The 70,455-nt window shown below is 54.1% G+C and overlaps 2 protein-coding genes across 2 annotated transcripts; one reads left to right on the top strand and one right to left on the bottom strand.

The window, feature by feature from the left end:
• Positions 1 to 19,780: 19,780 nt before the first annotated feature.
• LOC120504138 (Fc receptor-like A) lies at positions 19,781 to 22,529 on the top strand. Its single transcript, XM_039713323.1, has 6 exons — positions 19,781 to 19,971; positions 20,349 to 20,502; positions 20,592 to 21,049; positions 21,688 to 21,883; positions 22,402 to 22,423; positions 22,490 to 22,529. Exons 1-6 carry the CDS (start codon positions 19,969 to 19,971, stop codon positions 22,527 to 22,529), a joined length of 873 nt encoding a protein of 290 aa, XP_039569257.1. The 5' UTR covers positions 19,781 to 19,968.
• Positions 22,530 to 47,058: 24,529 nt separating this feature from the next.
• Positions 47,059 to 50,915, bottom strand: LOC120504139 (high affinity immunoglobulin gamma Fc receptor IB-like). The gene is made up of 7 exons (XM_039713324.1): positions 50,828 to 50,915; positions 50,129 to 50,149; positions 49,810 to 50,040; positions 49,305 to 49,577; positions 48,289 to 48,591; positions 48,122 to 48,205; positions 47,059 to 47,360 (listed from the first exon to the last, which is right to left on the bottom strand). The coding sequence occupies exons 1-7, from the start codon at positions 50,874 to 50,876 to the stop codon at positions 47,299 to 47,301; spliced, it is 1,023 nt and encodes a 340-aa protein (XP_039569258.1). The 5' UTR covers positions 50,877 to 50,915; the 3' UTR covers positions 47,059 to 47,298.
• Between the last annotated feature and the right edge of the window lie 19,540 nt (positions 50,916 to 70,455).

Genomic DNA, 70,455 nt, shown 5'->3' with positions numbered 1-70,455 from the left:
GTGTGGGGGAGGGATGGGAGAGGAGAAGTGGAACTCCAGTGAGGAAAAGGGGGCACAGAGATAGGAGGGGGGCTTGCAACAGGACCCCAAGGAAGGATGGAGGGTTCAGGGACAGATCACTTGGAACGGAGTGTGAGGAGGCCCCAGGAAGGGTATGTAGACCCAGGGAGGGAATGGTGGGACCTGACAACACTAGGGGGAGATCTGAGAGGGTTGTGGTTGAACCAGGGAGAGATGAAGGGACCCCAGTGAGGAATGGGGGAACACAAAGGGTGCAAAGGGTGACCCCAGCAGTAATGGGGGGATGTGGAAAAAGATTATGGGGAAGATGGAGGTACCCACGTAGGGCTGGGGATCCGGTGGAGTAGCCAGGAAATGATGGGGGACACGGGCAGTTACGGGGATCCCCAGACAGGGCAGGGGACCTTGAGGAGGCTGTGGGGGCTCCCCATGACCATCCCCACACTCACAACACACCTTGACATGGAGCCAGGTGCTGCTCTTCCACACGGCCCACCCTCGGAGCACACCTGGCAGCTGTAATTCCCCAAGCGGGAGACCCCCACAGCAGGTACCAGCCCCCCACCAACTGCCCGTCCCAGTAGAACACATGCAGGGGGGGGACCCCGGGCCGCAGGGGGCTAGGGGTGCTGAGGCAGCTGAGATTCAGGGGGCCCCCACAGTGGGCTCGGAGGGACCCTGCAGCACAGGCACTGTGAATAGTTCTGGGAAGGAGAAGGGAGGGAGATTTGTGACCCTGAGTCCACTGTGAAGGGGCTGTGGGGGTGTTGGAGTGGCAGCTGTGGGGTGCTCACCATGCACTGTCACTGGTGCCAAGAGTGCCCAAGGTGCCACCTTGGATTCCACCCAGCCTCCGCAGCTGTGGTGCAGCTGCAGAGGGGACAAGGACAGCTCAGTCCCATTGAGGGACCTCCCCACCGCCTTGTCCCATGGTAGAATTGCACCCTGGTGACCGACATGTTCTCCCAGCTCCGGCAGTGCAGTGTCACCATGTCCCACTCCAGCAGCTCCTGCGCCAGCACCTGCAGCACCAGTCGGGCTGCGGAACGTAAGAGCCTTGGGACACCAGGGGCATTCCATTTTCTCAAGGACCCCCGAAACTGGAACACATCCAGTACACCAGGATTCCCCCAATCCAGAATTGGCATCCCTCTGCTCTGAGATGCTGAGATGTCCCTGTGTGCAGGGGACAGGCTCTGGTCACAGCAGAAGGTGACCCACGGAGCGCAGCCCACCCAGAGCACTCCGGGGTCTCTGTGGGTGCCAGGTTGGAGACAACCAAACCCCTCTCACCATCTAAGACTCTCATGGAGGGGCTACGCCTGGTGCTGGGTCTGTCACACTCATAATTGCCACTCTCGGTGACAGTGAAGCAGTCGTGTCTCTCATGTCAACAGTGCTGCCCATCCTTGTACCAGTGGTAGCACCAGCAGTCCCCGAACTCTGGCAGGTCAGTGTCACCCGGTCCCACAGCACTGCCGGCCTCCAGGGGGGCTCCACAAGGAGCTGGGTGGTCTGGGCACCTCTGGGTGACAGGGGATATCAGCCTGCCAGGGCCACTGCCAGGCTGGGGACATTTGTGTTGGGACCCTCCGAGGACTCACCAGTGAGGCTGAGGGTCTGGGCTGGAAGGGAGAAGGGACAGGGCTCAGTGGTGGTTGAAGCACGGGGACAGTGGCAGGAAGGGACTAGGTGTGGGGGCTGTCCATAAACTGTCATTGTCTAGCAAGGACCCCTTGGGGACAAGGACATCTTAGCTAGACCTTGCTTAGTCAGGACATGGGGACACTGTGGACACCTGGAAATGGTGACTCCACAGCCACTATGTGGTTGCAGTGGTCACCCCCACTTTTGGGATGCTTCCCCAAACCCCTGTCCCCACAGCCACCCCACAGGCCCTGGTCACGTCATGCACTGGCACTGCTGCCGCTGGAGACCTTAGGGGACCCACAGCCCCCATGTGCATCCTCCCCACCGGTCTCTGCCTCAACAGGGCCTATCCCCAGGGTGTCAGGCCTGTGCCTGGGGCACTCCCCCCTAATTTGTTTTAACTCTACAACCTTAAAAAATAGATAACTTTTTATTCATAACAATGGGTGTTACAGCTCCTTCCCTGAGTGCCTCAGATTTGGGAGTGACCCAGGGTCCAGCGCTGCCTCCCTGGGGTGCTCATTTCCTGGCCAGCCATCACATGGGGGTCCTGGGTAGCTCTGCCACTCTGCCCTCACCTGCCCTTGACTTTGTCCACGCTTTATTTCTCTTTTTTCCTTATTTTCCTCACTTTTGTGCCATGTCCCCTCAGCCCCATGTTCGTGTCTCAGCAATCCCAGGGAGCACCTGAGCAGGGAATGGGTTTGGGGGGAGCCAGGGGAGGGGGAAAACGGGAAGAGGTCCTGCTGGGCAGGGTGGAGAGTTTCTGGGAGATGGAGGTGTTGGGCTGTGCCCCCTAAACACTTTCACTTTCCTTTTCCTGGACAAGAAGGAAGGGGCCATTTGTGGTAAGAGTCAGATGGGAAAGGGGGGTAGTCTGTGTCCTGGGGGGTCACATCCATGAGGGTCCTGCCCTGGGAGGTCCCTGTTCTGGGGGTGGCCATGGGGAAACCAGTCCAGGGTGTGACACATGCTCTCATATGGGGTCCTGTCCTGGGTGTGGCAGTTCCAGAAACGCTCCTGCACATTCCTGGTCTGGTGCCTGTCCCAGGGGTGGCATATCCTGGAGACTGCAGTCAATTGGAGTGTCGGGCCCAGCCATGGCCCAGCCCCACTGCACAGGGATAGCCACTGGCCAGCCCTGCTCTGGCCAGACCCAGGTGGCAGCCAGGACCTGAGGGTCCACCCCGCCCCCTTGGCTTCAGAGCTGCTGCAAAGGTGAGAATTCTGTGGGGGAAAAAAGCCTGCCTGTGGTTTGCTCAGCCCTGCAAGAAGCACAAACCCGAAAGGGAGCCCAAGCAGTGGCTCCATGAGCGCCTTTGATGGTTTTCAGAGCTAGGCTGGCTGGAAACCCCCCCTGCAGTGGCAGCTGTGGGAGCACCAGTCCGGAAATGCAGCAATTGATCATTTGTCCCTTTCAGCAAGGGACTGAGAGAGCCCCAGAACTACTGCAAATACCATAGTGATCTGCTCAACAACCTGACCTGGACCATCCTTCTTTGCCGAACAAAACCTGGAGCCTTTCGGAACCTCCCAGAAAGAGTGTTTGGGTTCTGGATGTGCACACCAGAAAAGAGGGAAATGTGTGGAAATATTGAGCAGTGGCTGCACATGAGGGCCTGGGGAACAGGGGTGTCACAGCAGGAGCAGGGAGTGCCCAGGCAGGGAAATTCAGGGCAGGCAGAAGTGGATTTACCAGGGAATCAGACCCTGAGGCACATGTGAGCATTTCCACAGAGTCCTGTGCACTGTTCCAAGGATGGACAGAGCTTCTCCCCTTACTTCATAGGAAGTAAATCTAGTTTCAGGGTGGGAATGAGCAAAATGGGAAGAATTCCTAAATATAGGGCCCAACAAAAGGCTTCCTACCAGGGCTGAGTTGCTGCCCAGCAGGCAGGGAAAAATCCCATGATGCTGTTGGACACTCAGGGTGATTCCAAACTCTGTGTTATCCACAAACGCTGCTGTGGGATGCACCAATGAGCTGCTAAAGGCAACCAGAAAGTCTCATATCATTTTGATTTTTTTGTGTTTTTATTATGAGTGACTTGTTGGGAAAGCAATTATTAAAAGGATATTATAAACCAGAGAAATTTATACTTTGTCAGTTTGATTTTTGCTGAGTTCGTTTTCTATTGGGAAAAAAATGGAGTAGGAAAATATTTTTGCCTTTATCCTATGGATGTGTAATTTTTTCTGAACCAATTGGGCCTCAGGTGTTCCCTGAGATCAATGAGCCAGGAAATGGGGCTGACAGGAAAAAGCCCAGGAGTGTGTGGGGCAGAGATCCAGAGCAACCAAGGATAGCCCTGCAATGCCCCAGGGTGGGGGCTGTGCTGGGCTCTGAGTCACCCCAAAATCTGAGCCCACAACTGTCTCAAGCAACTGGGCACCAGGGAATTCAACCAACTCGTTCCCGGGTTTTACCATCATTAGGGCAAGGTCATAACAGGCACCCCTTAAGTTTGAGCACCCCAGAGGTCCCAGGGCCCCACTGGGGACAGCGGGAATGCTCAGGGGCCCCCAGGACAGAGATCTTCAGAATGTGCTTCCTCTGTGACAGGAATCCTCAAGGATGTGGCACCTCCAGAACGAGGAGGACCCCTTTCGCACAAGAGCCTAGAACAAGACCCAGGTGTCACCACAGCAAAGGAGCTCTTTTCCCTCAGGGCTGGACCCCTCTGGATGTGCCCCCCCAGGACAGAATCCATGTCCTTGCCTCAGCACATAGAGTCTCTGTCTTCTGCTGCAGGAAAGAGAAAGTGAAAGTGTTGGGGGGGTCACAGTCAGAGAGCCCCATCCCCTGCAGGCCCCCAAACCACTTCTTGCACCCCCCACCCCCCTTTTTCCCCTTCCTGGGATCTCCCCAGATGTTACCTGCTCAGGTATTCTGGAATGGCTGTGCCAGAAAATGGGGGGGACAGGAAAAAGCCCAGGGGCATGTGGACCAGATACCCAGAGCCTCCCAGGTCACCCCTGGGGTGCCCCAGGGTGGGGGCTGTGCTTGGTAATGAGTCACACAAAATCTGAGGCACCCCAGGAAGGAGCTGTGACCCCCATGCCCACCCAGCCATTGCCCATTCCGCTGGGAACTCAATCATGGGACCCCCATTGCCTTGGTCTCTCCTCCCTGGGGACTCCCATCCCAAGGCTGCCATTACCCAGGACTACCATTGCCTTGATCCCATCCCATGGGCTGCTTCTTCCCCTGTTGCGGTGTGATGTCATGGCTTGCCTCAGTTACCCAGGTCCTTCCCCAGGTGTCAATCGCCTCTCCTTTCCCCGACCCCTGACCCCTGCTGAGTACTGTCAGTCAGTCCTGAAATTCCAGAAGGGTGTCAAGTGATTGGCAGATTCAAATGATGCTCTCCACCCTCTGAGGGGGCACTGGCCCATCCAGGTGTCCTTTTCCCTGAGGCCTCCTTCCCCCATACCTGGATTGGTGGTCCCTGTGTTCCCTCCCTTCCTCCTCTCCCCTGGGTAAAAGGACAAGCACAGCACGGGGTCCAGGGTCCTGGTGGAGCTGTTGCTACATTCAGGGGCCATGCGGCCCAGAATAAACACTCTGGATAAACCCTCCATCAGGACCGACTCCTTCCTTCACCATCGCCTTAAAAGCTTGTCCAGCACAGGGAGGTCTGAGTAGTGATGCTCTTCTACCAACAAGCTCTAGCCCATAAGCACTGGAGCTCGGACATGCCCAGACTTGTCCCAACATGCCCAGCTGCGAACCACAGCTAGCCAAAAAGTGTCTCTAGGGTGGAAAGACCACAGGTGCCACTATTTGGTTCAGCAGCAGGGACCAGACAAGCCAAGGAATGTCCCATTCAGCAGTATTGGTAAATACCAATATTCTCCCAGAAACCCCATTCCCGAAGTGAAATAAATGGGCAGGAGATCTTTCTCCTTTTTAATGCCTTTATTAAGAAGAATCAGCTCAGGTGGGGAGAAAGTGACGGGTTGTGCCCACGCCGCTGTTGCTCCCAGGTGTGGCACGGAGAAGGAGGATGATGCAGCTTTGTCCTCTGGTCTGCAGACAGAGCTGAGGATTCCGTCCTCACGGGAGAGTCGCAGATTCCTGGCTTGTTTGTTTAACACCCCGGGGCGTCTCTTTAATCAGTATCTTTTCAGGTTAGAGTGAGAAGCAAAAAGGATCCAAGCAGGTATGGGACTACGCTCCCATCCTTAGATGTCACTTAAGTCACTTGTTGGCTCGTGATTTTAGGGGTTTTTCTTGTAAAAACTGTAAAAATTCAGGGCACAATGCATTTCTCATCTGCATACTGGCTCTGATGTCACTCCTATTCTCTTTACCTTGGAGGTCTGTCCTGGTGTCTTCTTGGCAAGCAGCCAGCATCAGGGAAACAATAGTTAATCACCTGCCATTAATGGGTAATTAAGGAGCCCCTCTCCAGCAGCGAAACCAAAGAGGTCTGACTGGTCTGACTTGTTTTTTAACTCTGAAACTCAAAAAAAATACAACTTTCTATTCATAACACGAAGGTCCCCTTTTTTCCCCTGCACCCCAACCTTGGCACCCACATGCCATGAACCCAAATGCCTGGGGACCCTGTTCCCACAGGACCCCCATCCCAGAATTCCCCCAGGCATGGAGACCCCAATTCCTCTGGACCCTATTCCCTTGGACACCCATCCTTGGTTCCCCACATCCCCCTGAGACCCCTACTCTTGGCAACAGCATCCCTCACCATGTCCCCAGCCTATCCCATCATGTCCCCAGCCTGTCCCTTACTGTGTCTCCACCTTTCCACCACCCTGCCCCCACCAAGGGCCCCCTACACGTGGGGACGAGACGTGACCTTGCTTCCTTCCCCTTCATTCGAAGAGCCTCCAGCCAGTGGAGCAGTGGCCACAGCAGTGTGTGACAGCCAGTCCACGTGGCTGGGGGCACCAGGATGGCCAGGAAGGTGGTGCTGCTCCTGTTGGGTGAGAGCCCTGGACCCAGGCCTGACACCCTGGGTGCACTCCTAGGGGGGTGTTGTGCAGATGAACAGAGCCTGGCTCCACGTCACAGTGCACAGTGAGTGTGGGGATGAGCATGGGAAACCCCCACAGCCTACTCGGATCCCCCATCACTGCCTGAGTACCCCCAGCCCTCCCTGATAACTGCAGTCCCTGTGGCCTCCAATCATTCCTGGATCCTTCCATGGCTCCCCTGCTCCTTTTCGGGTCACTTGCCAGGTCCCCCTGCCCTACATGGTTATCCCCATCCTTCCCCAACAGCTTTTCCTTGTCCCACCACCCCTGCGCTGGGTGCCTTCCCATATCCCCACATTCCTGGCTCATGTCCCCTGTCCCTCACCAGGACCCCTTACCGCTCTCTGGTTGCCCCCACCCCTCTCTGAGGTTCCCACACAATCCCAGGTGCCACCATTCCCTCCCTGGGTCCACTCACTCCTTACTGGGGTTACCACCATCTCTCTCCAGATGTCCTCTCCCTGAACCCCCATCATTCCTTGGAATCCTCTTCCAAGAACCCCCCAGCTCTGTACCCCCTGTTCCTCACGGGGTTCTCCCTCTTCTTCCCTAATCTTCCCCTGGGTCCCTCACTGTCCCATGGTGTCCTCCCCTCCCACAGGAATCCCACTCAGGGTGTCCCTGTGGGTGCAGTCCCCTGGGGGACAGGTGGCACTCAGGTACCACCTGGTACTGAGCTGCATGGTGGCCACAGGGACAGGTCCTTTGTCATTCTTCTGCCATGACAGGGAAAAGTGTGGAAATATTGAGCAGGGGATGCACACGTGGGTCTGGGGAACAGGGGTGTCACAGCAGGAGCAGGGAGTGCCCAGGCAGGGGAATTCAGGGCAGGCTGGAGTGGATTTACCCGGGAATCAGACCCTGAGGCACACACAGGCATTTCCACAGATTCCTGTGCACTGTTCCAATGATGGACAGAGCTTCTCCCCTTTTGGGAGGAGAATCCATGGGAAGTCAATCAAGTTTCAGAGTGGGAATGAGAAAAATGGTGAGAGTTCCTAAATATGGCCCAAGAAAAGGCTTCCTTCAGGGCTGGGTTGTTGCTCAGGCAGGGAACAATCCCATGGAGCTGCTGGACACTCAGGGAGATTCCACACTGTGTGTTATCCACCAGCAAATGCTGCTGTGGGATGCACCAAGGGGCTCCTAAAGGAAACCACAAAGTCTCATTTCATTGTGATTTGTTTCTGATTTTATTTTGAGTGGCTTGTTGGAGAGCAGCAATTAAAAGGGTTTTATTAACTAGAGCATTTTACAACTTGTGTCCTGGTTTAGGGCAAATCTGGAAGAAAGCCTCCAAAAGGGGCCTCTCCAGAAAGCAAACCCACACAGTCCCTCCCCTCAACTGGTTTGGGAAGGATTTCTTCAGAGACAAGTGGAAGGAACTTGTTTGTTTAACAGGCAAAGCACTTTCTCGCACACAAAATGAACAATACTGGATGACAAAACTTATTCACTGCTCTGATGAGATGGCAATTCAGGAAGTCTCTCCTGTGAGTGGTCGCTCTGTTATCAGTCCCTCCAGCACTGGGAAATGTTGCAGAGTCGGCCCTGGCAGGCTACAAAGTGTAAGCTCTCAATTCTTCCCTGGGTCCCAGTCCAGAGCAGGTTCAAATGGTTCCAACAAAAGGGAGAGGAAAACAGTCCCGGAAAAGCTCGGACTGCCTCAGCTAGCTAAACTCCCTAACTAACTAAAAAGCAGAAGGAGCGCTGTGTTCTGCCCTGTCCGTTCCCAGACAACAACACTGTGGTCTCTGTTCCAGCAGACTGTGGAGGAGTGAGTGCAGTCCCTGATAACAAAGTCTGTGCTTCTTCTTCTCCCCATCTTCACTCTCACCCAGTCTTGAAGGCACAGAATATACTATCCAGCATAAACAGAACACCCAACTGGGGATACAAGCATCATAACATCACCCTAGGACAGGGTCAAACCAAGCAAAAGGATTCCTGGAACATGTAAACTCAAAACCAATGTCTGCATATGTATAATCCTCATGAGTAAGTATTTAACCAATACAATGTTAAAAGATATATAAGAAGAATTGCTGTAGGTAACCATGTGCTTCTGGCAGTTGCCACACACCCAGCATGCTGTTTACTGACCCTTTTATCCCTTATTAAACATTTACAAATTTTAAAGAGTGAGACTTGTTTCTCACACAATTTAGCCAAAAAGCTGCATTTTGGATATAATAAGAGGGAAAAATATCGTGAGGCCCCCTCCGGTACTGGAAGGGGGAATGAGGATCCCCTGTGGTGAAGAGGAAGAAGGCACCCCTGAGGGGAGTCAATGGCCCTCAGTACCCACAGTGCCCCCAGTACCCCCCAGTGTCATAGCACACTCTTGTGGCTGTCACAGGGGTCCTGCTGTCCCTTGTAGGGTCCCAACAGCTCTGTGCTGGTCAGTTGTGGATCCCGAGCTGAGACAGGGCTGGGGGACACCTGTGGGGGCCATGAAAGTGATACTGGTTGTGAGACCACGATGGGGGTGACACCCATGGGTGATGTCTCCCTGTGTCCCCCCTCGTACTCACCCCCTGCCCACTCGGTTCCCATTACGTGGGGGTGCAGGACCAACCCCTCCTCTGGGGTCCTGTGAGGATAAGGGGGGTCCTGGGTGGTGTCTGGGCAAGGGGAAAGGGGTGTCCTGGCTGGAGCCCCCCACACACCTGTCCTGGGGCTTCCTGAGGGCTGCAAGGGAAAGGGGAAGGGGTGACTCTGGGGACCCCAGGACCTTCCTGGGACCTTGGCAGCTCCAACCACCCACGGTAACCCCAAATCCCCACTGCAGCCCTGATTCCCACAGGACTCCTGATTCTCCCAGACTCTCCAAGCACCACTAAACTCCCCAGGGACTTCTGCATCCCCCCAGTGCCCCCAACCATCCCCGTGTCCCTGACCTTCTGAGCCCCCAGAACCCCAAGCCTGCCAAAGAGAGCGATCCCCCAAACTTACCCAGGACCCCCAAAAGATCCCCCAACATCCTTGCATGGCCCTCCAGGAGGTCTTGAAACCCTCAAGGAGTTTCCAGTGCCACCCCAATGTTCCTCAAAGCCCACTGAGAAATGGCCCTGGAACGCAACAAAGACCCTCCAAATTCTCCCCAAATCCTCCAGGACCCCCAGCCAGGGTCACTGCGGGCTCAGTTTCCCCCAGCTCTGGAGCCCTGAGTGCTGCTGATCTCTGTCCCCACACTGGGGGCTTCCCCTTACTCCAGGACCTCCATCCCCCCCCTTTGTCACCCACCTACACAGTGCCACCAGTGCCAGCCCCCAATGACAGCCAGGAGCAGGAGCAGGAACAGGAGGGTCCTGCTGACATTCACAGCCACTGCTGGGGACAGAGGGGGACATATTGGGGTCACTCTGAACCCTGGGGGTCCTGACCATCCCGGCGACCCTGTGTGACCTTACCTGTGACCCAGCGTGAGCGAGGGGTCACCTCCAGGGCCATTTCTAGGCTGAATGCCTAGTGCCCATCCAGCTGGTCAGTGGCCGCACACGGGTAGGTGCCTGAATGTTCCACGTCAATGGCCCCGAACTCCAGGAGGGGACCCCAGGCCACCTCCTGCCCAATGTGCAGCCAGGTGAAGGTGACTGTGGTAAGTTAGGAAGGAAATGAGTTTTTTGGGAGGTTGTGGTCAAACCAATCAGTGCTTAGATTTGAATATTGGCACCTGGTTTGGCCACTGAAGGTATAGACTGCCTCTGAGAACACAGGGGGTTAAAATCAGAGAACTCCCAGGAACTCTCTGTCTTGGTTCCGGTCAGTGGAGGAGCTCAGAGCTCCCCTGCCCAGCCAGGGCTGGGTGGGGGAGGGGAAGCCATGCGGCCGGGTGAGGTAGACCAGAGCCTTGGACAGAGGAGGCGGGTGAAGGCCTTGCAAGATGGAAGGGTAGAGGAGCCCTGAGAAGCATTGGGCCCCCACCCTGCCCCCCAGCAGAGAGATAGAGAGAGAAAGAGACAGTGCCTGGGCTGCCTTGGAATTCAATGTCTTAGAGTGGCAGCATGGCCCTGCCAGAAAGAGAGGTGGGGGATGCGGCACTGAGAGCCAGCCTCCGGCCTCTGTGGGAGTTCTGGGCAGACAGAGGCGAAGACTTTAACCCTCTTCTTGAATAATGGAAACCTTACAAATACTGATCCTCCTGAATCTGAATGAGGAGAGAGAGAAATGAAGCAGGAGGAAATGGGCAAGTGTGAGGAAAGTTGGTGCAAGTGAGAGATGTTTGAAGAGGTGGGAGGAGATGATTTAGTGGGCCTTGGGCTGGACTCTTTTCTTATATGGCCATGGACAGACCCATGTTCTTCCTGTGACCCAGAGACTGCATTTAGGGGAAGGCAATGCCTTGGAGCCAAGAGAGTGCGGTGAAGCAGTGGCGTGAACAGAGATGGCTGAGGAGAGTGTGGGATGCCCTGTGTCTTCAGTGAAGAGGAAGATCTCTGTTCACAAGGCCCCTCGGCCCCAGGGGGTAAATTTGGGAGGGACTGGTGTCCTGAAGCTGAGTGATTGTCACTCTTTTGGTACTGGGCAAGGCATCCTTAAAAGGGCAACCCTGAAAGCAGTTCTGGTCCGTGTGCAGTGGTGAGAGCACTGGACATGGAGGGAAGAAGTCACAAGGGCAGATGTTCTCTGAGCGGTGCCACGAGTGACATAGAAACACACGAGATTTCAACTGTGTTTCTGGGGGAAGCCTGTGGTGCAAGGGGGGACTCCTCTCTCCCTGATGGAATTGAGAGTTGATTATTTGAGGGGTGGTGATGGAGTGAAAGTTGATTATTTGAGAGATGGTGATGGGGTGGAAATCTAAGGTGTTATTTCATGCTGTGGAGGAAATGCGGGGGAGGAGGAGGAATGTATTTGGAGAGTTTTCACTCTTAGTTCTGTGTCTGTTTCTTTTTAGATATTGTAGTTTGTTATAAGTAAAAATGAAAATATGCCCAATTATAATAAAAATATAAAAATAATTTATTTCACGACCGTAATACAGTCCCAACAGCCAACAATCAAACGGACAGCATAACACTCCCGGGAGGTAAGCTGGGTGAATGCGGGAAATGGTCTCTATCGCACCAAGTCCACCTTGTCCACACCGGCTGCTCCGAGGCAGCAGTTCTTATATGCTTTAATTTGCCCGCAGAAGAGTCCCTTTGTTTCTTTCTGAGTTCTTCATATTCAATTTGGTTTCTTTCTTCGGTCTGGGCTGCACAAAGCCTTCATCCGGGAATTGAATAATACACTTCCCCGATTGCCGGAATCTGGCATTCAGATGGAAGGTGTTGATGGCTCTGGTCATCTCAGATAGGTATCTTGCCTGGGCCATCCTCTCTTGGGTGTCACGGGGCACATGCTTTCCTGAATGTCCATCTCCTGTGCAGCCGAGGTTTCCTTTGCATGTAAATGTTGTGGTGTCTCCTTGTCCATCTGCCATGGTTTCACCATCCTGAGTATAAAAGATTCCTCCCTCTCCCTTCCCCTATGTACAGTAAGTTTGTTTTTAAATATATTGTAAAAATCTTCTTAAAAGCTTCTCTCTTAAAAGCTACAAGTCTGTTTTATCATGGTTGTATGTCCATTCAGTTACCAGCAAGAAAGGATGCTACTTTGTTTTCTGTCTGCTTATAATAAATTAGAGATGCTTTTATACATATTCCTTTTATATAATTCTATGTGCATGAATTACTAACTATATCTCTAACATAGTTAATAAAGGTTTTTTGTCTTTATTCCTAAGTTGGAGCCTGCTTTGCTCTGTTCCTGATCACATCTCGCAGCAGCCACTAGGGAAAGTATATTTTTATGGGGACACTGGCATTATGCCAGCCTCAAACCATGAAACATGCTTATTTGTTTGATTTGTTAAAACACTGATTGAGGTTGCGTTACTCTAGGTAGTTCCGTTAATCATTCAGCATCCTATACCAATTTTTTCCTCCATTACCCCTTGAAGCTGTCAGGTTTTTTGTTTTTCCAATACCTGCCTGGTGTATATCTGATTTTCATGTATAACAACAGTTGATAGGTTTAAATCCTTTACATTTCCCATGGATCTGGAAAAATTAATAAAAACCTGGGACCAAGGCCATTCAGTATCATATTGACAAAGGGTACTCTCAGTCCCTTCTGTCCATTGGGGTGTAACTACTGTACTCAATGTGGGCTTTGTTATAGCGTTTACCTTAAATTTGTAAACTAGGCCTTTTAAACCTAATGGATCAGTCAAGCTATTTTGCCACTGGCATGTCACAAAAGTTGGTTTGGCTAAAGTAAAATTATGCCAGCAATGAATTGATTCATTTTTACAATCCTTTGTAATTGCAATATTGTTGGTTCTGAGACCTAAAGTGTAGTTACCAACATACTCCCAGTGGCAGCACAGAGTAAGGGGTACACTCTGTGTTTGGTACACTCCCACTTCTTCATAGGACACAGTTCTGCTGAAGGGATATTCAGATAGTTTTTTTCCATCTGGGTCTAAAATTTCCAGCAATTGTAGTGGAGAAAGCTTTCTCATGGAGAGATCCTTCCACTTTTCTGCATGTTACCACAATAATTTCACCAATTGTTCCATTTAGGGTTCTAGTCCAATCCTTCCAAACCCATCCCCACTCACTTGGATAATATACCTCAGAGTCATGCAGCACTATAGTTGCTAGGTTCGGGTGGCAACCCTTGGGATATGATCCTAGAACATTAGTGTGCTTGATGGTAGCTTCAGACTATGACAGGGTTCTGGCCATGAAGTTGTGGTAGGATGCAGAAAAGTATGACTAGTTTTATCATGATTCAGATGATCCTCATGTCCCTCGGGGTTCTTCTGTAAAAGTAAATACAACAGAAATCCTGCCACTAAAAAGCAGAAAAAAGTTAGAATGATGGAATTGTCTAGCATGTATTTCTCCAATGCTCTTTCCCTAGAGTGTCAGAGGCTACCCGTGTATGTTTATTCAGAGGGGTTTTCAGCACTAGTGCTACTTCCCCTACAGTAGGGAAGTCCACAAAAGCAGGTTGTCCAGGGTAATGTGCTGGATTCTTAGAATCGTCTGGTCCCCATAGTGAGGGAATAATGCTTGGAGCTGTAGGGTAAAAGGCAGTGATTTTGGGACACCCGTTTATGCCCTATCTACCATTCACACCCTTAACAGTTTCTCATAACCAAACATCCAAATTTCCCTCATGTGGTTTCAAAAGTAGTTTCAAAAGACCGTTGGTCCTTTCTATGATCCCGTTAGCTTGAGGGTAGTAAGGTGTGTGAATAGTCCATTTAATTCCTTTACTTTTTACTCAGTCTTGTACAACTCTAGCAGTGAAGTGGGACCCATTGTCAGATTGAATTTCCTGTGGTTTTGGGAAAGTTCCAAACCACCCTTGCAATGCTTTAACAGTATCATCTCCTGTAGCTCTTTTAAAAGCATCAGCCTGGACCAACCCAGATACAAGCTCTACTCCTACCAGCACAAAGTGTTTACCTTCTGACTTCTTAAAGGGGCCGATATAATCTACCTGCCAAGCATCCCATAATCTTTCACCCTTTCTTAAATGCAAAGGGTCATCTTCTAAAGGATGCCTTTCCAGTCATCTGTGACAATTGCTCACAGGCTGATATGCATGTTATACACATTTCCCTGGGGACAGGCCAACCCCACACATGAGCTTCCTTGTACAAATCTTTTGCACCTGTGCACTGTCCTTTTACATGCAGTCATTCTAATAGCTGATCCCAGTCCTCTATAATTTGTTCCTTTTCCAGGGGACTAAGTCTTGCTGGCTTGTCAGATTTATTGTTCTACTCTTCTGTTGGGTTTCCATCTGACTGGTGAGAAGCTACCCACCCCAAGGCAAAATTCCCTTGGCTTGCGATGTTTAAAATTTCTTGCCGCTTTTCCTTTTGCCATACTGGGATTCACCCTTGGTCACAGGTAGGGTCACACACTGGGGTGTCAAAGGACCCCCAGGTTTCAGGGTGACCCCAGTGTGTCCCCCTCTGTCCCCAGCAGAGGTTGTGAATGTCAGTAGGACCCTCCTGTTCCTGCTCCTGCTCCTGGCTGTCATTGGGAGCTGTCACTGGTGGCAGCGCCGAGGTGGGTGACAATGGGGGGGGGGGATAGGGGTCCTGGAGTGAGGGGACACCCCCAGAGTGAGAGCAGAAATCAGGGATCCAGTTGGAATCAGAGCTGTAGTGGGGATTTGGGGGTCCCATGGGTGATTGGAGCAGCCAAGGTCCTAGGAGGGTTCAGGGGTCCTGGGGCACCCACAGTCACCCCCTTCCCTTTCCATTGCAGCTGCCAGGAAACCCCAGGGCAGGTGAGTGGGGGGCCCAGCAGGGACACCCATATTCCCCCTCCCCAGACACCACCCAGACCCCCCTTATCCCCACAGGACCCCCCCAGAGGAGGAGGAGGTGCTGGACCACCATGTTGTAGGCAACAAGTGGGCAGGGGGTGACTGCAGGGGGTGGCAGGAACACATCACCCACGGTTGTCACCCCCCACCCTGGTTCCCACAACTGGTGTCTCTCACAGGGTTCCCCACAGGTGTCCCCCAGCCCTCCCTCACCTCGGGATTCACAGGTGACCAAGCAGAGCTTTCAGGACCCTACAAGGGACAGCAGGACCCCCATGACATCCTCGAGAGTGTGCAGTGAAACTGGGGACACTGGCAGGACTGGGGGACATAGATTCTTCTCCGGATCCGTTCTTCCTCTTCACAGCACCGCAGGGGTTCCTCATTCCCAGTACCAGGGGGGCACACAACCCTTTCCACTCTTATTGAACCCAAAATGCAAGTTTTTGATTAAACTGTGTGAGAAACAAGGCTCATTCTTTAAAGGTTGACAATGTTTAATAAGGGATAAAAGGGACAGTAAACATCGTGCTGGGTGCTTGGCAACTACCAGAGGCACACAGTTAACGGTAACAATTCTTCTTTTATACCTTTTTATTGTATTGGTTAAATACATACTCAGGAGCATTATACATATTCAAACATTGTTTCCAGTTTACATGTTCCAGGAATTCTTTTGCTTACTTTGACACTTGATCCATTTTCTTAAAGTACATGCCTTACTGCAGATTAAGTTTATATATTTTATATCCTCACAAGGCCCCCCTGTTTTGAGGTTTGACAGTTCTTGCATTGTTTCTTTCAATGTTTATTTACTTGCTTCTTTTCAATGCTGTATTATCATACAGATAAGATACTCTACCAGTACATTAAATCAACATTAGCTATTTGTCCTGAGTTGGCTATATGATGTTTGTATCTCCACTCGTCTGTTCTGTTTATGGCAGATAATAAGTTTTGCACCTTTAAGATCATTCCAAGAGCAAAGCAGGGAGAGAAGAAGCACAGAGTTTGTTATCAGAAACTGCACTTGCTCCCCTGCATCCTATTCCTGGACTGTATTGAGTGCAGATTTACGGACAATGGGACAGAGCTCTCCTTTGCTTTTAGTTAGTTTTTAGCTAGCTGAGGGAGACACGCTCCCTGGACTGTGGGTTTTCTTTTTCTTTGGACCTGTTTAAACCTGCTCTGGACTAAACACCCAGAAGAGCACCGGGAGCTCACACCTCTGGCCCACAGGGGCAGGCCTGGGCCACAGCATTTTCAGCCCCAGAGGGACTGATAAGAGACTTAATAAGTCAAACTAAAACACCTGAAGGAAACTTTTCTGAGGTTATCATCACTTTTAGAGCAGCAAGAAGTTTTGTTGTTTAATATTGTTCAAATTTTTATACTACTGAATGCTTTGCCAATTAAATAGACAGTTTTTTCTACTTTTCTACAAGGAAATCTTTGTTCCAGAACCAGTTGAGGGAGAGGCTACTTGAATTTGTTTTTCTAGAGGAAACCCCTTTAGAGGTTTATCTCCCAAAATTACCCTAAGCCAGGAAACTATTTCACAAAATTATCAGAGTTATTCTCACCATTGTCATTTAGTTACACAAATAAAGGCATTGGCTACTTCTGCAACAGTTAATGTTATAATACACAGCACATAGTCTCTGTCTTGATATTTTGGGAGAGCCTAAACTATAATATACTTATCATCCTAAAATATATATTCCACATAGGGATTAGGGTAAAAAGGTGTCAAACTGATGTGTATCTAAAGACATTAAGAAGTGATTACAAACTGTATTGTATCAAAATAATTTGCAAGAGCCAAAATTATAGTGAAAGCCAATGACTACATAGTTATTTAAGATGGGGGAAGGTGTATTGAAGGTTTATTTGTCTTCTCTTTATCCTGCTCTGATTTTGTCAGCAATAAATTCATTTAATATCTCTAAGTCCAAGGCTGTTTGCCCATGACAGGATTTGATGAGTGATCTTGTCTCCCAGTCCTTGTCTCAACTCAGGAACCCTTTGTTCAAATTTCTCTCCCCATCCAGGTGCAAAGGGCAGTGAGAGAGCAGCTGCGGTGGGTGTGGGGCACCTGGCCACTGTCCACCCACAGCAAGGCAGGAAGGAGGAGAAGGGTCCAGGTCAGGTTGTTGAGCAGATTGTTGTGACATTTGCAGTAGTTCAGGGGCTCTCTCAGTCCCTTGGGGCCAGGGACAAAATGATCAATTGCTGCATTTCCTCACAGCTGCCCCTGCAGGGAGGAGTTCCCAGCCAGCCCTGCTCTGAAAACCATCAAAGGCTCTCGCAGAGCCACTGCTTGGGCTCTCTTTGGGTTTTGTGATTCTTGCAGGGCTGAGCAAACGACAGGCAGGCCTTCTTCTCCCTCCAACCACCACCCCACCCCCCCCCGCTGAATTCTCACCTCTGCAGCAGCTCTAAAGTTGCCAGAATCAAAGCCAAGGGAGTGGGGTGACCCTCAGGTCCTGGCTGCCACGTGGGGCTGGCTGGAGCAGGGCTGGGCAATGGCCATCCCTGTCTAGTGGGGCTGGGCCATGGCTGGGCCCCACACTTGGAAGGCAACTGGCTTCAAGGAGCATGAGGTTGAGAGCTCCTTCCTCTCCTGGGCTCCATTGCCCAGCTGCTCTTGCCGGCTCAGATCCTGCAGGAGATGAGCACGAATGGAGAATTCTGGACCCCCACCGGAGCTGCCAACCCCCAGGACAGGACCCCCTTGTCCAGCATGTGTCCCCCAGGACAGGATCCTCCCAGGATCCCCCCAGGACCCTCCTGCATGTTCCTCCCCATGACAGAACCCACCCTCCATGTGACACTCACCACAAATGGCCTCTTCCTTCTGCTGCAAGAGAGAGAAAATGAAAGTGTTTGGGGGGGCACAGCTGGACACCCCCATCCCCCAGAGCCTCCCCAGCCCTCCCTGCAGAGCCCTCACCCCTGCTTCCCCCACCCTAGGCTTTCCCCAACCCATTCACTACTCAAGTGCTCCCCAGGATCACTAAGACATGAACTGAGGGCATGTGAATTTGAGGGATAAAAGGAAGGAAATGCAAATGAGGAGCAGAAAATGCCCCTGGGGGTTGGGGGAGCACAGACGCAGAGCACCTCCGAATCCCCATTTTTTGCCCCCCCAAATCAGCCCTAGCCTCTAAGTCACCCCAAAATCTGAGGCCCCCAGGGAAGGAACTGTGACCCACATGCACATCCTGTCACTGCCCAACAGTGGCACCCTCCTTCCCCTGGGAATGAGGGTCCCATTCCTAACACATTCCAAACCATGGGACCTCCATTCCTTCTGTCTCCCCTTCCCTGGGACTCCCATCCCAGTGCTGCATTCCCCAGGGTCTCCATGACCCAGGACCCCATTCCCAAGGAACCCACTCCCATTCATTTCTTTCCCTGAAATTCCCCTTCCCCCAGAACCTGGATTCTCCCTAGATCTCCCATTCCCCCGGCACCCCAGCCCTGGCACACCCATCCCCCCATGAGGGATTTATTACTATTACAATTTATTGTTATTAATAATTTTTTCTTTATACCCTTCTAAATTTTAAAACCTACTTGACCTTTGTCCTAATTTAATCTCAAAAAAAAAAAAATACATTCTAATAAGTACACAACCAACGCTAAGCCCACCACACTAATTATTACATTAACAAATAATCTCAAATTAGTAAACCAAAACTGTGACACCCCAAATCCCTGGAGCCCAGGTTCCCCTGGGACTTCCATCCCTGAGTCCCCCAAGCTCTGGGGACCCCCATTCACATGGCATCCCCATCCCCTGTGACTCCCCCTCCTCAGGACCCCAATTCCCCAGGGACCCCATCCCTGGGAGTCCCCATTCCCCTGGACACCAATCCCTGGCTCTCCAAACCCCCTGAGCCCCTATCTCCTGGGAAGCCCATGTCCCACTGACCTGGGGACAGCCTTGTCCCCACCATGTCCCACCCTACCCACAGCCTGTCCCCAGCTTGTGGCCACCCTGCCCCCACTAGGTGCCACCTGCACTGTGGGGACAAGACGTGACCTCGCTTCCTTTCGCTTTATCCAAAGAGCCGCCAGCCAGGGGAGTGGTGGCCACAGCAGCGAGTGACAGCCAGTGCACATGGCTGGGGACAGCGGGATGGCCGGGAAGGTGGCGCTGCTCCTGTGGGGTGAGTGCCTCGGACACGGGCCTGACACCCCAGGGATGGGGAGGGGGCACAGGGGGGCTGTGGGGTCCCCTGAAGTCCCCAATAACAGCAGAGCTAGTGCATGAGGTGACCAGGGTAATGGGGTGGCTTTGGGGATAGGAGAGGGGGCACAGGGCTTGAGGGACAGGAATGTGGGGAGCGGCATTTTACAGCTGAGGCAGCTGTGGGGACAGGGACACAGGGGTGCAGGGAAGCAGGGACAGGGAGAAGGGGACAAACACCATGCGGATGGGCCATGGGGACAGAGGCCATGGGGCTGGTGGTGGAGACCAGTCCCCATCAAGACTTCTGTGCCACACCAATGTCACCATAGGGACAGTTTGGGGACAGCCCCCACACCTCTTCCCCCATGCTTCTGTCCCCACAGTGCCACCCCCATCCAAGCCCTGTCCCTTCTCCCTTCCAGCCCAGACCCTTGGCTTCACTGGTGAGTCCTCGGCAGATGCCATGTCCCTGCCCTGCTGTCCCCAGCCCCGAGGTGGCCATGGAATGCCACGGTGGCCCCTGTCTCCTGCAGGTGCCCAGACCACCCAGCTCCTGGTGGAGCCCCCCTGGAGGCCGGCAGGGCTGGGGGACCAGGTGACACTGACCTACCAGGGCTCAGGGACTGCTGGTACCACCACCTGGTACAAGGATGGGCAGCGCTGGGGGCAGCAGGGACGTGACCGCATCACTGTCACTGAGAGAGGCAGCTACACGTGTGAGAGACCCAGCAGTGGGCTCAGCCCCACCATGAGAGTCTTAGATGGTGAGGAGAGTTTTGGGTGTCCCCAGCCTGGCACCCGCGGGGACCCCAAGGGCTCTGGGTGGGCTCCACTCCATGGGTCACTTCCTGGTTTGACCAGAGACTGGCCCCTGCACATGAGGACATGCCATAGCATCCTAGTGCCAGGGGACCCTGTTTGTGGAATTGAGGATCCCTGGTTCGCTGGGTGTGACTCAATATGGGGGTCACAGTGGCATTGGGACCCATGGGGTGCCCCCGGTGTGACAGGACCCCCATGTCCTGCAGCCCCATTGGTGCTGCAGGTGCCAGCGCAGGCACTGCTGGAGGGGGACACAGTGACACTGCGCTGCCGGCGCTGGCGAGACAACCCAGTGAGCTCAGTGTCCTTCTACCATGAGGAGAAGAAACTGCGGGAGCTCCGTGATGGGACCGAGCTGTCCCTGTCCTCTCTGCAGCTGCAACACAGCGGCCGCTACCACTGCGGGAGCTTGGTGAAATCCAGGGTATCAAGGGGATGGGAGGAGTCACCGCCAGTGACAGTGACAGTACACGGTGGGCACCCCACAGCCGCCACCCCAACACCCCCACAGTCCCTCCTCAGGGACTCGGGGTCACAAATCCCCCTTTTGCCTCCTTTCCAGAGCTCTTCCCTGTGCCGGTGCTGGAGGGTCCCCCTGAGCCCCCCATGGGGTCCCTCCTGAATCTCAGCTGCCTCAGCACCCCCAGCACCCTGCGGCCCCGAGCCCCACTCCTGCACGTGTTCTACCGGGATGGGCAGGTGGTGGGGGGCCCGCAGGGATCCCCGCAGCTGCTGGTGCCCGCTGTGGGGGTCTCCCACTCGGGGCATTACAGCTGCCAGGTGCACTCTGAGGGGGGAGCCGTGAAGAAGAGCAGTGCATGGCTCCGCGTCACAGTGCGCAGTGAGTGCGGGGATTGGCATGGGGAAACCTCACAGCCTCCCTGGGTCCTCTGCCTTGGTATCTCCATTATTACCCGGGTCCCCCCATCTCTCACAGTGTCCCTTCACCCGTCTCTGAGTCAACCCCACCCCTCTCTGCAGTTCCCCCATGGTCTCCAAGTCCTGCCATCCCCTCCCTGGGTCCCCATATCCTCACTCTGGTCCCACCATCTCCCTTTCCAGGTGTCCCTCCCAAACCCCCCCATTCTTCCTTGGGGTTCCTCTCCAAGCCCCTCCCCCCACCCCCAGCTCTGCACCTCCACTCCCTCATTGGGCTCTCCCTGACCCTCTCTGACCCCCCACCAAGACCCACACTGTCCCCTGGTGCCCCCTCTCCTGGATGCTGTCCCAGCCTCGTGGGTGTCCATGTTGGCACAGCCCACTGGAGGACCGGTGGCACTGGGGCACCATCTGGTGCTGAGCTGTACAGTGGCCACAGGGATATGTCCCCTGTCCTTCTCCTGGCACTGGGGGTCTCAGGGTCACCGCTGGGCACCAGCCTTGCCTGATACTGTGCCAGGTTAGGGACAAGGGCAGTGGCTGCTAACAGTGCATGGACAGCATGGCTGAGAGTGTCCCCCTGAATGTCACTGTCCTGGGTGAGAGGAACACTTGGGCTGAGGGCGACCCCCCACTCACAGCACCCCCATCTCACGTCGCCATGTGCCAGCCCTGTCTGTGTCCCCACAGTGCCCGTGGCCAATGCCACCATCACCCTCAGTCCCCTGTCACACCAGCTGCGTGCAGGTGACCCCGTGACCCTGCGCTGCTCGGTGCAGGTGGGCTCAGCCCCTGTCACCTTCACCTGGCTGCACAATGGGCAGGAGGTAGCCCAGGGTCCCATCCTGGAGCTCCGGGCCGTCAATGTGGGACATTCAGGCACCTACCGGTGTGTGGCCACCAACCAGCTGGACGGGCACCAGGCATTCAGCCCAGAGCTGGATCTGGCGGTGACAACACAGGAACAGCGCACAGGTGGAGTCATGTGGGGTCACCTGAGGTCACATGTTGGGTGCAGGAACCCCGGACTTCAGAGAGACCTCAATGTGTCCCTCTCTGTCATCAGCAGTGGCTGCAGGGCTCAGTGGGTCCCTCCTGTTCCTTGTTCTGCTTCTGGCTATCATCGGGGGCTGCCACCGGTGGCACCACCTTGGTGGGTGACAGTGAGGGAAATGGGGGTCTCAGGGATTAGGGTGAAAACCCCCCCAGAGTATGGGGTCCATAGGGCAGCACGAACAGCTCCTGACTTCGGTGAAGCTGAATCCCCAGAGACCTCAGCTGGGGATTGTGGGGAATTTGTGGAAGTCCTGCAGGGTTGTGCAGGAAAACTAGAGGTTGTCAGGGATTTGGGGGAGTTTGGGGGCTCAGGGGGTAGTTCAAGGCTTATTGGAGGCTTCAGGGATGCACGAGGCTCCCAAGGGCAGTCAGAACTCCCAAGGGTGTTCAGGGGCCCTGAGGACTCCACAGTCGCCCCTCCCCTCTTTTCTTTGCAGCCCTCAGGAAACAGCAGGAAAGGTGAGTGGGGGGATCCAGGTCTGATCCCCTATTTTATGCTTGCTATGACCTCTGCCACCCCCACAGACACCCTTTTATCCTCACAGAGCCCTCTCAGAGCCCTTGACCCTTCCAGAGGCAGGGGAGGTGCTGTATAGCCAGGTTGTGAGAACCAAGAAGGGAGAGGGTGAGTATGGGGGGGGGAACAGGGACATGTCACCCATGGGTGTCACCTCCCACCCAGTTGTAGATTGTTGTTTAGATGTCCTCTGTTCTCCCCACAGTCCCCTTCCCCTGCCTCTGTATTATCGCCACCAGAAAGGCTGAGTTATTTAGGACAGGTAAAAGGAAGGCGTGTACATGTGCCACTCCTATGGGGCAGATGAGAATGGAAAAGCTTGTTGCTACTGGGAGGCACAGCATGACAACACCTGACCCTCCAATCAAGTTGCAAGTAAGAAATCTCCACCAATAAACAGCAAAGAAGAGTTGACTGACAGACTTTGGGAGGGGCCGGGATTGGCTGATGCAACCCCCCAGAAGTGTAAAACCCAAAGCACCCATCTCAAAGATGAGCCATGTGGTAAGCAGCCATGAGGGTGGCTCCCAGGCCTGTTTTTCCTTATTTAATCCTTTTGTTGGATTTTTGTTCAGATTTAATAAAACTGTTAAAATTGTGAGAAGTAATTTTAAATAATTTTTTTAAAAAATTAAAAATGTGGTTACATAAAAGAACACTGACAGAGTTAGAATATGACCTGATGCCCTGTGGGTCTGGGTGTTGGCAGCAGTCCCTTTAAATGGTGGCTGCAGTCTTCTTGCAGTGACAGCTGTAGTTCTATTGGAGCAGTGAACCTGTAAAAGGGTGGAGTTCTCCTCTGAAGGTCCAGTGGTGGTATAGATGGACCTGGTCTTCCTCTGGGAATCCAGTGGAAAAGAAAGCTGCTCCTCAAAGAATCCAATGTGAAAATGCTGGCTTTACAAATGTGTTACAAATGTCAGATTATATCCAGGTAGGAATGCTTGGCTCCTCCCCCTGGGTGAAGTATCTCACAATGGGATGATGGAATTTTATCAGTCATGCAGTGACACTCAATGGCCCATTAACAGAAGATATTTTCTGGAGGGAGGATTGGCTGTGGAAGAGATAAAGAAAGTGCCCAATTAACAGAAGATAACTGCCCCAACTTTAACAGATGGGACTAGAATACACACCCCCAGCCACATCTTGTAACCTAAGACAGGAGCCATGGGTGCACTGGGAGTGCTGAGAGGGGGATTGCAGAGCCACTGGGAATATGGGGTACTGCAGATAGAATGGGAAACACCTGGATATATGGGAGCAATGGAGAGGAACTGGGAGGGGAAATAGGAAGCCACTGGTGATACTGGGAGCACTATGGGGAAGGAATGGGGAAGTCTGTGAGAGTACTGGGAGCACTAGGATGAAGAATGGGGAGGTAATTGTGGTAGTGGAAGGGGGGTGAGGAAGCCCTTGGGGGTTTTGAGACATGGGGAGCTCTGGGTGCCCTGTGCAGCCTCACACATGACCCCCACTTGTGCCCACCTACCTGTGAATGTCAGGCACCCATGGGAGCAATAGGGGGACACACACATGTGGTTGCCTATGGCTGGGGTCCCCCACTGCCCCCCAGTTCCTCTAGAGCCCACCAGTGCCCATCCATGCTCCAAGTGTCACAGCACATTCCCATAGATGTCACCAGGTTTCCACAGTTGCCTGTGGTGTCCCTGCAGTTCCATATAGGTCACCTGGGGATCCTGGAGTGTGGTGGCACAGGGGTATGCTGCAAGAGACACGGGCTGTGGGATCTGAATGGGAGTGACACTCGTGGGTGACATGTCCCTCTGCGTGTGTCCCACCCCGTACTCACCCCCCATCTTGGTGATCACGTGGGTGTACAGCCCCTCCCCCTCCTCTGGGGGAGCGGGGGGTGGGCCCTGAGGGAATAAAGGGGATGTGTGGGAGGGAATGGGAGGTCTTGGGGGTTGAGGTAAAAGGGGAGAGTGTGGTTTGGCCCCCCACTCACCTTTTCTGCTGTTTCCTCACAGCTACAATGGAAAGAGGGGAGTGATAGCAGTGGGGTCCCTAGTGCCCTGACCCCTCTCAGAATTCCTGAGTTCCCCCTGTGACCCTCAATTTCTCCCAGAAACCCCAAGTATCCCTGATGCCCCCCGAGAACCCTTGAATCACCCCAATGCTCTTGACACCCTAAGCCCCAAGAAGCCCAAGACTGGCAGGGAGTGGGACTCTCCAAATTCCCCCAGAATCATTGAAAGGACCCCCAACATCCCTGCAAGACCCCCCAACACCACCCCAAATACTTGAGGACCCTGAGCAAATGTCCTGAGCGCACAGCGCTGCCAAAGTCAGGGGCTGTGGGTGCCCACCCCATCACCCTGCATTCTACGTGGCCTCCCACCTCCCCAGCACCACCATTGTGCCTCTTGTCACCCACCCATGATGTTCCACCAGTGCCAGCCCACAGCTACACCCATGAGCAGGACCAAGAAGAGGAGGGACCTGCAACAACTCCTATGGCCAATGACCCTGTGTGACCTCACCAGTGTCCCTGAGGTGTCATCTCCAGTGACAGGTCAGGGCTGAGTGCCTAGAACATGTGGTGCCCATCCAGCTGGTTGGTGGCCACGGACTGGTAGGTGCCCGAATGTCCCACACTGATGTCCCCAACTTCCAGGAGGGGACCCTGGGCCAGCTCCTACCTATCATGCAGCCAGGTGAAGGTGACAGGGGCTGAGCCCACCTGCACGGAGCAGCATAGGGTCACAGGGCCACCTGTGTGGACCTGGTGTAACAAGGTGTTCTGGTTTGAAAGCAAAACCAGTGAGAGACTCCAAGTCAGAAATACAATTTATTTGGAAAAGGGACACCCCCCCTCCAAAATATATGCAATAATGCAAAAGAAAAACTACCTACAGAGTCTGAATACAACCTGACACCCTGTTGGTCACAGTGTTGGTTACAGTCCAGTTGGATTGGTGGCTGCAGTCCTCCTGGAGTGACAGATGTGGTTCTGTTGGAGCAGTGATCCTGTAGACAGGTGTAGTGTTCCTCTGAAGATCCAGTGGAAAAGGTGGCTGTTCCTCTGGGAATCCAGTGGAAAGTTCTGTACCAAAACCCAGATTATATCCAGGTGGGGATGCTTAGCTCCTCCCCCCTGGGCAGAGCATCTCACAATGGGCTGTTATCATTCTACTAGTCATGTGGTGGGTCCATTAACTAGAAATGGCTCCTGGAAAGAGTTATCTCTGAGTCATGGGACAAGGCATTGATGGGCCCATTAACAGGAGATAAGGAAAAACAATGCCCCTCTTGGTTTCAGCAGCTCTTGAGGAGGGGAATAGAATACATTTTTATATTGTAACTGAGGACACAGAGGACCAGGGCTGATGGTGGCATTTGGAACGGGCACTGCAGGGGGAGAGATGGGGCTGAGGCTGGAGGGAGGGGCTGGCACCCAGTCATGGGTAGTGGTATGGGGAGAGGATGGGGAAGATACGGGAGGCTGTGGGTGAAGGACACCGAGAACAAGAGTGTCCTGCTCCTACAGAACTGTGTCCTGTGGTGGCCATTACTTAAAGTGGGATGCCATGGGTGGGGTGAGGGTGGGATGGCTGCTGTGCAGGATGCTGTGGGTCCTGCACACCCAGGACAGTGACATTCAGGGGAACAACCTTGGCCACACTGTCCCCATCACTGGCCTGGCAATGATAGCGGCCGCTGTCATTGTCCCCAACGTGGTGCAGCTGCAGACAGGGGCTAGTGCCTAGTGGTGCGCCCAAGCCCCCCGGTGCCAGGAGAAGGACAGGGGATCTGTCCCTGTGGCCACTGCACAGCTCAGCACCAAACGGTCATCCAGTGCCACTTGTGCCCCAGGGGGCTGCGAGCACAGGGACACACCTGAGAGGAGGACCCCTGCAAGAATGGGGAGACAAAATGATTTGGGGATACAGGGAGGTGTGTGAGGAACACCCCATGTGTGGAGATGCGAATCTGGACACCATGTTTCAGCAGCAGAGAGCCCCTAAGACCCTGCAGAGGCCCTGGTCCTGGTGGACGGATCAGGGAACCCAGACCTGGCTCACAGAACGGTGGCCCAGGTCCAGGAAGGGAGATCAAAGCTCCCAAACCAGACAGTGGGTGGGGTGGTGGCGCTGGCCCCCAGGGAAACAAGCTGAACTGCTCAGACCTGGCCCTTGAGACGGGCTCTGTGTTCTCACAACCTGGCAGGACCATGCTGCCAATGTCTTGAGAGCAGAAGTGACCAAACACTTCCTCCCCCAAGAAGCACAGGTGCACACCAGCAGCTGGGGAAGGGAAGCCTTCCCAAGAAGTGTCATCTCGGATCTGGGGGGTTTGTGTCCTCAGAGCATGTGAGCAATGCTCACTCTGCACTGTTTCTCTTGCTCCTGCAATGCAAACAGTAGTGTCCCTGCTTTCTGCTTCTCAGCACCACTCCGGCCCGCTTCAGGCCTGGGACCAGAGGCAGAAGCTTCAGGAACCCCCTTCCCCATGCTGCTGGGGCATGCGGGAGAAGGCAGGCACCCCAACCCCCAGGAGAAACCCCTGACCACATGCAAAATGACCCACAAAAAATGCTTTGTCCCACAAAAATGCTAAGTTTAAAAGTGTTTACTCTTGCGGTACCAGCTGTCAACAGCTGAGCCATGCCACTTCTGCTGCAGGACAGGCTGATTGCAGAGTCTGATGCAGACACAGATATGGAGGACGGGGCTCTGGAGGGCAGCAGGACAGCCGGGGGGGCTGGTGGGGGCAGCGTGGGTGCTGGGACCAGCTCTTGAGGCAGTCCCACAGGCTCAGCGCCATTCTCAGCTTCGTCTTTCACTTGAATCAGGTCGATGGGAGGTGGCGAGATTGGCACGGGGTTGGCCCCTGCCGGCACTGCCTGCACCATTGTGGATTCAATTGCCAGCTGCGATGCAGAGGGACCAGGCTGAAATAAATGGGCAGGAGATCTTTCTCCTTTTTAATGCCTTTATTAAAAAGAATCAGCTCAGGTGGGGAGAAATTGATGGGTCACGCCCACGCTGCCCCTCCTCCCAGGAGTGGCCTGGAGGAGGAGGGTGATGTAGCTTTGTCCGCTGGTCTGCAGGCAGAGCTGGGGATTCCATCCTCATGAGAGATTAGGAGATTCTGCCTTTTCGGTCCAACACCTTGGGTCCTCTCTCTAGTCAACATTCTTTCAGGTTAGGGTGAGAAGCAAAAAGGATCCAAGCAGGCACTGGACTATGCTCCCATCCTTAGACATCACCTAGGTCCCCTAGTTCTATGTTGGCTCGTTATTTTTAGGGGTTTTCCTGGGAAACTGCAAAATTTGGTGCAATGCATTTCTCATCTGCATACTAGCCCTGATGCCACTCCCATTCTCCTGGTACCTGCAGGGTCCCTGGCAAGCATCAGGGGGACAATGGTTAATCACCAACCATTAACAGGTCATTGAAGAAGAACTCTTAACAATGAAGCTAACTTAGCAACTGGTCTAACTTGTTTTAACACTGCAACCTTAAAAAAAATAGATAACTTTTTATTCATAACAAGGCGGGCTGTCAAGCGTGGGACTGCCGACCACCTCTCTTCGTGAGGGCAGGAGCGCGAGCATGCTCTGCAGTGCTGCTGAATTTTTGTCGCCGATCGCGTTGCCTGGCCACTCGGAGGCATCGGTGAGGAGTGCCTCCGGGTGTTGCGGCACAGGTGCATTCATCAGAGCAGTCGGGGGAGGTGGCGTGCCCGTGGTGGGGCCCACGGGAACCAGCATAGCTGGCCCGGGAAGCAGAGGGACCGCAGGCGGGGCCACCTTGGGAGGCAGCGGGACTGGGTCCCCATCCGCCCAGAGAGAAAGAGCGTGGGGCTGGGAGCCAGCAGTTCATCTCCTTCAACAGGTTCCTGTCCTGCTGTAGCTGGTGGGAAGGGCGCACACCCTCTACACTCGGCGACAAACTCCACCACATCCTCTCTCCACCTCAAAACACGGGAGAGAGCTAAGAATGCCGAATAAATTCTTGGCAGTCCAAGACCCCAGTCACATGTCCACTCCAGGCAGCAGACCACAAACTTAATGTTACAACTTACTTTATAAGTTTTTTCACCAATCACACAAAGCAAAAGCATATTGACAGTAGTTCTATCCAACCACTATAAGCACATGTACCTTTGTTTAAAACAATGCTTTCTTATTTTGAATACAATACCTGTTTGTAAGCCTTAAAACACAATGCACAGAGCTCTATTATTAAGCTTAGAACTTCCTAATGTCTTGCTAGATATACTTTTCTGCAGTATCCTAGGGTGAGGTTATGATGCTTGTATCCCCAATCGTGTGTTCTGTTAGTGCTGGATATTATGTACTGTGCCTTCAAGACTGGCTCTGAAGGGCAAGGTTTGTTTTGGTTTGTTATCAGCCTGCTCCCCCACGGCTGGTGGGACAGAGAGATGGGGCAGTACATTGGGCGGCTTTTGTTTTTTGCTTTGCTTTTTGCTGCTTGCTTTGCTCTTGCTCCTGCTTCGCTCCTACTTTGCTCCCACTCTGCTTTTGCTCTTTTTTGCTTCTGTTAGTTAGTTTAGCTAAGCAGTCCTAGTTTTTCCCTGGATTGTTTTTCCCTTCCCTTTTTGTAACCATTCAAACCTGCTCCAGACTGGGACAAGGGAAACATCAAGAGTTTACATCTGGTGGCTGCAGCAGCTATTCCCAGCGCTGGAGGGAGCAAAAACAGAGCGACCACTCCCAGGAAAGACTTTCTGAATTTGTCATCCTTTTCAGATCAGTGAAAGTATTGTCATCTGGTATTGTTCATTTTGTGTGCTGGGGGTGTTTTGCTTGTTAAATAAACAGGTTCTTTCCACTTCTCTCCAAGGAATTCTTCCCGAACCGGTGGGGGGAAGGAGCTGTGTGGGTTTGCCTTCTGGCGGGGGTGCCCTTTTGGAGGTTTTCTCCCAGATTTGCCCTAATCCAGGACAAAATTTGGTGCCCAACATGTGGGGCTCGAGAGAGAGTGGAAAAATCGTGTTTTGGGTACATTTTGGTTACCATTACTCTGTGTTGTTATAAAACAGTTAATAGCCATATTTTTTGAATTTGTAATGTCTCTTGGTGGGAAGGCTTGCATGCATTTCTGGTCTCTAGGATTTTTTGAGATCTTAATACCTCTATGGTCCCTAGGTTTATTTTCTTATCCAGAAATAGCTCTAGTATTGTCCCAAATACATAGTTTCTACAGTAGAGGGGCAGTGACCAGAATAGCTATTTTGCTAGGCTTGGTGGTTATGATTTGTAAGAAGTTTATGAACATGCTGGGGTCTGTTCCAGGTATGAATGGTTCATGGCTATGGTTATGCACCCAGTTTGTTAGAGGAGGAGTGGGGGATGAGGTTTTTCAGCCTTTGCTTTCCTTCTTCTCCTCTGACTCTGTTACATGACTATTAGAGAATGTTCAGTTTCCCCTGAATGTTAAAGAGACCATCTTTCTGCTATTTAATCTAGTAAACTTCTTTTATACAGCCTGCAGCTTCTCTAGAATGAGGGCTGAGATTTCTAGATGGGCTGATGAGACCCCTGACCCAGGAGTAGACCCAGGCATGGAAAATCCTGAGTGGTGTGGGAAATGGGAGCATGGGCCAAATCCTGAAAGAATTCTCTGACCCTATAGTCTGGGACTTCCCCCATGAACAAATTCAGAACCCAACTGAGGTGGGGAAATACCTGAGAGAGAAGTACCATGATGGCCCTAAGGAGAAAAGGATCATTGCAGTGAGCTGGGTCCTGGCATATGCTTATCGCACACTGCTGGATACTGTAGGGCAGCAGACCGAGGAAGGGGGGGTAGGGAGATAAATCAAGAGCTATCCCAGTCACTCAGGCTGCAGCCAACACCCCAGGCTCGAAGCCAGCAGCTAAATCAGATAGTGAGCCTAAGCCAGCAGCTAAACCAGATAAGCCTCAACCAATGGCTGTTGCTACTAGCACTAGAAGTGGGAAGTGCACAGACAAGACCGATCGACCAGTGGATGATGATGATGATGATGATGATGATGATGATGATGATGATGATGATGATGATGATGATGATGATGATGATGATGATGATGATGATGATGATGATGATGATGATGATGATGATGATGATGATGATGATGATGATGATGATGATGATGATGATGATGATGATGATGATGATGATGATGATGATGATGATGATGATGATGATGATGATGATGCAGGAGAAGGACCATCAGCATTTCCTGACATAAAATCAGGAGTCAAAGCAACTGGCACAAGATCAGAAGCCAATATTGAGTCCTTCTCCCTGAAGGACCTGCGTGGCCTAAGGAAGGATTACACCTGATGATCTGATGAATCCATAATTAGCTGGTTAGTCCGTCTTTGGGATGCTGCAGGTGAGGCTAGAATTCTGGATGGCACTGAAGTGAGGCATTTGGGATCCCTGTCACATGATCCTGTCATCGACCAAGGCATGATGAGGGGGGCTAACCCTCACAGCCTCTGGGCACGGGTCTTGGACAGTGTAGCGCAAAGATACCTGTGTGCCGATGATCTCTACATGCAGCAAACACAGTGAAAGACCATAGAACAAGGGATTCAACGCCTGAGAGAAATGGCAGTGGCGGAGATTATCTTCTCAGATGACATAACAACTAGGAATCCAGACTTGGTACCTTGCACATCTGTGATGTGGCAAAAACTGGTACGACTTGGGCCACATGAATATGCTTCTGTTCTAGGTATCATGAAGCAGGATGACAGGGATGAGACCATGCTTGACATGGCAAAGAAGCTCTGAGCTTATGCAGATGCTGTGCATGGCCCCACACATGCCAGAATCGCAGCGGTGGAAACACGTCTGCAGAGATTAAAGGACAAGATATAGGAGAATCATAAGAAGCTCAGAGAGGAGATTAAAGAAGACCTTCTCCAAATCTCAGCAGTGCAGATCAGAGGTTCTGGTACCCAACACAGACGTTCCCCAGATGAAGAGAGAAGGTACACCCCATGAGCTGAGCTGTGGTTTTTCCTGTGTGATTGCAGAGAAAACATGAGGAGATGGGATGGGAAATCCACTGCTGCTCTGACCCGACAGGTACGTGAATTGAAGGAAGACAGGGCTCAGAGAGGAAGTTCCACCACAAGGAAAGCAGCTCCAGTTGCCCATAGCCGAACTGCCAGGTATGATGATGATGATGACATGTCTGATCCCCTTGAAGGAACCTCTAAGACATATGCCCAAGGAAAGAAGGATAACCAGGCTTAGAGGGGCCCTGCCTCTAGCCAGGTAGAGGCTAGGGAAAAGCGTGTTTTCTGGACGGTGTGGATTCGTTGGCCTGGCACATCGGAACCACAAGAGTATAAAGCTTTGGTCAACACTGGTGCGTAGTGTACCATAATTCCATCAAGACATGTGGGGACAGAATCCGTTTCTATCGCTGGTGTGACAGGGGGATCACAAGATTTCACTTTGGTGGAAGCTGATGTGAGCTTGACTGGGAATGAATGGAAGAAACATCCTATTGTGACTGGCCCAGAGGCCCCATGTATTTTGGGCATAGATTATCTATGAAGTGGGTATTTCAAAGACCCAAAAGGACTGAGGTGGGCATTTGGGATAGCAGCTGTAGTGACAGAGGGCATCCAGCAGTTGAATACCTTGCCTGAGCTGTCTGAGAATTCATCTACAGTATGGCTTCTGAAGGGAGAATCAGCCTTTGCTTTCCTTCTTCTCCTCTGACTCTGTTACATGACTATTAGAGAATGTTCAGTTTCCCCTGAATGTTAAAGAGACCATCTTTCTGCTATTTAATCTAGTAAACTTCTTTTATACAAAAGAACATGCTCTACTCTGCAGCTGGGAACCATGGTTTGTCCCGGAGCCTTTGGCACAAGGTGCCTGGGGAGACTCAGGGTCGACCACTGGGATTTTGGAGTCAAAGCTACAGGGGGTCTGAATCTAACTACACTCCAATAGAGAAAGAAATCTTGGCTGCCTATGAAGGAGTCCAAGCTGCCTCAGAAGTGATTGGTACAGAAGCACAACTCCTCCTGGCACTCCGACTACCCGTGCTGGGGTGGATGTTTAAAGGCAAGGTTCCTTCCACCCACCATGCCACCAATGCTACATGGAGCAAGTGGATTGCTCTTATCACACAACGTGCCCATATAGGTAAACTGAATTGCCCTGGGATTTTAGAGGCAATTACAAAGTGGCCTGAAGGTGAAAATTTTGGTGTCACAGATGAAGAACAAGAACCGGTGACACAGGCTGAAGAAGCCCCTCCATATAACCAACTGCCACCAGAGGAAACACGCTATGATCTTTTCACTGATGGTTCCTGTCGCATCATAGGGATGAACCGGAAGTGGAAAGCAGCCATATGGAGCCCCACACGACAGGTGGCAGAGGCCACTGAAGGAGAAGGTAGATCAATCCAACTCATGTAATGTTTTTGGAGAATGCACATTCCTGAGTACAGTCAGATCATGAGCCCTCTCTACCTGGTCACCTGTAAGAAGAACACTTTCCACTGGGGCCCTGAGGAGCAATGAGCCTTTGCCCAGATTAAGCAGGAGATCACTCATGCGGTAGCCCTTGGCCCAGTCAGGACAGGACCAGAGGTAAAGAACATGCTCTACTCTGCAGCTGGGAACCATGGTTTGTCCCGGAGCCTTTGGCACAAGGTGCCTGGGGAGACTCAGGGTCGACCACTGGGATTTTGGAGTCAAAGCTACAGGGGGTCTGAATCTAACTACACTCCAATAGAGAAAGAAATCTTGGCTGCCTATGAAGGAGTCCAAGCTGCCTCAGAAGTGATTGGTACAGAAGCACAACTCCTCCTGGCACTCCGACTACCCGTGCTGGGGTGGATGTTTAAAGGCAAGGTTCCTTCCACCCACCATGCCACCAATGCTACATGGAGCAAGTGGATTGCTCTTATCACACAACGTGCCCATATAGGTAAACTGAATTGCCCTGGGATTTTAGAGGCAATTACAAAGTGGCCTGAAGGTGAAAATTTTGGTGTCACAGATGAAGAACAAGAACCGGTGACACAGGCTGAAGAAGCCCCTCCATATAACCAACTGCCACCAGAGGAAACACGCTATGATCTTTTCACTGATGGTTCCTGTCGCATCATAGGGATGAACCGGAAGTGGAAAGCAGCCATATGGAGCCCCACACAACAGGTGGCAGAGACCACTGAAGGAAAAGGTGGATCAAGCCAACTTGCAGAACTCAAAGCTGTTCAGCTGGCCCTGGACATTGCTGAAAGAGAGAAGTGGCCAAAGCTCTATCTCTACACTGATTCATGGATGGTAGCCAATGCTCTGTGGGGATGGCTGGAGAGATGGAAGGAGGCTGACTGGCAGCATAGAGGAAAACAAATTTGGGCTGCTGAAGAGTGGACAGACATTGCCACCAGGGTAGGAAGGCTACCTGTGAAGGTCCGCCATGTAGATGCCCATGTCCCCAAGAGCTAATGAGGAGCACAAAAACAATCAGCAGGTAGACCAGGCTGCAGAGATAGGGGTATCCAAGATAGACCGAGATTGGGAGCACAAGGGAGAGTTATTCCTAGCTCGATGGGCCCATGATGCCTCAGGTCATCAGGGTAGAGATGCCACCTATAAGTGGGCACAGGACCAAGGGGTGGATTTAACCATGGACAGTATTTCTCAGGTTATCCACGACTGTGAGACATGTGCTGCCATTAAACAGGCCAAGAGGGTGAAGCCCCTATGGTATGGTGGGCGGTGGTCCAAATACAAGTATTGGGAGGCCTGGCAGATTGACTACATCACACTGCCCCAGACACGCCAAGGCAAGCGCTACATGCTCACAATGGTAGAAGCCACTACGGGATGGTTGGAAACCTACCCTGTGCCTCATGCTACAGCCCGTAACACCATCCTGGGCCTTGAAAAGCAGATCCTTTGGAGGCATGGTACCCCTGAGAGGATTGAGTCAGACAATGGGACTCATTTCAAAAACAGCCTTATCAGCACCTGGGCTAGGGAACATGGCATTGAGTGGGTGTACCATATCCCCTACCATGCACCAGCTGCAGGCAAAGTGGAGAGGTACAATGGACTACTAAAAACCCAGCTGAAAACATTCGGTGGGGGATCTTTCAAAAATTGGGAACAGCATTTATCAAAGGCCACCTGGTTAGTTAACACCCGAGGTTCAACTAACTGAGCAGGTCCTGCCCAGTCTGAGTCCCTGAATATAACAGATGGAGATAAAGTCCCAGTGGTACATGTCAGAGGTTTGTTAGGGAAGACCATGTGGATCAATTCTGCCTCAAGTACAGACAAACCCATTAGTGGGATTGTCTTTGCTCAGGGACCAGGTTGCACATGGTAGATAATGCAAAGAGATGGAACAACACGACGTGTACCTCAGGGAGATCTGATTATGGGGTGAGGATGATATGCAAATATCACTGTTGAATGTTACTGCCATTGTCTGTACATTAAATCATACAGACATGAGACAGAAGAAAATGTGTAAGTGTGAAGGTCTGAGCAAGTGAAAGATGGAGAAGGAAATGTGTAAGTGTTGAAGGTCTGAGAAAGTGAAAGATGGAGTTTTGAGTGATTAAAAGGAAAGTGGGGAATCCTGCAGCTCTGTGGTATGGGGCCGGGATTCAGTGAGGGTGGGGATGCAATGCATGATTAGGATAGCTTGTAATTTTTGGGCGGAACAGATGGAAGTTTTATGTTAATAAAATGTGTGGTAGTATGTTGACGATATGGGGATAAGGGGTGGAATGTCCTAGGGTAAGGTTATGATGCTTGCATCCCCAATCGTGTGTTCTGTTAGTGCTGGATATTATGTACTGTGCCTTCAAGACTGGCTCTGAAGGGCAAGGTTTGTTTTGGTTTGTTATCAGCCTGCTCCCCCACGGCTGGTGGGACAGAGAGACGGGGCAGTACATTGGGCGGCTTTTGTTTTTTGCTTTGCTTTTTGCTGCTTGCTTTGCTCTTGCTCCTGCTTCGCTCCTACTTTGCTCCCACTCTGCTTTTGCTCTTTTTTGCTTCTGTTAGTTAGTTTAGCTAAGCGTCCAGATTTTTTCCCTGGATTGTTTTTCCCTTCCCTTTTTGTAACCATTCAAACCTGCTCCAGACTGGGATCTGGGAAACACCAAGAATTTACATCTGGTGGCTGCAGCAGCTATCCCCAGCACCGGAGGGAGCAAAAACAGAGCGACCACTCCCAGGAAAGACTTTCTGAATTTGTCATCCTTTTCAGATCAGTGAAAGTATTGTCATCTGGTATTGTTCATTTTGTGTGCTGGGGGTGTTTTGCTTGTTAAATAAACAGGTTCTTTCCACTTCTCTCCAAGGAATCCTTCCCGAACCGGTGGGGGGAAGGAGCTGTGTGGGTTTGCCTTCTGGGGGGGGCCCTTTTGGAGGTTTTCTCCCAGATTTGCCCTAATCCAGGACAGCAGCTTAGGGAGTTATTCTAGACAAGCGTTAATACAAGACCATTGTTCTATTTGACCTTACTTTTCTACTTTTTACATAATTTTTCTGCTGACTTATTTTATGGCTAATCACAGTTCTGCTGTCCCTGAGGCCTGCCTTTTGCAGCTTTCCCAAAACTCTCTGGATTATGAATTCCCACAAGAGTCAGGGGGGACCCCACGGTGGGCTCATGGAGACCCTCCAGCACTGGCACTGTGAAGAGCTCAGAGAAGGTGAGGGGAGGTGAGGACTGTGACTCTTGAGTCTGCTGGGAAGTGGCTTTGGGGGTGTCAGGATATTTAAGTTCCAGATGTGAGGGTGCTCACCATGCACTGTCACTGTCACTGCTGCTGACCATGAAAGAATGGACCCCACCAAGATCTCACAGCTCTAGCAGCCACTGTGGTGCAGCTGCAGAGGGGACAAGGACAGCTTAGTCGCATTGACGGACCCGTCAGATTATTCTCATCCCGGTAAAATCACACCCTGCTGACCATGCTGTTCCACCAGCTCCTGCAGCGCAGTGTCACTGTGTCCCCCTCCAACAGCACCCATGCTGGCACCTGAAACACCAGCTGGTCTGTGGGACAGGAGAGTCCCATCTCACTGAGGGGCTCAAGGCAGATCCAAGGTGGATCCCCATGGCACCGGAGACATCTGGGTACATTGGGGTGCACTGTGATGCACTGGCATGTCCCTGTGTTCAGGGGACAAGTTCTCACCACACAAGGGGTGTGAGGCCACCCATGGAGTGGAGCCCACACAGATCTATCAGTGGCCATCCCAATCATTTCAGATCCCCACCCACCATCTGAGACTCTCATGGGCAAGCTGAGCCCAGTGTTGGGTCTGTCACAGGTGTATGTGCCACTCCCAGTGACACTGAGGTGATTGCGTTCCTCCTGCCCCCATTGCAGCCCGTCCTTGTACCAGGTGGTGGCACCGGCAGTCCCTGAGACACCAGCCTGCCAGGACCAGCGTGGGGCTGGGGAAAGTGGGGTTGGGACATGGCATTCCCTGAGGACTCACGAGTGAGGCCGAGATTCTGGGCTGGAAGGGAGAAAGGACATGGCTGGGCGGGGGTGGAACCATGGGGAAAGCACCATGTGGGGTACAGGGTGTGTGGGCTGTCCCCGAACTGTCACTGTGGGGACAGCAGTTCTTGTGAGAAAATTTGTCTGGGTGATCCCCAAAAGATTTGGCAAGGGAGGGGGACATGTCTGAGTCAAAGCCATCCATGGACCACATCTGTGTGGCACAGACACTTTGGGAACAGGGACACTGAGGCCAGCCTGACCTGAGGCAGAACATGGGGACACTGTGAACAACCCAGGCACGAGGACACCACAGACACAGCCCATGCTGGCCCAGGTCACCCCCACCAGATCATGATCCCATCCCCATGGCCACATCCTCATGGTTCTTGTCCCCTTCCTGTCCCTGCATCCCAGCTGCCTTGTCCCTATCCCCAGAGCTACCCGAGCCCAAAGGTGCCAGTCCCCACATTCCTGTCCCCACATCCCCATTCCCAAATTCCTGCTCCCTGTGCTTGTCCCCAAAGCCACCCTACATCCCTAGTCCCACCAAGGTCCACTGTGGGGAACATGGACTGGCACTGCTGGCCTTGGGGAACTCAGGGGACCCCGCAGCCCCCTGAGCTCTCTCCCTCCCCACCCAGGCTGCCAGGTTGTGCCCAGGGCACTCACCCCACAGGAGCAGCACCACTTTCCCAGCCATCATGGTCTTCCCAGACATGTGGACTGGTTCTCACTGGCTGCTGTGGCCACCGCTTCCCTGGCTGGCAGCTCTTTGGATGAAGTGGAAGGAAGCAAGGTCACATCCGTCCCCTCGTGTAGGTGGCCTTTGGTGGGGGCAGGGAGGGCCACAAGATGGGCACAGTCTGGGGACGAGGGTGGGTGGGACAAAATGTGTCATGGGATTCCCCATGAGTGAGTGAGGGGTTCAGGTGATTTGGGGATCCGGGGATGTGTGTCCAGGAGAATGGGGGATCCTGAGAAGAGGGAGTTGCTGGGGAAGGGGTGCCATGGGAATGGGGTTCTCCAGGGTTCCGGGGACTCAAGGATGGGAGTCCCAAGGGAACATGGGCTCCAGGGAATTTGGGGTCATGGTATGGGGATGCTAGGGGAATGGGGGTTCCCATGGGAATGGATTTCCTAAGAGAATCAAGGTTCTGGGGGAAGTGGGGATTGCAGGCGTTGGAATGAATGGGAGAGGGTTCCTTGGTAATGGGCTCCTGGGCCATGGAGATCCTGGGGAATGTCAGTGCTGGGATGGGGGTCCCATGGATGGGTTCCCAGGGGAATGGGGGTGCCAGGGATGGCCAATTGCTGGATAGGCACAGGGGTTTCAGCTCCTTCCCTGGGTGCCTCAGATTTTGGGGTGACCCAGTGCCAGGCACAGCCCCCATGCGGTGCTCGTTTCCTGTGCAGCCATCATGTGGGTGTCCTGGGTAGCTGTGCTTCTGTGCCCTCCCCTGTCCTTGTTTTGTTCCTCTCGTTATTTCTCTTTTTTCCTTATTTTCCTCACTTTTGTGCCATGTCTCCTCACTCTCCTGTGCTTCTGTGCCCTCCCCTGTCCTTGTTTTGTTCCTCTCGTTATTTCTCTTTTTTCCTTATTTTCCTCGCTTTTGTGCCATGTCTCCTCACTCTTGCTCAATTATCCTGGGGAGCACCTGGGCAGGGAATGGGTTGGGGGGACCCAGAAGAGGGGGAAATGGGGAGCGGGGGGTGCAGGGAAGGAAGGGGAGGCTCTGGGGGATGGAGGTGTTGGGCTGTGCCCCCTCAACAGTTTCACTTTCCTTTTCCTGAAGAAGAAGAAAAAGGCCGTTTGTGCTGAGAGTCAGATGGGAAATAGGAGTGGTCTATATCCTGGGGGGGCACATCCAGGGGGGTTCTGTCCTGGGAGGTCCCTGTTATGGGGGTGACCTGGGGGAAATCAGTCCAGGGGATGACAAATCCTGGAATGGGGGTCATGTCCCAGGGAGTGGCAGTTCCAGAAATGTCCCTGCATATTCCTGGTTGGGTGCCTGTCCCAGGGGTGGCACATGCTGAGGACCCCTGTCAATCCAAGGGTAGGGCCCAGCCATGGCCCAGCCCCACTGCACAGGGATGGCCATTGGCCAACCCTGCTCTGGCCAGCCCCAGGTGGCAGCCACGACCTGGGATTCCCCCCACCCCATTTGCTTTGATTCCGGCAGCTTTAGAGCTGCTGTGGAGCTGAGAATTCTGTGGGGGAAAAAGGCCTGCCTGTGGTTTGCTCAGCCCTGCAAGAAGCACAAAACCCAAAGGGAGCCCAAGCAGTGGCTCTGCGAGGGCCTTTGATGGTTTTCAGAGCAGGGCTGGCTGGAAACCTCCCACTGCAAGGGCAGCTGTGAGGGAACCAGCCCGGAAATGCAGCAATTGATCATTTGTCCTTTTGCCCAAGGGACTGAGAAAACCACAAAACTACTGCAAAGACAACAACAATCTGTTCAAAATCTGCTCAATAACCTGACCTGGACCCTCCTTCTTGAACAAAACCTGCAGCCCTTTGGAACCTCATGGAAAGAATGTGTTGGTTCTGGATGTGCACAGCAGAAGAGAGGGAAAAGTGTGGAAATATTGAGCAGGGGCTGCATGCATGGGTCTGGGGAACAGGGGTGTCACAGCAGCATCAGGGAATGCCAGGTAGGGGAATTCAGGTCAGGCTGGAGTGGATTTACCCAGGGAATCAGACCATGAGGCACACAGAGGCATTTCGACAGATTCCTGTGCACTGTCCAAAGGATGGACAGAGCTTCTCCCCTTCCTCCATGGGAAGTCAATCAAGTTTCAGAGTGGGAATTGGAAAAATGGAGAGAGTTCCTAAATATGGCCCAAGAAAAGGGGCTGGGTTGCTGCCAAGCAGGTAGGGAACAATCCCATGGAGCTGCTGGACACTCAGGGAGATTCCACACTCTCGGTTATCCACAAGCAAACCCTGCTGTGGGATGCACCAAGGGGGTGCTAAAGGGAACCAAAACATCTCATTTCATTGGGATTTGTTTGTGTTTTTCTTGTCAGTGACTTGTTAGGAGAGCAACGATTAGACGTATTCTATAAATTAGACCAATGACCTTTCTGCTGCAGGAAAGAGAAAGTAAAAGTGTTGGGGGGTCAAAGGCAGAGAGACCCATCCCCCCCAGCCCCCCAACCACTGCTTGCACCCCTCCTGCCCCCTCTGTTTTCCCTTTCTGGGATCCACCCCAGCTGTTACCTGGTCAGGTGTTCCCTGGAATGGCTGAACCTAAAAATTGCGAGGGATGGAAAAAAGTCCAGGGGTGTATGGGGAAGAGACCCAGAGCCTGACAGGACAGCCCTGGGGTGCCTCCCTGGCCATAAGCACTGTGGGGGCTGTGCTGGACTCTGGGTCACACCAAAATCTGAGGCACCCAAGGAAGGAGCTGTGACCCCTGGCAGGAGCACTGCCCATCCTGGCACCCCATTCCCCTCCCCTGGGAACCCAACCATGGGACCCCCATGGCCTTTGGTCTCTCCTCCCTGGGGACCCCCATCCCAGGACTGCTATTGCCCAGGACTACCATTGCCTTGATTCCAACCCGTGGGCTGTTTCTTCCCCCAGAACCGCTATTTCCAAGGGTCCCCTTTTTCCCCCTGCCTCCCCAAACCATGGGACCCACATATCATGACCCAAAATCCCTGAGGACTATGTTCCACAGCACCCCCATCCCTGAATTCCACCCGGCATGGAGATCCCAATTCGCCTGGATCCCCATTCTCCTGGACACCCATCCTTGGTTCCCCACATCTCCTGAGCTCCCCACTCCTAGAAACACCATCCTCCACCATGTCCCCAGATTATCCCATCATGTCCCCAACCTGAACCCAGCTTGTGGCCACCCTGCCTCTACCAAGGACCACCAACATATGGGGATGGATGTGACCTTGCTTCCTTCCCCTTCACCCAAAGAGCCGCCAGCCAGGGGAGCGGTGGCCACAGCAGCCAGTGAGAACCAGTCCACATGGCTGGGGAGACCAGGATGGCCAGGAAAGCGGTGCTGCTCCTGTGGGGTGAGTGCCCTGGGCACAGCCTGGCAGCCCAGGGATAGGGAGGGGAGAGGGCACAGGGGGCTGCAGTGAGACAGGCTGCCCCCTGAATTCCCCAAGGCCAGCAGTGCCAGTCCATGTTCCCCACAGTGGACCTTGGTGGGACTAGGGATGTAGGGTGGCTTTGGGGACAAGCACAGGGAGCAGGAATTTGGGAATGGGGATGTGGGGACAGGAATGTGGGGACTGGCACCTTTGGGCTCAGGTAGCTCTGGGGATAAGGGCAGGGACGAGGGAGCTGGGATGCAGGGACAGGAAGGGACAAGGAACCATGAGGATGTGGCCATGGGGATGGGATCATGATCTGGTGGGGGTGACCTGGGCCAGCATGGGCTGTGTCTGTGGTGTCCTCGTGCCTGGGTTGTTCACAGTGTCCCCATGTTCTGCCTCAGGTCAGGCTGGCCTCAGTGTCCCTGTTCCCAAAGTGTCTGTACCACATGGAAATGGTGCATGGGTGGCTGTTACACAGACATGTCCTCTGGCATCTCTAGATCCTTTGCAGACCACCCAGACAGTTTCTCACAAGAACTGCTGTCCCCACAGTGACAGTTTGGGCACAGCCACCACACACTCTATTCCAGGTTCCTCTGTTCCCACAGTGCCATCCCCACCCAGCCATGTCCCTTCTCCCTTCCAGCCCAGACCCTTGACCTCACTGGTGAGTCCTCAGGGGATGCTATGACCCCACCCTGCTGTCCACAGCACCACACTGGCCCTGGCAGGCTGGTGGCCAGTGTCACCTGCAGGTGGCCAGACTACCCAGCTCCTTGTGGAGCCCCCCTGGAGGCCACCGGTGCTGTGGGACCAGGTGACACTGACCTGCCAGGGCTCGGGGACAGTTGGTGCCACCACCTGGTACAAGGATGGGCACGCTGGGAGCAGGAGGGACCCAACCACTTCACTGTCACCTAGAGTGTTACCTATACATGTGACAGACCTGGCACGGGGCTCAGCCCCCCTGTGACTGTCTTGGATGGTAAGGGGGGGTTTGGGTGTTCCCAACTTGTCACCCACGGGGACCTTGAGGGCTCTGGGTGGGCTCCACTCTATGGGTCTCCTCCTGGTGTGACCAGAGCCCATCCCCTGCTCTGGGGACATCACAGAGCATCCCAGTGTGGGGGAACCCCATGTTGGAATCAGGGATACCTGGTATGCTGGGCACGACCCAGTGGGGATGTCCTGGTGCCATCGGGTGTGACAGGACCCCTCTGCCCCCCAGACTGGCTGGTGTTGCAAGCGCCAGTACAGGCACTGCTGGAGGGGGACATGGTGACACCGTGCTGCTGGCTGGACAGCCTGGTCACCTCGGTGTTCTTCTACCGTGAGGGGAAGCAACCTGGGGTGCTCTGCTATGCCACTGAGCTGTCCCTGTCCCCTCTGCAGCAGAACCACAGTGGCTGCTACAGCTGCAGGGGCCAGGTGAAATCCTCGTGATCAGGGGGATCATGGAATTCAGCACTGGTGACAGTGACAGTGCACGGTGAGCACCCCACAGCCACCACCCCTATACCCTCACAGCGCCTCCTTAGGGAATCTGCATCACAAATCCCCCTTTTGTCTCCTTTCCAGAGCTCTTCCCGTGCTGGTGCTGGAGGGTCCCCCTGAGCCCACCCAAGGGTCTTCCCAGAATCTTAGATGCCTCAGCACCCCCAGCCCCCTGTGGCCCCGAGATCCCCTCCTGCACGTGTTCTACCAGGACAGGCAGGTGGTGGGGGGCCCACAGGGGTCTCCGCAGCTGCTGCTGCCTGCCGTGGGGGTCTCCCACTCAGGGAATTACAGCTGTGAGGTGTGCTCCCATGGGGGGACCATGCATAAGAGCAGCGCCCAGCTCCGTGTCACAGTGTGCACTGAGTGCAGGGATTGGCATGGGGAGCCCCCACAGCATCCTTGGGTCTCTCATTACTGCCTAGGGATACTCAGCTCTCTCTGACATCTGCCCTGGGGCTCCCAACCTTTCCCGGATCCGTCCTTTGCTCCCCCCGCCCTTTCTCAGGTCCCTCGCCCGGTCCCCACTCCCTACATGGGTACCTCCCATCCTTCCCTGACACCTTTTTTGTGTCCCCCCATCTCTGCTCCAGACCCCTCCCCAGATCCCCCATTCTTGGCTCATGTCTCCCCATTCCTCACTGGGTCCCCCCACTCCTCTCTGAAGTAACTGCACGTTTCCCAGGTCACACAATGCCCTCCCTGCATCCCTGGATACCCTTCCTGGTGTCACACCCCTCCCTCTCCAGGTATTCCTTCCCTGAACGCCCCATCCCCCTGTGGGGTTCCTTTCCAAGCCCTGCCCCCCTCTCACTGGGGTGTCACTGCCCCTAACCAACCACCCCCAGGTCCCTCACTGGTGTCCCCCCTCCCCATGCAGGGGTCCTGCCCTTGGGGCTGTCTCTGTCAGCACAGCCCCCCTGCAGATGGGTGCCACGTGGGGAACACCTGGTGCTGAGCTGTGTGGTGGCCATGGGGTCAGGTCTCCTGTCATTCTCCTGGCACAGGGAGGGTTTGGGGGCACCACTGAGCACTGGCCCCTGCATGGAGCTGTGCCACTTGGGGGACAAGGACAGCAGCCATTACCGGTGCTGGGTCAGTGATGGGGACAGCATGGCTCAGTGTCCACCTGAATGTCACCGTCCTGGGAGAGCGGGACCCTGGGGCTGGGGGTGACCCCACCCACGGCACCCCCATCCAACCTCACTAAGTGCCAGTCCTGTCTGTGTCCCCGCAGTGCCTGTGGCCAATGCCACCATCACCCCTGGTCCCCTGGCACACCAGGTGCATGCAGGTGACCCCGTGACCCTGCGCTGCTCGGTGCAGGTGGGCTCAGACCCCGTCAATGTTACCTGGCTGTGCGAATGGCACAAGGTCCAGGGTCCCCTCTTGGAGCTGGGGGACATCGATGTGGGACTTTCGGGCACCTCCCAGTGCATGGCCACCAACCAGCTTGGACAGGATGGGCAATGCATGTTCTGGGCACTCAGCCCAGAGTTGGCCTTCGAGGTGACCCATCACTCACCCTGCATCACAGGTGGGGTTGTCAAAGTGTTCAGGACCCCTGGGTTTCAGGGTGACCCCAGTGTGTCCCTCTGTCCCCACAGTGGCTGTGAATGTTGGCAGAACCCTCCTGTTCCTTATCCTGTTCCTGGCTCTCATGGAGGGCTTTCACTGGTGGCACCACTGGGCTGGGTGGCAATGGCGACGTATTGGGGTCCTGGATTGAGGAGAAGCTCCCAGTGTAGGGGCACAGATCAGCAGCACCCAGGGCTCCTGAGCTGGGGGAAACTGAGCCCGTAGTGACCTCAGCTGGTGGTCCTGGGGTATGTGATGGTAATTGGGAGGGTCTTGGTTGAGCTCCAGGGTCAACCCTGGGTGGGCATTGAGAAACATTGGGGTGGCACTGGGAGCTCCTGCAGGGTTTGGGGAGTTCTTGGAAGGTCGTGCAAGCATGTTGGGGGATCTTCTTGGGGTGTTGGGGGAGTTTGGGGGTGCCCCTCACTACCAGGCTTGGGGTTCTGAGGGCTCAGAGGTTTTAGTACACTGGGGGCTTGGGGGCACTGCGGTGGTGCAGAACTTCTTGGGGTTCAGGGATGCTTGGAGAGTCCTATGGAATCAGGGGTCTGGTGGGAATCTGAGCTGCAGTGGGGATTTGCATGTCCCATGGGTGGTTGGGGCTGCTGAGGTCCCAGGAAGGTTCAGGGGTCCTGGTGTCCCCATGGTCACCCCCTCCTCTTTCCTTGCAGCCTCCAGGAAGCCTCAGGACAGGTGAGTGGGGGGCTTGGGTCAGGAAGCCCCGTTCCTCCTCCCCAGACACCACCTAGACCCCCCTTTTCCCCACAGGATGGTCCTGGGTTAGACGGTGTTATTGGACCCCCATATTGTAGGCACCAAGTGGGCAGGGGGTGAGTATGGGGGGTTGGCAGTGATAAATAAACCCGGTGTCTCTCACAGGGCTCTCCTGTACCACATCTCCCCAAGTAAGCAACGTGGAGCTGTCAGGACCCCATGGATGACAGCAGGACCCTTGTGACATCTACGAGAATTTCCTGTGACACTGGGGGCTCGGGGGGCACTGGGGTCCCTGCCCGAGGGCACCCCCATGTGTATCCCCATTCCCCAGCTCCCATGGGCGCCCACCGTGCCCAGGGGTTTTCTGCAACAAAACTTTACTCTGGTCATTTTGACTTACCAAATTTGGACCTATATTACCTGGAACCCCTTTCAGAGTGAACTTGGAAATCTTATACAGGAATGGTTCGCCTGAGGCCCTCAGCTCCTCAGGACAGGAAAAATCCTAGCAGAGGCTTTTTCACTAAAATATCATAGCAACAGTACAGTGATAAGGCCTAACTCATTTACTAACCTAGGGGAAGGTAGGCACGTGTTTTATCACCAACAGGTCCAAAGCAGTTACCTGTTCGTCTGGACAAACATCGATCTCCTCCAGGAGAATAAGGCCCAGAAAAAAGAAAAATTCCCTAATTTCCACACAGCCCTCGTGAGCAAGACAAGAACAGAAGTAAGACTGCCAGGATATGGCTGTGAAGCTTTGAAGGCTTATGCTGCATGAATCTGTCTAACCATTCTCAGTCTATCCACACTAGCATACAAGCCCTTCAACACAGTGTAATTAAATTGCAAATTAGCGATGGGGATTGTCTTGAACAAATATTTGAGCGATGGGGGCTTATGGGCTGGCTTAAAAATTTAGTTAAAATAGGAATTTATATTTTAGCAGTATTGTTGCTTATGGTGATTTGTTTGCCATGTGTTTTACCATGTGTTCGAAGACTAATTGATAAATCCACAAAAAAGATTTTACTGGTGGAAAAGAAAGAGGGAGATATGGGAATATGGTCAGAAAGAAGGACTGAAAGTACTGCTCAGCATGTAACTGACATGGATTTTAGCCCTAGTAGGCCACAAGCCCTTGGCAACAGAAAGCAGAATGTTGAAGGAGGAAGCAAAAGATAATGGTGTTTTTGGTACGCTTTGTTTGAGAGAAATATGCAAGACTGTACCTGCCTGTGTGAGTCTGTGCAAAGCCATGATTAAGAGATGTTACTAAGAAACGTAAACATTGTTATTGCTGCTAATTATAGCTGTAGCTGAAAAGGTATATAAACAGAGCTTTCCAAATCAATAAATTGGCTCCATGCGTGCAAACCACAGGGTGCCATCTCTATCAGTGCTGGCACTGGCCCTCACAGTGTGATGGCATCCATGACCCGCGACAGTGACCCGAGGCCAGGACTTGGTTCCCACAGTGCCAGGGCCTCCTCCCCAGCGTCCCTGGTCCCCTCTGCCCTCCTGGCACCTTCCAGCACCCCTGCCCACCCCAGGGCTGGGCCCGGCCAAGGCTCCACAGCAGCTCTGGGGCTCAAACACTGCTCAGGGAGCAGTGGGTGTGGGGCTTGGGGCACCGGGAGCAGCGTGCAGGGCTGGAGCTGAGACATTATGGTGACATCTGGGGAGACCCCTGGCCTCCCCAGCTTCAACTCTGCTCAGGGAGCAGTGGGTGTGGGGCTTGGGGCACCGGGAGCAGCGTGCAGGGCTGGAGCTGAGACAGGCATTATGGTGACATCTGGGGAGAGCCCTGGCCTCCCCAGCTTCAGCCTGGGGCTCTCATTGCTCTCAGGGTGCTCCTGCTGCTGCTCAGCTCCAGCCTGGCCTGAGGGGCTCAGCAGCTACTGAATCGATGCCCAAGGTCATGGGGCGGCACCACGGAAGATCCCTGAGCCGGCGGCTGGATGTCACCAAGAGGGGACAAACAGGGAGGGGCAGCTCCTTCCCTGCTGTGGGGCAGCTGAAAGGGAACCAGTTCAGAAATGCAGCAACTGATCATTTTGTCCCAAGGGACTGAGGGAGTCCCAAAAATTCTGCAAATCCCAGAACCATCTGCTCAATAACCTGACCATGACCCTCCTCCTTTCCGAGCTGACCAGGCAGAGCTGAACAAACAAAAACCATTTCTCACAGTTTAATCAAAGAGCTGCATTTTGGGTCCAATAAGAGGGGCATAGGTCCTGTGCCCCCTGGCACTGGGGGGAAGGAATGGGGAGCCCCTGGGGGTACTGGGAGCACTGGGAGCTCTGGGCAGGCCATATGGGACTCCCACTCGTGGCCAACCCCCAGGCACAGTGGGCACTCACAGAAGCTGGGGCAGGGGGGACACACAGGGGGTGTCCTCAGGCAGGGACCCCCAGTGCCCCCAGTGTCCCCAGTGTCACAACACATTCTCATAGATGTCACTGGGGTCCTGTTGTCACTCTTGGGGTCCTGACAGCACCATGTTGGTCACCTGGCGGGATGTGGTGAAGGGAGATCCTGTGAGAGACAACAGTTGTGGAGAACTGGGTGGGGGGTGACACCCATGGCTGATATCCCCCTATCACCCCTCCTACACACCCCCTACCCATTCAATTCCCATGACATGGGGTCCAGCACTGCCCCCTTCAGGGGGGTCCTGTGGGGATAAGGGGAGTCAGGGTGGTGTCTGGAGAAGGGAAAAGGGGAGTCCTGGCAGTTGATCCCCAGTCACTGGTCCTGGGGTTCCTGCAGGCTGCAAGGAAAGAGAAGGGGGTGACCATGTGGACACTGGGACCCCTGAACCTTCCTGGGACGTCAGCAGCTACAACCACCCATGGGACCCCCAAATCCCCACTGCAGCCCCGATTCCCACTGGACCCCCTGAACCCCCCAGAAATTCTGCATCACTGCAGGGCCCCAAACACCTCCATCATCCCAGACCCTCTGAGCCCTCAGAACCCCAAGCCTCGCAGGGAGGGGCACCCCCAAACTCCCCAAAAAAAGATCCTCCAACATCCCTGCACGGCCTTCAGGAAACTCCCCCAACCCTCCAGGAGCTCCTAGTGCCACCCCAATGTTCCTCAATGCCCACCCAGAGATGGCCCTGGATTCCAACCAAGACCTTCCAAATTCCCTTCAGACCCCCCAGGACGCCCAGCCGAGGTCACTGCAGGCTCAGTTTCCCCCAGCTCAGGGGCCCAGGGTGCTGCTGATCTCTGCACCCACTCTGGGGACTTCTGCTCATTCCAGGACCCCCATCTCCCCTGACTGTCACTCACCCCAGTGGTGCCACCAGTGACAGCCCCCGATGACAGCCAGGAGAAGGACAAGGAACAGGAGGGTCCTGCCAGCATTCACAGCCACTGTTGAGGAAAGAGAGGGACCCAGTGAGGTCACCCTGAACCATGGGGGTGCTGTGACACCCGGTGACACCATGTGACCCTACCTGTGACCCAGGGTGAGCGACGGGTCACCTCGAGGGCCAGCTCTGGGCTGAGTGCCTGGAACATGCGTTGCCCGTCCTGTCCCAGCTGATTGGTGGCCACACACTGGTAGGTGCCCGAATGTCCCACATCGATGTCCCCCAGCTCCAGGATGGGACCCCGGGCCACCTCCTGCCCGTTGTGCAGCCAGGTGAAGGTGACAGGGTCTGAGCCCACCTGCACCAAGCAGCGCAGGGTCACGTTGTCACCTGCGCGCACCTGGTGTGACAGGGGACCAGGGGTGATGGTGGCATTGGCCACAGGCACTGCGGGGACACAGACAGGGCTGGCACATGGTGAGGTGGGATGGGGGTGTCATGGGTGAGGTCACCCTTAGCCCGAGAGTCCTGCTCACCCAGGGCACTGACAATCAGGGGTACACTCTCCACCACACTGTCCCTGTTGCTGTCCCCCCACTGGTAGTGGCTGCTGTCATTGTCCCCAGTGTGGCGCAGCTCCACGCAGGGACCAGTTCCTGGCAGTGCCCCCAAGCACCCTGTGTGCCAGGAGAAGGAAAGAGGACCTGTCCCGGTGGCCACCACCCCTCTTGGCACCAGGTGGTACCCCAGTGCCACCTGTCCCCCTGATGGCTTAAGCTTGAGTTTTCATATTTACTAGATTCTCTACTACTAGTTTATAACTCTGAACTTCATATAAAGTGTTAGAAAGTTCTCTTCACAGTTTAGTCAGAGAAAACAATCCTTTTCCAGCCTGAGAACCAAGGACACCATTGCACCTGCAGGCCCAAAAAGTATCAACAACAGCAAATTGAGGAGAGCAATCTGGGAGGATGGGACTTCATAACCTGAAGCTGCAATTGGACAATTAACCCCAATATTTAAATGGACCAAAACTCATAAAAGTGTGAAAACTCGTGACTCAGAATCCATCCTCTGTCTGTCTTGCATCCATCTTCCAGGCACTGGTGGAGGAAAGCTGGGAAGATGTTGAGGTTTCCCAACCCTATTCCCACATTTACCATGTACTGTCACTGTCACTGTCACTGCTGCTGACTTCTCCCACCACAGGGATGGCCCAGACTTCACCCAGCCCCCACAGCGGTAGCGGCCACTGTGGTGAAGCTGCAGAGGGGACAGGGACAGCTCAGTCCCTTTGATAGGCCCCCCCAGATCCTTCTCCTTGTGGTAAAATCGTACTCCAGTGACCGTGCCATCCTGCCAGCCCCGGCAGCGCAGTGTCACCCTGTCCCCCTCCATCAGCATGCGTGCCTCCAGCTGCAGCACAAGACGCTCTGTGGGACAGGAAGCATGTGTCACATCTGGAGAATCTGGGGGATCGTAAAGGCCTTGGGAGCCATCAAGGTCCCCCATTGCAACAGGGGGTCTCAATGCACTGGGATGCTCTGGGATGTCCCTGTGTGCAGGGGACAGGTTCTCACATGGAGGGGGGTGTGACCGAGGAAATGGACCCCACCCAGAGCTCTTGGGGACCCTGAGGGTGCCAGGGCACAAATCACCCCTCACCATTTAAGATGCGCATTGGGGAGCTGAGCACACTGCTGGGTCTGTCACACTGGTAGGTGCCGCTCTCAGTGACAGTGAAGTGGTCGGGTCCCTTCTGCCACCAGCGCTGCCCGTCCTTGTACCAGGTGGTGGCACCAGCGGTCCCCAAGCCCTGGCAGGTCAGTGTCACCCGGTCCCACAGCACTGCTGGCCTCCAGGGGGGCTCCACAAGGAGCTGGGTAGTCTGGGCACCTGTGGGTGACAGGGGACACCAGCCTGCCAGGGCCAGCGCGGGGCTGGGTACAGTGGGGTGGGGACATTGCATTCTCTGACGACTCACCAGCGAGGCCAAGGGTCTGGGCTGGAAGGGAGAAAGGACAAGGCTGTGTGGGCATGGTTCTGTGGGGAAAGCTGCAGCTGGGGGACAGGGTCTGGGGTTTGCCCCCAATGTGTTCCCAATTGGACACTGCTGAGAAAGCCCTCAGAGATGGCCTCCAACAGGTCTGGAGAGGCCAGGGGACATGTCTCTGTCACAGCTGTCCATGAGCCACATCCCTGTGGCATGGACATCTGAGGGACAGGGATACTACGACTGCCTCAGGCTGAGGCAGGGCATGGGGACACTGTGAACACCTTGAGTGTGAGGATATCACAGAAACCCCATGCTGCTACAGGTCATCTCCACCAGCCTGTGGCACCTGTCCCCATGGCCCATCTGCAAGGTGTTTGTCCCTTTGTCCCTGTCCCTGCATCCCTGTTACCCTGTCCCTGTCACCACAGCTGCCCCAGTCCCAATGTGGCTGTCATGATATCCTTGTCCCCAGATTTCAGTCCCCCTACTCCTGTCCTTCTGTTCCTGTCCCCCCAGTCACACCACAATCCCCGTCTCATTAGTGTCCACCTCCATGCCTCTATGCACTGGCTCTGCTGGCATGGGGATCTCAGGGGACCCGACAGCCCCCCTGTGCCCCCTCCCCAGCCATCTCTGCCTCATCAAGGCCCATCCCCAGGGCCTCAGGCCCATGCCTAGGATACTCACCCCACAGGAGCAGTGCCATGCTCCTGGCCATCTTGCTGTCCCCAGCCATGTGGACTGGGTGTCGTTTGCTGCTGTGCCCACCGCTCCCTCCCAGATGGAGGCTCTTTGGCCAAAGAGGAAGGAAGCGAGGTCACATTGTGTCCCCATGTGTAGGTGGCACTTGGTGGGGGCAGGGAGGGGAGTGGCTGGGGATGTAGAGGGACTCAGTTGCACATGGTCGGACCCAGTGGACCCCAGGACTTGAGGGCTCCAGGGATGTGGGGAGCTAAGGAGGGATTTCCAGAGGAGCAGGGCAGCCCAGGAGTAGGGTTCCTGGGGAATTGGGGTGCCATGAGAATGGGGCTCCTGAGGAAGGGGAGACCCAGGGAATGGGAATCCTGAGGAATGTGGGTCCCCATGGGTGGATATCCTCAGTTCAATCAAAGAAAGAACAGAGACAATTTCTCCCAAGCTGAGCCTGGGAATCTTAGAAGTAAAGAATTAAAACAATTATTATCTCTCTATCTGTAACCATTGCTTATAGATATAGTTCTCCAGAGTGAACTATTCATAGTACGCAATAGTGTGAGATGTTTCTACTTTGAGACCAATCAAATATCACCTTAGCAAGTCACATTATAAAAAATCCCACTATGTTCATTAAACCCTTTTACCTTCTGATCCACCTGGAGACTGGAGTCTTTCTTTCTGTCCCTGACTTAACAGCATCACCCATGGCTGGGGGGGACCAGGGATAGGGGTCCCAGGGGAATGTAGGCCCCAGGAATTTGGGATCATGGGATGCAGGTCCCAGGGATGGAGGGTTCTAGGGGACTGGGGAGCCCATGGGATGGGATCAAGGGGAGGGGAGTGCTGGGCAATGGAGATCCTGGGAAATCAGCATCCTGGGATGGGGATCCCCAGGAGACAGAACCTAGAGAATGAGGTCCCATGTTTGGGGTCCCAGGGGAGTGGGGGTGCCCAGGATGGGCAGTGGCTGGGTAGACAGGTGGGTTGCAGCTCCTTCTCTGGCTGCCTCAGATATCAGGGTGACACAGACAAAAACAGAGACCTCCACAGTGTTACTGGTCTGGGGGGAACACTAGGGGCTTCCCATGATGTTCCTCTCTTTGTTTCAATTTTTTTCTTATTTTCCTCACTTTTGTACACTCCCATTCCCAGTTCATGGCTCAGCGATCCCCAGGAGCACCTGGGCAGGTAACACTGGGGTGGAGGGTATGGGTGTGGGGGATGCAGGGAGAGGGGGGGAAGGCTTTGGGGGATGGGGGTGTTGGGCTGTGCTCCCTGAACACTTTCACTTTCCTTTTCCTGGACAAGAAGGAAGAGGCTGTTTGTGCTGAGAGTCAGATGGGAAAGGGGGTGGTGTCTCTCTTGGGGGGACACATCCAGGGGGGCCTGTCCTGGGAGGTCCCTGTTCTGGGGGTGACCTGGGGGAAACCAGTCCAGGGGGTGGCACGTCCTGGCATGGCAGTCCTGTCCCAGGGGCTGGCAGTTCCAGAAATGTCCCTGCACATTCCTGGTTGGGTGCCTGTCCCAGGGTTGGCACATCCTAGGGACCGCTGTCAATCCGAGGGTGGGACCCAGCCATGGACCCGTCTCACTGTACAGGGATGGCCATTGGCCAGCCCTGCTCTGGCCAGATCCAGGTGACAGCCAGGGTGGGAAGCCTTAAAATCAGAGCATTTTGGGAAAGCTGCAAAAAGCAGGCCTCAGAAACAGCAGAATTGCAATTAGAGCTAAGCAGCAGGCATAAGATTTGTCAGCAGAAAAATTATGTAAGAAGGAGAAAAGTAAGGACAAATAGAACAATGGTCTGTGTATTAATGCTTGGATAGAATAACTCCCTAAGCTAAAGAAAAGTATATCTAGCAAGATGTTAGGAAGTTCTAAGCTTAATAATGGAGCTCTGTGCATTGTGTTTTAAGGCTTACAAGCAGGTATTGTATTTGAAATAAGCAAGCATTGTTTTAACCGAAGGTACGTGTGCTTATAGTGATTGGATAGAGCTACTGTCAGTATGCTTTTGCTTTGTGTAATTGGTGAAAAAGCTTTTAAAGTAACTTGTAACATTGAGTTCTTCCACGGCTGCAGAGGATGTGAGCTGCTGACGTCTTCCCCTTGCCATAACCATGTAATGAGACAGATGGTAGAAAATAAACAGCTCAAGATGCCTTCCTCAGCAGTCCCATCCTGCTTGTGATATGTACATAGACCCCTGGCCAGCAATAGCCAGGACCTGAGGGTGCCCCCCACCACCTTGGCTTTGTTTCTGTCAGCTTTAGAGCTGCTGCAGAGGTGAGAATTCTGTGGGGGAAAAAGGCCTGCCTGTGGTTTGCTCGGCCCTGCAAGAAGCAAAAACCCCAAAGGGAGCCCAAGCAGTGGTTCTGAGAGGGCCTTTGTTGGTTTTCAGAGCAGGGCTGGCTGGAAACCCCCTCTGCAGGGACAGCTGGGGGAACCAGTCCGGAAACTCAGCAATTGATGACTTTGTCCCTTGCAACAAAAGTCTGAGATAGCTCCAAAAGCCCTACAAAGACAATAAAGTTTTGCACAAAAACCTGACTAGGTCCCTACTCCTTCGTATCTCAAATCTGCAGCCCTTTGGAATGGCCCGGGAAGAATATTTGGTTTCTGGCCCAGCTGCCATACAAGAGGGAAAAGTGTGGAAATATCGATCGATCAGTGGCCCTGCCTGCGGCCATGGTGGGGCTGTGGGGAGTGACCCTGTGTGGATTCCAGGTGTCCCCAAAGCTGCTCCATCCCTGCCCTCCTCACATGCAGAGGGCACAGGGAGTAAACAGCCCTGCCCCTTCCATGGTACTCCTCCACTTACCGGAGCTGTGGGGGCCTTACTCTGGCAACACTTGGTCCCGACACATCACAACAGTGGCTTCGGACATGCTTACACAGTCGGTTCAGACACCCCGTGACTGTCCTGGCACTCACAGTGCGATGGCAGCCAGGCCCCTTCCCAATGCTCCGGGACCACCATTGCGGTCCCTCCTTTCCACAGATCCCACCACAGGGTCTCTGCTCCCCCTCATCTGGGCATCTCTCCTCCACCGTTTCGCTCCCTCCATGCTCGGGGCTCCCCAATGGGGTCCCGGTCCCTCCATCCCGGCTCCTCCGGCCGCACCCCCTGATAGCCCCAGGGCCAGCACCTGGAGAGGCTGCCGAGCTCCTGCAGGATGAGACATTCCTCAGGCAGTGCCGGCTGAGTGGGGCCCATCTCCATCATGCCATCCTTGCCCATAGCACTCGGGCTCCAGCAGCCCCAGGCTGCTCCTTTGGGATGTGCTGACCACTCCCGGAATGCTGCCCTTTGCTGGTAATGAGTCCGGGAGCACGAGAATCATCCCCACAGCCTGGGCTGGGACCTCCTTTGAGGCTGTACCCGAGCCCTGAGGGGTTTGGGAGCCCGATACATGTCACTGCTCTGTCCCAAAATGTGGGGGGGGCAGGAATGGCAAGTGGTGCCCCACCACGGCCTGGCCCCGTGGGCCTCACCCGAGCACCTTGCAGAATTCTCGGCGCTCCTGCTCCACCTGCATGGCCAGGTGATGTTACTGTGGGCCATCTGCTCCAGCCACTCCTGCCTCAGCCACTGCTCCAGCTCGGCCTTCCTGGCTGGCCAGTGTGAAGCAGTGGCCACATGGCACAGACAATGAATAAATTCCCAGCACCAGCAAAAAAAAAATAACCTTCCCGGCAGTAAAGAAAGCACCTTGTGGGCAGAGCTGGAGGCATCTGACCCCCAAATTGTGTCCAATGCTGCTTTGCATAGCGCAAAATCCCCAGGGGAGGCAATGAAGCTGTGTGTTTGTGCACAGGGATGGTTTAGGACCATGGATGAACTTTAGGAACCCTGCCCTAATTACAACATCTCCTTAAGGATCTGCAGCTCCCAGAGCAGAACAGGGACATTGGCCCAGCCAGCTCCAATTTCACCCCATTTTGGCCTCCTAAAGCACTGCTCACAGTCTGGGCTGTCCCTGTGCTCCAGCTGCAGTTGCAGAGCCCTCGGGGCTGTAGCTCTGCTCTCCTCCCCCTCCTCTTCCCCCTGTGGCTGCAGTGTCAGGACCAGCAGCGGCCCAGGAAGAGCAGGAACTCCAAACGTGCTCTGGAGCCACCTGAGGAGACCTGGCAGAGTCAGCATCGAGCACCAGCTTTCCTCAACATCTCAGGGCAATTCAACATTCCCAGAGCTGGTGTGCCTGGGATGAAGGAGGAAAAGAGGGTGAAGGCCTGAGAGTTTGTAGGAATTGTGGTGTAAAGCCACCAGAGGGGCTGCTGTGGACCCAAAAACTGCCTGGGGTCTGCTGCTGCCTTCCTTCCATTCAGAATCATGGAGAGCTAACATGGGTGTTGGGTAGGGCATGTGCCTGCCTGGCTATGCTGCCAGGGGGCACTAGGATCCAACCTGCTGTCTTCATGGCTTCTGCCCGCTGCCAGTGGTGGTGGCAGAACCAGTTGGTGCCCATGAGTTTGCAAAAGGAGCGATTTCCCTTCCTCCCTCTTGTCCAAGGCCGCCGTGGCCCCTGAGGGGATGGAGCTCGACTGGGGCGCCCCCTGCTGGCCACGGTTATAACTGCCACAAAAACCAACAGTGCTGAGTGGGAAAGTGCATATGGGTGGTCCCCAAAAGATTTGGCAAGGCAGGGGGACATGTCTGTGTCACAGCCATCCATGCACCACATCTGTGTCGCAGAGACCTTGATGGGTCATTCCTGGTGTTACCAGAGTCCGTTCCCTGCTCTGGGAACATCCCAGAGCATCCCAGTGTGGGGGACCCACATGTTGGAACTGGGGACCCCTGGTGCCCGGGATGTGATGCAATGGGGGGGGTCCCGGTGCCAGTGGGTATGACAGGACCCCTCTGTCCCCCAGACTATCTGGTGCTGATGGTGCTGGCACGGGTGCTGCTGGAGGGAGACATGGTGACACTGTGCTGCCGGAGCTGGTGGAACAGCACGGTCACCAAGGTGTTCTTGTCCCACAAGGGGAAGGAACTGGGGGTGTTCCCTGATGGCCCCGAGCTGTCCCTATCCCCTCTGCAACTGAACCACATTGGCCACTACAGCTGTGAGGGCCGGGTGGAATACTGGCGGTGGGAGGAGTCACCGCCTGTGACAGTGACAGTGCATTTTGAGCACCCCACAGGCACCCTCCCAACATCCCCACCACCCCTCCCCAGGGATTCGGGGTCACAAATCCCCCTCCCCTCTCCTTCTCAGAGCTCTTCTCAGTGCCAGTGCTGGAGAGTCCCATCAAGCCCACCAAGGGGTCTCCCCTGACTCTCAGCTTCCTCAGCACACCCAGCCCCCTGTGGCCCCAAGTCCCCCTCCTGCATGTGTTCTACCAAGACGGGCAGGTGGGGGGGCCCGCAGGGTTCCCCGCAGCTGCTGGTGCCCACTGTGGGGGTCTCCCACTTGGGGATTTACAGCTGTGAGGTGTGCTCCGAGTGGGGAGCTGTGCAGAACAGCAGAGCCTGGCTCCTCGTCATAGTGCACAGTGAGTGTGGGGATGGGCATGGGGAGCCCCTACAGCCTCCTGAGGTACCCAGCCCTGCCTGGGGACCCCCAGTCCTTCCTGACACCTGCAGTCCTTGTGGCCTTCAACTGTTCCTGGATCCTTCCCTGCTCCTTTCTCAGGTCCCTTGCCAGGTCCCCTGCCCTACATGGTTACCCCCATCCTTCCCCAACAGCTTTTCCTTGTCCTGCGACCCCTGCTCTGGGTCCCTCCTGAGGTGCCCACATTCCTGACTCATGTCCCCTGTCCCTCACCAGGACTCTGTACCCCTCCCTGGTTACCCCCACCCCTCTCTGAGGTCCCCACACAGTCCCCAGGTCCCACCATTCCCTCCCTGGATCCACTCACTCCTCACTGGGGTTACCACCATCTCTCTCCAGATGTCCTCTCCCTGAACCCCCATCATTCCTTGGAATCCCTTTCCAAGCAACCCTCCAGCTCTGTAAGCCCTCTTCCTCATGGGTTCTCCTTGTCCTTCCCCAATCTCTCCCTGGGTCCCTCACTGTCCTCTGGTGTTCCCCCCTCCCACAGGAATCCCACTCAGGGTGTCCCTGTGGGTGCAGTCTCCTGGGGGACAGGTAGCACTCAGGTACTGCCAGGTACTGAGCCGCACGGTGGCCACAGGGACAGGTCCTCTGTCATTCTCCAGTCACTGGCAGGGCTTGGGGGCAATTCTGGGCACTGGCCCATACCTGGAATTGTGCCACGTTAGGGACAAGGACAGTGGCCACTACTAGTGCTGGGTCAAAACAGGAACAACATGGCTGAGAGTGTCCCCCTGAACGTCATTGTCTAGGGCAGAGCCCTTGAGCTGTGGATGACCCGACCCACAGGATCCTCTAGGCTACCCTCAGCCCCCCATTCCCCTGTCCCTGTTGCTGGGTGTCAGCCCCTCCCTGTGGCCTCAGCCCTGTCACTGTCCCCACAGTGCCCGTGGCCAATGCCACCATCACCATCAGTTCCCTGGCACACCAGGTGCATGCAGGTGACCCCGTGACCCTGCACTGCTTGGTGCAGGTGGGCTCAGGCCCTGTCACCTTCACCTGGCTGCACTTGACAGCTGAGAGTTTGCCCAGGATCCCCTCCTGGAGCTCAAGGCCATCAATATGGGACATTCGCACACCTACCAGTGTGTGGCTACCAACCAGCTGGACAGGTACCATGTGCTCCTTGCATTTAGCCCAGAGCTGGCACTGAAGGTGACACCGCAGGGACACACAGGGAGACATGTGGGATCACACAGGGTCACTAGGGACTGCAGGATCCCTGGGATGATGGGTGATCCTGATGTGTCCCCCTCTCTTTCTTCTATTGGCCGCAGCAGTTGGTGGGGCCCTTTTGTTCCTGGTCCTGTTCATGGGTGTCATTGTGGCCTGGCACCAGTGGCACCATGCGGGTGGGTGACAGTGGGTGGATGGGGGGACCCAGGGAGCTGTAGAGGCCCCCAGAGTTGGCTAGCAATTGGGAAGCACCCACAGTCCCAGAACTGTGACCTTGTGTGGGGTGCTATAGTGTTTGGGGAGGTGCTAGAGGGTCCTGCAGGGATGTTGGGGGTTCTTTCAGGGGACTTGGGTGTGTTTGGTGAGTTTCTGTCCCTCCAGGGCTTTGGATTCTTCATGCTGATTTGAGGATCTTGAATTCTGGAGGGCTTCAGGGATGCTTGGGTGCCCTGTGGGAAACTGAGGGTCCCGTGGGTGTTCAGGAATCCTGAGAGGGGTCAGGGCCCCAGGAACCGCACAGTCACCCCTCCCCTCTTTTTTTTGCAGCTGCCAGGAAGAACCAGGAAAGGTGAGTGGGGGACCCAAACCACACTCTCCTGTTTCACCCTAACCCCCAAGACCTCCCATTCTCCCTCACACATCCCCTTTATTCCTTCAGGGCCCCCTGGATACCCTGCCCTCACCAGAGGAGGGGGAGATGCTGTACACCCACGTTGTGATCACCAAGATGGCAGCGGGTGAGTACAGGTGGGGGGGACACACACAGTAGAACACATCACACAAGTGTCACCCCACCCAGATCCCACAGCCCGTGTCTCTTCCAGTGTCCCCTCTGTGCCACCACACTCCAGGATCCCAAGGTGGGGGACCTGCCAACAACCCATGGGTGACCATGGGAACCTGGTGACATCTACAGGAATGTGCTGTGACTCTCAGGGCATGGATGGGCACTGGGGGCTCTGAGGGAACTGGAGGGCAGTGGGGGGCCCCACCCATGGGCAGCCATACATGTGTCCCCCCACTGCTCCCATGGGTGCTTGACATTCACAGGTAGATTGGCACAAGTGGGGGTCACATGTGAGGCTGCACAGGGCACCCAGAGCTCCCTGTGCCCCCAGAACCCCCAAGGGCTTCCCCACCCCCTTCCACTACCATGAGTGCTTCCCCATTCCACAGCTAAGTGCTCCAACTACCCTCAGAGACTCCCCCATTCCCTCCCCACAGTGCTCCCATATCCCCAGGGTCTCCCTTTTTTCCCTCCCAGTGCCTTTCCATTGCTCCCATTATATCCAGGTGTTTCCCATTCTATCTGCAGTACCCCTATACTCCCAGTGGCTCTGCAATCCCCTTCTCAGCAATCCCAGTACACCCATAGTTCCTCACTTCTCCTCCCAGTACCAGGAGAACACAGCACTCATTTCCCTGGTATTGGCACCAAAATGCAGCTTTTTGGTTAAACTGGCAGAAATGGTGTTTGTTCAGCTCTGTCAGGCTTTAGGAATGGGTTTCTCCAATTCTGGGCTGCCACTAAAAACCAGTGGCTCTTGCGCCTCACCCTCCCTGTGGAGGCACAAAGATCCCAAAGGCCTGAGAGAAGAACAGCAACGAGAGAACAAAACCAACAGCAACAGCAATGAGGTTCAGAATTCAAACGGTCACAAAAGGAACAATTTCCAGGGAAAGTCCCAACAAGGAACAAACCTTGAATTCTCCCCCTGGCACCTTTCATCCCCCAGGAAGGACCTGGCAGGACCCTGGACCTTTCTTGCTCTATGATGGCCAAGTGGTCTTCAGGAGGCTCTGCATTCTCTTGTCCCCAGTCCCAAACCCCTCTTCTGCCATGTTCCCCACACAATGGTGTCACAAAGGCCCTGTGGGGGTTCCAGAGCCTCCCCCTTTTCCAGGGCAGTCAGGATCAAGCCATGGCACAGGGCAGGGTGACAAAGACAGGAAAGTTTGATGTCTGGAGACGTTTTGGAACACCTGTGTGTGGCAGGGGTGAGTCAGGCCTTCCTTTTCCTAAGACAGGTCCTCGTCTGTCAGTGTGTCAGCCATGGCACACTGGGGACAGTGTGACACTCTGCCAAAGCCAGCTCTGGATTGGCTGGGTGACCAGCAGTGCCACCTGGGGAGAGGGCCCTTGGTGGCTCTGGGGCATAAAAGGTAGAGCATGAGGTGGTCCTGTGTCTGATCTTGTCTTCTCTTGGACTGACCGTTCCATGCACGCTTGAACACAGGACCTGGTAACTGGTTTAAATGAGAAATATCTGTCAAGGAAAGCAGGAACCTTACTGGAATGGAAAGGAGACCCAAGACTGAAAATTTTTATAATTTCAAAAATGAGTGGTTTTCCAGGAAAAAAATGCAGGAAATTGTATAACAGCTCTTTACTAGAAAATTTTTGGAAGAGAACAGAGCAAACAACACAAACCCAGAACGGCCCCTCATGCTCAGGACTCTTTGTTCATCTTTGGTGCAGTTATGACTGCGACCAGAGGGGGCGCTGCAGAAATCATGCTCGGCCAGCAGGGGGCGCTGCAGGGAGCACTCCCGGCCAGCAGGGGGCGCCCCGGTCGAGCTCGATCCCCTCAGGGGCCATGGCGGCCTCGGGCGGGAGCCAGGAGGGGAAATCGCTCCTTTTGCAAACTCACGGGCACCAATTGGTCCCAGCACCACCACCGGCAGTGGGCAGAAGCTGCAAAATAAGCAGGTTGGATCTTACTGCACACGGGCAGCATATCAATGTCCCAGGGCCAGGCACATGCCCTGCACCACGCCCGTGACCGCTCTCCCTGATCTCCAATGGAAGTAAGGCAGCAATGACCCCAGGCAGGTCTCAGGTCCACAAAGCCCCTTTGATGTCTTTACGCCACAATTCCTGCTAACCCTCAGCATTTCACTCCCTTTTTCCCCTTCAGCCCTGACATAGCAACTCTGGGAATACTGAATTGCCCTGAGATGTTGAGGAAAGCTGGTGCTCGATGCTGACTCTGCCAGGTCTCCTCAGGTGGCTCCAGAGCACGTTTGGAGTTCCTGCTCTTCCTGGGTCACTGCTGCTCCTGATGCAGCAGCCACAGGGAGGGGAGGAGGAGGAGAGCAGAGCCACAGCCCCGAGGGCTCTGCAGCTGCAGCTGGAGCACAGGAACAGCCTGGACACAGAGCAGTGCCTTGGGAGGGCAAAATGGGGTACAATTGGAGCTGGCTGGGCCAATGTCCCTGTTCTGCTCTGGGAGCTGCAGACATTTAAGGAGGTGTTGTAATTAGGGCCCGGGTTCCTTTAGTTCATCCGTGGTCCTAAACCATCCCTGTGCACAAACAAATGGCTCTGCTGCCTCTCCTGGGGATTTTGGGCTACACAAGGCACATCCCAAATGACCAGCCCAGGCCTGCTAGAGCCTGAGTGCTGCAGGCAAGGATGGCGTGAGGGAACTGGGCTCCTCTCAGTCAGTGCTCCCTGAGGAAGCCTCATCCTGCAGGAGTTTGGCAGCCTCTGCTGGTGCTGGCCCCAGGGCTGTCGGGGGACGTGGCCAGAGGGGCTTGAGGGTAGTGAGCTGGGATGGAGGGACGGGGACTCCACTGGGGAGACCCAAGTATGGAAGGAGTGAAACAGTGGAGGGGAGACCCCAGGATGATGGGAGCACAGTGACCCTGCAGTGAGGTCTGCGGAAAGGCGAGACCGCAAGGGTGGTCCCGGAGCATTGGGAAGGGGCCCAGTTGCCATCACACTGCAGGTGCCAGGATGGTCACGGGGTGTCCGAACCACTGTGGCAGCATGTCTGAAGCCACTGTGGAGATGTGTGAGGACCAAGCGTTGCCAGGGTAACACCCCCACAGCTCTAGGAAGTGGAGGGGTACCCTGGAAGGGGAGGGGCAGAGCCCTGTCTATTCCCCGTGCCCTGTGCATGTGAGGAGGGCAGGAATGGATCAGCTTTGGGGACACTCCCCACAGCCCCATGATGGCTGGAGGGCACAGACACTGCTCAATATTTCCACACTTTTCCCTATTGTCTCGCAGCTGAGCCAGAATCAAAAAATACTTTCCAGGATGTTCCAAAGGGCTGCAGATTTGAGACAGGAAAGAAGAAGAGAATCCGGGCCAGGTTGGTGAGCAGATTGTTGTTGTCTTTGCAGGACTTTTGGGTCTCTCTTAGTCACTTGTGTTGAAGGACAAAACAATCAATTGCTGCATATCCAGACAGGTTCCCTCACAGCTGTCCCTGCAGGGTGTGTTTCCAGCCAGCCCTGCTCTGAAAACGATCAAGGGCCCTCTGCTTGGGCTCCCTTTGGGTTTTGTCCTTCTTGCAGGGCTGAGCAAACCACAGGCAGGCCTTTTTCCCCCACAAAATTCTCACCTTTGCAGCATGTGAAAAACAAGTTCACTCTTCTGTGAAAATTTTAAAAGTTTAACAAAGGACAATAGGAGACAAAGGCCATAGAGCAAAGGTTATTTTGCCTAGGTTCATCTTGGCTCTCAGACAAGACCACACTGGTATCTTCGGGAATACCCCTTAAATACCTTTTCCATTACATCACCCTGTTGCATATTCATAGACGCTTATGCATAGTAAACTTTTCCCCCAAACTAGTTTACATATTCCAAGAACTATTTAGCGTATCTCCGCCTTGGATCCACCTTTTTAGAGCATGTGTACTCCTGGGTTGTGCTTTTATTCCTTTTTTATCATCATCTTCAAGTTTGGCCCCAGCCCACACTGTCTTCAGATGGTGGGTGCTGATAGTTGGCATATCTGTACCAGGTGTCCTCATCCTGTGTTCATTGAATGGTATCCCATCCAAGCAGGCATTTTAACGCAAGCATAGTTATATCAGCTATTTCACTACTATGTCTAAGATTAATTAACAACAGAAATAGAAACTATATCTTTTGAACAAAATTAACATCTGTCTTGGTTTGGAAAGACAAATGGGTGCCAAGGAAGGCAGGAGCCTCCCCTGAAATAGAAAAATGTAAACCCCCCTCCCTCCAAATTGTTATAAATTTGAAATTAAGGGGCTCTCAGACAAAAATATGGGAGCAGGAATAACAGTTCTTTATGAAGAAAGAAAATGAAAAGATAAAATAAACAATGCGGTCGACCAAAACAACACTGACAGAGTCAGAATACAACCTGATACTCTGTTGGTCAGGGTGTTGGGAGCAGTCCAATTGGAATTGTGGCTGCAGTCCTCCTGGAGGTGTGGTTCTGTTGGAGCAGTGATCCTGTAGAAGGATGTAGTCTTCCTCTGAAGATCCAGTGGAAGAGGCAGCTGTTCCTCTGGGAAACCCACTGGAGAAGCCGTGCTGGTGTTCCAGAAACTCAATATTATATCTGGGTAGGAATGCTTGGCTCCTCCCTTTGGGCAAAACATCTCACAATGGGATGCTATAGTTCTTATCAGCCATGCAGTGACATTCAATTGCCTATTATCAGCAGATGTCCCCCCGGAGGGAGGGGTGGTTGTGGAAGAGATAAGGAAAACTGCCCACTTGTGGGTGATGGGTGTGGGAGAATTGGCACGAGGATGCTATGGGAAAGTCCTGTTGATTAAGTTAGGGTAAGTTGCTGTAGTAATTTCCCATGGTACCTTACCACTGTTATGCTAATGTGTATGAAAATGACAAAGGTTGTATACATCCCCATCCAGAACATTCTCTATACCCCGGTCTCCCACTGGTTGTTCCACTGAAGCCTCTCCGTCCTCATTCCCCATTGGACTGCTCTCCATCACTCCATGCTTGCCCCTCCACCTGCACCTTTTCTCATTGGATCATTTGTATTGTGACCCCTCCTACCCCTATCTGTATATATACCCTGGATCCTCCCTGAACAGTGGGATTCTCTCCCCAGTGCTCCTTCGATACACCACTTTTCTCTGATTTTACCTATACTTTGGTCCTACAATAAACTTACTGGAATTATCCAAGATTAAGTCATCTCCTTCTACCCTGGTGAGCAGAGACTATACATCCAGGACTGGGTGGAAGGTGAGCTGAGGGGTAGCACTATTGGACAAGGGCACACTCTTCATCCCTCTAGTGTCCCGCCAGCACCGGCCAAGGGTTTCCCCCTGCAGACGGAGAGGAAACCAGGTCTCCCAATGCACCCACTAGACAGAAGACAACTGCCATACAGATGGCAAAAGGAATACAATTTGCTCGGCAATCCAGGTCATGCACTGTTTTAAATCACCCTTCTATCTCTCATGTACTACTAATTGTATATATTATCTGATTTATTTCTGCTTAATTTCTTGTTTATCCACAGGTTGTTTTCTTTTTTATGTTGCCTTCATGTTCATGACGAGAGACACACATGTTGTTAAAAAGCAAAAGAAGGTGGAGTATGGCTCCTCAAGAATGTTTACACTGATATTTACACAGAAAACATTGAAATCAAATCAATTCAAATAAAATCAAATTTGACCCCTAGCAGAGCAATACTGCTTTGAAGATTTGCATGTGCAGAGGCAATTTCTAAAAGTTTCTATGTAAGGATCTTTAATTGAGTGTAGAGAGGTAAGGCCTAACTCATTTACTAACCTAGGGGAAGGTAGGCATTTGTTTTATCACAACAGGTCTGAAGCACTCTCCTGTTCGTCTGGACAAACGTCAATCGCCTCCAAGAGAATGAGGTCCAGAGAAAAGAAAAATTCCCTAATTGTCACACAGCCCCCTTCTTGAGAAAGACAAGAACAGAAGTAGGACTGCCAGGATATGGCTGTGAGGGCTTTGAAGGCTTATGCTGCACAAATCTGTCTGACTATTCTTAGTCTATCCACACTAGCATACAAGCCCTTCAACAGAGTGTAACTAAATTGCAAATTAGCAATGGGCATTGTCTTGGACATTACTTGGGGCATGGGGGCTTACTGGCAGCTCTGGGGCTCAGACGCCCCTCAGGGAGCACTGGGTGTGGGGCTTTGGGCACCGGGGGCAGCATGCAGGGCTGGATCTGAGGCAAGCTTTAGGGTGGCATCTGGGGAGAGCCCCGGCCTCCCCAAGCTTCAGCCTGGGGCTCTCATGGCTTTCATGGTGCTCCCGCAGCTGCTGGGCTCCTGCCTGACAAGAGGGGCTTGGCAGCTGTGGGGTCTGTACAAGTGGTGATGGGGCATGAGCATGTGGCTGGTGTGTCACTGAGAGGGGACAAACAGGGAGTGTCAGCTCCTTGACCACTTTGGGGCAGCTGTGAGAGAGCCAATCCAGAAATGCAGCAATTGATCATTTTGTCCCTGTCCCCAAGGGACTGAGGGAGTCCCAAAAATTCTGCAAATCCCACACTGATCTGCTCAACAACCTGACCAGGACCCTCCTGCTTCCCTAGCTGACCAGGCAGAGCTGAACAAACAAAAACCATTTCTGCCGGTTTCATCAAAGAGCTGCATTTTGGGTTCAATATGTGGGACAAGGGTCCTGTGCCCCCTGGCACTGGGGGAGGGAACAGGGAGACCCTGGGGGTACTGGGGGCACTGTAATGGTGTCAGGGTCGGCTGTTACATGTCTCTGCCCCAACACGGGAAAAGGTGGTACGCCCAAATCCCTCCGTCTTGGGACTCCTGACCCCCATGTACAGGATTCCAAACCCCCCTGTACAAGGTTCAAACCCCCCATGTACAGTGCTCCAAAATTTTTCCCTTCACCCTGTGATTGCTACTACTATGCTACTTAAACTTTTGTGGCCTGTAATTCTTCATATAAGGTTGGCAATTTGCTCCATGAATTAAGATCGAATTTCCAGGTGTCTTTGGCTTCCTGCCAGGGGCTCCCAGCCCCTGCCAGGGCTTTGAGACATCCAGGGCATTCAGAGAGATGTCCTGGGTTCCGACATAATGGGGAGCTCTGGGCAGCCCCACATGGGAGACCCACTTGTGGCCACCCCACAGGCACAGTGGGCACCCACAGGAGCTGGGGCAGGGGGACCGACAGGGGCTGCTCTCTAGCAGGAAGCCACACTTCCCTCCAGTGTCACAGCACATTCTCATACATGTCACTGGGATCCCGCTGTCGCCCATGGGGTCCCGGCAGCTCAGCACTGATCACCTTGGGGGATATGCGTGGGGAGCCCTGCAAGAGACACCAGTTGCAGGGACCTGGGTGGGGGGTGATACCTGTGGGTGACATGTCCTGTGACCCTCCTACTCACTCCCTGCCTACTCGATTCCCATGACTTTGGGGTTCTGAACCTCCCCCCTCCTCTGGGGGGTCCTGTGGGGATAAGGGGAGTGTGGGGGGTGTCTGGGGAGGGGGAAAGGGGAGTCCTGGCAGAAGACCCCCAGTCACTTGTCCTGGGGCTTCCTGGAGACTGCAAAGAAAAGGGGAGGGAGTGACCGTGGGGACCCTGGGACCCCTAAACATTCCCGGGACCTTGGCAGCTCCAACCACCCATGGGACCCCAAATCCCCACTGCAGCTCCAATTCCAACTGGACCCCTGATTCCCCCTGGACACTCGAAGCACCCCTGAATCACCCAGAACTTCTGCACCACTGCAGTGCCCCCAGCCAGCCAGTGGAATCAACCCTCTGAGCCCCCAGCATGGAAGGGAGGGGCACCGGCCAAACACCCCCAAAAAAGATCCTCCAACATCCCTGCATGGACCAGGAAGAGGAGGGCCCTGCCAACATTCACAGCCACTGCTGGGGACAGAGGCAGACACATCAGGGTTACCCTGAACCCTGGGTTCCTGAACACACTGGTGACCCCGTGTGAACCCACCTGTGACCCAGGGTGAGCCAGGCATCACCAACAGGGCCAGCTCTGTGCTGAGTGCCTGGTGCTCATCCAGCTGCTTGGTGGCCACTCACCGGTAGGTGCCTGAATGTCACACAGTTATGTCCCCAAGCTCCAAGAGGGGACCACGGGACACCTCCCAGTCATCATGCAGCCAGGTGAAGGTGACAGGTGCTTAGTCTACCTGCACCGAGCAGCACATGGTCACAGGGTCATCTGCACACATCTGGTGTGCTGGGGGGCGGGTTGCAAGGGGTGATGGTGGCATTGGTCACGGGCACTGTGGAGACACAAACAGGGCTGGCACCTGCTGAGGTGGGATGGGGGATACTGTGGGTGGGGTCACCCTCAGCCCGAGTGTCCCGCTCACCCAGGACAGTGACATTCAGGGGGACACTCTCAGCCACGCACTCCCCTCTGCTGACCTGGTGATGTGGAAACCCAAGGCACCGGGAATATTTCTCTGTCTGCTCTGGGGTGTCCTGACCCCCAGGGGAGCAATCAGTTTGACCCTCACCTCTGAGAACACACAGGGGTTAAAAGCAGAGGATTCACAGAGGGACTCTTTCTTCTGAGTCCAGTAGGTGAGTCGATCTGACCTCCTCCCCTGTGATAGTTTAGTCTTAAAAGACCTTGTAACAAGAGATTGTTAGCCATTTTGTGCCTTCTAATGAAAAGTTGCTGAGCTCACAGTAGTGAGACTGTTTTACTGATAAGAAACAATAAACACCTGAGTCTGAACATGAACTACTGTCTCAAATGCCTTCAATCCAGACCCAGAGAAACCGACATGGCACTGCTACTAGCCACTGTCCTTGTCCCCTGTGTGGCACAGCTCCAGGTGGGCCCAGTGCCCAGTGGTGCCCCCGAGCCTTCCTGATGGGACTCGAGAGGGACATGGGAATGTGTGGGTGACCCAGGGAGGAATGAAAGGAGGGAGGAGGGATCCAGGCACTGGTGGAGGAAAGCTGGGAAGACGGAGGTTTCGCATCCCTATTCCCACATTTACCATGTACTCTCACTGTCACTGACTTCTCCCACCACAGGGATGGCCCAGACTTCACCCAGCCCCCACAGTGGTAGCAGCCACTGTGGTGCAGCTGCAGAGGGGACAGGGACAGCTCGGTCCCATAGACAGGCCCCCCAGATCCTTCTCCTTGTGGTAAAATCGTACTCCAGTGACCGTGCCATCCTTCCAGCCCTGGTAATGCAGTGTCACCCTGTCCCCCTCTATCAGCATGTGTGACTCCAGCTCCAGCACAAGCCACACTGTGGGACAGGAAGGATACACATGTGTCTCACTGTGTCACATCTGGGGAGTCTGAGGGATCCCAAATGTCTTGGGAGCCACCAGGGGTCTCCCATTGCAGCAGGGGGTCTCACTGCACTGGGACATTGTGGGATGTCCCTGTTTGCAGGGTGTCATGGTTTGGCCCCAAAATTACCCTAAGCCAGGAAACTATTTCACAAAATTATCGGAGTTATTCTCACCATTGTCATTTAGTTACACAAATAAAGGCATTAGCTACTTCTGCAAGAGTTAATGTTATAATGTGTTACACAGCACATAGTCTCTGTCTTGATATTTTGGGAGAGCCTAAACTATAATATATTTATCATCCTAAAATATATATTCTGCACAGGGATTAGGGAAAAAAGCTGACAAACTGCCTTGTATCTAAAGCAATTAAAAAGTGATTACAAACTGTATTATATCAAAATAATTTGGAAAAAACAATATAACAGTGAAAGCCAATGACTACATAATTTTACGTAACAGGGAGAAGGTGTATTGAAGGGTTTATTTTACTTCTCCTTATCCTGCTCTGATTTTGTCAGCAATAAATTCAATTCATATCTCTAAATCCAAGGTTGTTTTTCCCATGACAGGATTTTATGAGTGATCTCTCCTTGTCCTTGTCTCAATCCAGGAACCCTTAGGGGGGGGGGGGGGGGGGGGGGTGTGAACTAGTAAATAGAGCCCACCCACAGCTCTCGGGGACCTTGAGTGTGCCACCACTGCTCACCGTTTAAGATGTGCATGGCAGGGCTGAGCCTGGTGACGGGACTGTCACACTGGTAGGTGCCCCTCTTGGTGACAGTGAAGCGGTCATGTCCCTTCTGCCCCCAGCACTACCTGTCCTTGTACCAGGTGGTGGCACCCGTGGTCTCCGAGCACTGACAGGTCCTTGTCACCCAGTCCCACAGCACCACCAAAAGTGTTGGGAGGGCACAGCTGGACACCCCCATCCCTCACAGCCTCCCAAGCCCTCCCTGAAGACCCCTCACCCCTGCTTCCCCAACCCTGGGCTTCCCCCAGTGGCACCCGTGGTCTCCGAGCACTGACAGGTCCTTGTCACCCAGTCCCACAGCACCACCAACCTCCAGGGGGGCTCCACAAGGAGCTGGTTGGCCTTGGTGTCTACGTCTACAGGTGACAGGGGACACCAGCCTGCCAGAGCCAGTGTGGGGCTGGGGACAGTGGGGTGGGGACGTAGTACCCACTGAGAACTCACTAGCAGGGCTGACGGTCTGGGCAGGAAGGGAGATGGGACAGTGCTGGGTGGGCATGGAACCATTGGGACAGAGGCATGGGGGCGTGGGGTTGGTGGCTGTCCTCAAAATGTCATTGTGTGGCATGGACCCCTTGGGGACAGGAACACCATGGCAGAGAAGAAGGGGGGGGCAAGGTGCCCAGCCGCCGGCAGCCACCCCATACTAAGACAAAGCATGGGAACACTCTGGACACCCCCAAATGGGGATGTCATGGCCTCCCCGTGCTGGCATGGGTCACCTCCACCAGCCCCAGGATGCCTCCCCAAATCCCTGTCCCGCTATTATGGTTCCCACGTTCCTGTCCCCACTGTACTGTCCCCACAGCCACCCCACAACTCTGGTCACCCCATGCACTGGCTCTGCAGACCTTGGAGACCTCAGGGAACGCTGCAGCCCCCCTGTTCCCCCTCCCCACCACTCTCTGCCTCACCATGGCCCATTCCCAGGGCATCAGGCCTGTGCCAGGACACTCACTGCACAGGAGCAGTGTCACCTCCTGGGCCATTCGCGTGTTCCCGGCCATTCAGCTGGCTGTCACAGGCTATTGGGGCCACTTGAGCCCTGGGTGGCAGCTCTTCAGAAGAAGGAGAAGTGTAACAAACACCCCAAGTGTGAAGACGCGAATCTGGACTCCATGTTTCGGAAGGCTGGTTTATTATCTTATGATATATATATAGGTGGCCCTTCGTTGGGGCCCCACAGACCCCTGGGTTTTTCCCTGTCCCGACCCCCATTTCCTGGCTGAGCCATTCCCCGGAACACCTGAGCAGGTGTCGTGGTTTGACCAGGAAGTGAGTTTCTGGGAAAGTTGTGGTCAAACCAATCAGTGCCCAGATTTGAGAATTGTGACCTAGTGTGTCCACTGGGCTCCATGGGTCACCACCTGGTGTGACCCCCAGCCCTGCACACGGGGACATCCCAGAGCATCCCAGTGCCAGGGGACCCTGTTTGTGGAATTGAGGATCCCTGGTGCCCTGGGTATGATTCAGTATGGGGGTTGCAGTGGCACTGGGACCCAGCAGGTCCCCCCGGTGTGAGAGGACCCCCATGTCCCGCACCCCCATTGGTGTTGCAGGTGCCGGTGCAGGCACTCCTGGAGGGGGACACAGTGACACTGCAGTGCCGGCACTGGTGGGACAACCTGGTCAGTTCCGTGTCTTTCTACCACAAGGAGAAGAAACTGCGGGAGCTCCGTGATGGGACCAAACTGTCCCCATCCCCTCTGCAGCTGCAACACAGCGGCCGCTACCGCTGCAGAGGCTGGGTGAAATTCAGGGTATCACGGGGATGGGAGGAGTCAGCACTGACAGTGACAGTCTACAGCGAGGACCCCACTGCTGCCACCCCAACACTGCCACAGTCCTTCCCCAGGGACTCGACGTTACAAATCCCTCTTTTGTCTCCTTTCCAGAGCTCTTCCTGGTGCTGGTGCTGGAGGGGCCCCCTGAGCCCACCAAGGGGTCCCCCCTGACTCTCAACTGCCTCAGCACCCCCAGTCCACTGCGGCCCCAGCCCCCCTCCTGCATATGTTCTACCAGGACAGACAGGTGGTGGGGGGCCCGCAGGGGTCTCCGCAGCTGCTGGTGCCTGCTGTGGGGGT

Source organism: Passer montanus, unplaced genomic scaffold (assembly GCF_014805655.1).
Source record: "Passer montanus isolate IOZ18808 unplaced genomic scaffold, ASM1480565v1 scaffold282, whole genome shotgun sequence".
NCBI lineage: Eukaryota > Metazoa > Chordata > Aves > Passeriformes > Passeridae > Passer > Passer montanus.
The sequence above is the reverse complement of the archived record's forward strand: the minus strand, read 5'-3'. Positions and strand labels throughout refer to the sequence as shown.

Excerpts from the sequence above, each read along its gene's own strand:
- LOC120504138 (XM_039713323.1), top strand. Across the intron at positions 21,884-22,401 it reads AACACAGGAACAGCGCACAG|CCCTCAGGAAACAGCAGGAA; the intron begins GTGGAGTCATGT and ends TTTTCTTTGCAG. Across the intron at positions 22,424-22,489 it reads CTCAGGAAACAGCAGGAAAG|ACACCCTTTTATCCTCACAG; the intron begins GTGAGTGGGGGG and ends CCACCCCCACAG.
- LOC120504139 (XM_039713324.1), bottom strand. The coding sequence starts at position 50,876 with ATGGCTGGGGACAGCAAGATGGCCAGGAGCATGGCACTGCTCCTGTGG. Across the intron at positions 50,041-50,128 it reads CCAGACCCTTGGCCTCGCTG|GTGCCCAGACTACCCAGCTC; the intron begins GTGAGTCGTCAG and ends TGTCACCCACAG. Across the intron at positions 47,361-48,121 it reads TCACTGGTGGCACCACTGGG|GATCTCCCTTCACCACATCC; the intron begins GTGAGTGACAGT and ends TGTCTCTCACAG.